Below are 57,338 nucleotides of genomic sequence, written 5' to 3'. Positions count from 1 at the left end.
GTCCGGATTAGACGGGAACACATCAAAGGGGATTTTTTTGGTACTTTTGCGTTCTACAAAAGGTACTTTTTGAATTTTCTATAATATTGAACCTAGAAACACGAAATTAAGTATGTAGAGTCGGAATTAGGTGAAAACCAGAAAAAGTAAACTTTTTGGTATTTTTTTGCTTTTTAAAAAGTACTTTTTGAATTTCCTGTAATATTGAATCTAGAAATATGAAATTATGTATATAGAGCCTCCATTAGGTGAGAACCCATAAAAGGGAACTTTTGGGTACTTTTTCGTTTTTCAAAAGGTACCTATTTGAATTTTCCATAATATTGAATCGAGAAACATGAAATTAAGTACATTTGGTACTGAATGTTTATTTTTAACATACCGTGGTGAAGGATATATAAGATTCGGCACAGCCGAATATAGAACTCTTGTTTAATTACTAATCTGAACAGAGAACAGAACTTTTTGGCAACTGACGAATGTTGCTGTTCATAATACAATGTTTCATTTGTGATGCTGTCCAGGTTCTTCAAAGGTCTGCCTCCTTTGAAATTAATCGTGCCACAGATATGCCAAGTCTCTTGGGATGCGATTGGGTCTTTTGAGTATAGGAGTCCTTTGGGTTTCCTTCGGCTGTGATTGACTAAGGAGTACAATCACAATGATTAGCTAGGGACTACAATTCGACGAGATAAATGCTTTCGCTCTCGGTCGGCTAACGACTATGGAAGCAATCCGATGAGATAAATTTGTCGGCTAACTACGACTAGGTAAGGAATACTATCTGACGAGATAAATACTTCGGCTCTCGTTCGGTTAACAACTGGGTTCATTTACGGTATTAGTATGGAGTAAAAACTTCCGCCTAGTTACAATTTGCTGCCCGGGAACAAATCGTAACTAGTAAGAGGTATAGGTTTGTGATTTGCACATTTGAACTGCACGTTACACGTTGATATCCATAATCAACCCATGAAATACTATATGATAAGATAATCATTCAATTGAGTAGAATGTAACTGTATTCTCGCAATCTATCAAAATCTTCATTATTGAGATTCCTTTAATGACGTTAAATTAATTAAGATTCCAATAACTAAAAAATATGTTCATAAAATGTTGTTTTTAAAATAATTTTATTGTAAGAATAATCGTTTTTATATTTAAATAAATTTCATTTTTACTATGTAATATACATTATAATTATTACTAATTTTATTGTTATAATTATTTTTTAATTATTATTCACTCTATATATTTATATATAATGTATTACTGTGTGTGTGTGTATGTATATAGTTATTTAATTATTATTATTAAATATTTATAGTTTTTGCTATTGTTATTAAACAGAAATAACTTTAAAAATTCTCAATGATTTATTCCAATTACAACAAAAACTATGGACAGTATTCGGATATATATATTTTATTTGGTGTTGTAAATTTTTTTTAAAAAATAAAAACAAATTTTTTTATTAACAAATCACACTCTCTTGGATTTTCTTAATTAGATTTAGAAAGATCTTAATTGCAATCATTTATACAGGACTTTTAAGAGTAAAATAATGAAAGTTCCATAATATTTTTCTGGTAACATGTAGTTGTGTGAGAAATTTTGTTTAACTAGTAGAAGAGTAGATTTAGTAGCCCCTATTCTGCATTTCAATTTGGATCGAAATTTTCTCCGTTTGGCAACTTTGGTATTCTGCATTTCTATTCGATTCTCCGCACACATAAACAACAACTTAGACCTGGTTCACACTGTGAAACTTTTGTAGAGAAATTTTTGATTTTGTGTGTGAGAGAAAGAGATGGTTGATATATCTTTCTCTCACACACAAAAATCAAAAGTTTCCCTGCAAAAGTTTTCCAGTGTGAACCAGGTCTTACAAAAACGTAATTACGATCGAAATACAGAATACAATTGTATTCTGCATTTCGCAATCGTAAAGCATTGAAACGAAATGTTATTGCTTCTTCTTTTTCTTACGATGCAAATTTTTGTTGGAATACCTTTTTTCGATCTTAGCGAAACTGAATGCGTAAACGTAATCGAAATACGGAATAGGGGTGAGTGTCAATATTTTGTAGAATTTGATTTTAAACTAATCGAATAAGTAGATGAAGTAAAGTTAGTAAATGATTAATTTGTATATATTTATATATAGAATATGAACGGATAATAAGGCTTTATGTAATAATAAACTGTTCTTTGAGGCCAAATCTCATACTGAATCTCAAAATATCTTTGAATGTTTAATAAAATTAATCAACAATACTTTTTGTATAATTTAAAGAAATATCTAACGAATTTTGTTTAAAATTTTAAAGAAAATTTTTAATTTTTGAATTTTGCCGAAATTTTTTATTTTGCAATCATTTAAACTTTTTAAATGTAATATTTTTTTTCCAAAATTTTACTTTTATTCGAGTTTAATATGACAAAATTCGTTAAAAATTTGTCAATTTAATACAATTAATTTCTTACTTTTTTTGGGAATTTTCTAAGAAAAGAATTCTTTTTTATTAAAGCAATTTATAAAATAATTTTTTCTAAAAAAATTATTTCAAAATTTAAATTTATGATAAATTGTTTTGAAACAAACAAAATTTTGAAACAAATTATTACATAAAAAACATATAACTAAAGGAATTATTTAAAACATAAACAACAAATTTCAAAAAAAACAAATAATTATTTTTAAAATAAATTGAAATTAAAAAAATTTCATTTATATTGCCAAGACCAAGAAGGTATAAATGGATATTCTTTTAATACATATTTCTCTTTTTATTTAAATGTATTTTTTTTTAATTAATGACCAATTTACAATATTATTTTAAATTGTATAGTTTATATATAATAATAATAATATAAAGGATAAATAAATATATTATGTATGTATATAAATGTATATTAAATTATTTTATTTAAAAACAATTGTATTGATTTGAATAGTATTTCGTAAATCTCCCGCAAATGTTTTCTTTTTTTTTGTATGTATACTTATCTTTTTTTTGTTTTAAATTTAAAGTCGAATTTTTAATGGAATTGGTTGTAGTAGTAGTTGTGGTATCAGTAACACTATTTTAAATTTAATATATTAAACACTGGACCAATACGTAAAAATACACGCCTAAGGACACTTCGTAATTCGGGCTTCAAATCGAAACACATTATTTCACATAGTAAAGCATAATAGTTAGAGACGTGCGTAGCAAACTGGAAATTGAAAGAGAAATATGTTAATCATTTTGTAAATGAGTCTTAAAATATATCTATCTATCTATCTATCTATCTATCTATCTATCTATCTATCTATCTATCAATCTATCTAACTTTCTATCTATCTATCTATCTATCTATCTATCTATCTATCTATCTATCTATCTATCTATCTATCTATCAATCTATCTAACTTTCTATCTATCTATCTATATATCTATATATCTATATATCTATATATCTATATATATCTATCTATCTATCTATCTATCTATCTATCTATCTATCTATCTATTTATCTATATATCTATCTATCTATCTATCTATCTATCTATCTATCTATCTATCTATCTATCTATCTATCTATCTATCTATCTATCTATCTATCTATCTATCTATCTATCTATCTATCTATCTATCTATCTATCTATCTATCTATCTATCTATCTATCTATCTATCTATCTATCTATCTATCTATCTATCTATCTATCTATCTATCTATCTATCTATCTATCAATCTATCTATCTATCTATCTATCTATCTATCTATCTATCTATCTATCTATCTATCTATCTATTTATTTATCTATCTATCTATCTATCTATTTATTTATCTATCTATCTATCTATCTATCTATCTATCTATCTATCTATCTATCTATCTATCTATCTATATCTATCTATCTATCTATCTATCTATCTATCTATCTATCTATCTATCTATCTATCTATCTATTTATCTATTTATCTATTTATCTATTTATCTATTTATCTATCTATCTATCTATCTATCTATCTATCTATCTATCTATCTATCTATCTATCTATCTATTTATCTATTTATCTATTTATCTATCTATCTATCTATCTATCTATCTAGTGCTGAACTAGAACTGAACTAGAACTGAACTTGAACTGAACTAGAACTGAACTAGAACTGAACTAGAACTGAACTAGAACTGAACTAGAACTGAACTAGAACTGAACTAGAACTGAACTAGAACTGAACTAGAACTGAACAAGAACTGAACTAGAACTAAACTAGAACTGAACTAGAACTGAACTAGAACTGAACTAGAACTGAACTAGAACTGAACTAGAACTGAACTAGAACTGAACTAGAACTGAACTAGAACTGAACTAGAACTAAACTAGAACTGAACTAGAACTGAACTAGAACTAGAACTGAACTAGAACTGAACTAGAACTGAACTAGAACTGAACTAGAACTGAACTAGAACTGAACTAGAACTGAACTAGAACTGAACTAGAACTAGAACTGAACTAGAACTGAACTAGAACTGAACTAGAACTGAACTAGAACTGAACTAGAACTGAACTAGAACTGAACTAGAACTGAACTAGAACTGAACTAGAACTGAACTAGAACTGAACTAGAACTGAACTAGAACTGAACTAGAACTGAACTAGAACTGAACTAGAACTGAACTAGAACTGAACTAGAACTGAACTAGAACTGAACTAGAACTGAACTAGAACTGAACTAGAACTGAACTGAACTGAACTAGAACTGAACTAGAACTGAACTAGAACTGAACTAGAACTGAACTAGAACTGAACTAGAACTGAACTAGAACTGAACTAGAACTGAACTAGAACTGAACTGAACTGAACTAGAACTGAACTAGAACTGAACTAGAACTGAACTAGAACTGAACTAGAACTGAACTAGAACTGAACTAGAACTGAATTAAAACTGAACTAGAACTAAACAAGAACTTAACTAAAACTGAACTACAACGGATCTAGAACTGAAAATAGAAAGTTGAAAATATATTATACTCACCCTTGCATCGGACATTTTAAGTAGTCTTGTCAAAATCAACAACAGCAGCGATGTCCACGCATCACGATGAGCTTCACTCTGCAAACTTAGGAAATATGTTAATGCTTCCTTACACACTTGCACTAATTCCTGTTCAATGCCCGGCCAATCGCTGCGTCTATTCTCGTCGCCATACATTTTAAAGAAAATTCTTAATACACAGGCCAATGAAGCGGTTTCTTGTTTTAATAAATTCGGCTTAATGGAACCTTTAAAACCTGCCCGCCATAAAATATTACGTTGTTCTTGGTCGGCATTAAAACGTTTAGCAAAGCGATGCGATTGCATAAGACAATCGGCTAGAGTGAGTAATTGGCGAGTACGTAAGTAACTGTACATGCCCTGTTCTTCACGTTGACAATCCAGCATGGGATGTGTTGTTATATTGCCTGTTAAATCTGCGGCGGCCTGCGCCAAAGTTTCAGCATCTTCTTTCCGTGAAGTGGCCGGGAAAAAGATGATGTTATCAACAGTTTGTATTAGCTCAAGTTGTACAACACATTTGATATTGAGACTCTCAAACAAAGCTGGATTTTGTGGAACTATTGGATGCTGAGGAGTGGCATGCGGATGTTGTTGATGAAGGTGGTGTTGATGGTGGGTTTGATGGGTGTGATCGTCATCAAAACTTCCCGAATTACTATATACGGAATGTTGAGAATATGAACGATTTAGAGTATCGTTCGCACGTGGATTAGAACCTTTGCGTAAGTGGGGAGTTTGAGGATTATTATGAGCTGCTGTCTGATATTGTACTTGACCTTGTTGTGTCTGGTGGTGTGGTTGCTGTTGTAATTGCATTTGTTGCTGCATCTGGGGATTTGGACGCCATGTCAACAACTCTCCGGGCAGCGTTGCATTAAATATATCCAAAATACATTGGCAGGTTTTATCCCATGTAGCTTCATTAAATTTAAATCCATTCGATATAACCAAATTCTCTAAGCAATTCGTACCCGATCTGGCCAATTGCTCGTTATTTTGCTGAACACACCAATGTAACTGAGCAAATAAGTCTTCCAGCAATAGATGACCCAAGACATCAAAATATTGCGTAAAGACATCAATAATAGCATATAAAGCATGATTGCAGGTGGTGGTCATCCATTCAGATTTCTCTGTTACATGTTCCGGTAGTTTCATATTGTCAAAAATACGGAAAATTACATTGAATAAATCTTTCCACCAATTAGGTTTAAAGCTGTCACCATGGGTTTTGACAATCTCAAAGAGTACTGTCAGGCCGCGGGTTCTCACATCTAGTTTACAACGATTCACTACACAGGAGAGAGAAAACAACATGGGGAACCAGCCTCTTACCCAAACACGATCTTCTTCTGCTACCGAAATATCATTTTCCATGCCAGCATGTTCGGCAAATAATTGCGGGGATTCATGTACACACAGAGCACATGTTCTAACTAAACGTATAGCCTCCATACTAGTATCGGGAAAGCGAGCATTACAGGCAAACTCCGATAAACATTTGACAGCATCCTGAAAAGAGTCTACCATAACAGCAAATTGCTTTTGATACAACTCTCCTATGATTTTCCCGGTAGTTTGAAAAGCCAACTCAACTATAGCTTCCTCGTGGTCACCCGCTGCCAAGTGAAAAATGGAGAATATATTCTTCCAACCAGACTTAATATTGCGAGCTTGTGAATTAACCATTTGCGCTATACAACGGACGACCATATCGCGTATGGCCGGTGATTGATTCTTTTTCATTATGTGCTCAAATGGTCGTAAGAAATCCTTTTGAAAACGAAAATTGGCAAATTCACCCTTTTCCATAAATTTCATCGACAACTGACGCAATGAATCCAAGGCAAAGAATGAAATTTCCTCATTGGTATTACAACCCACCGTATTAAAGTGTTCACCTAAAACCTGCCATATGCGAGACCATTGCAAACGAATACGTTCCATGTTGTAGTAAGAAATTTCCACAATTTTCTGTAACGAAAACATGCGCGGCTGGGTATTGTGTAATTCTTCGATAGAGACCTGGAAAAAGGAGGTTTAGTTATTCGAATTAAATAGGTTTACAAATAAGATTTAAATATAAGTTATATTAATCAGTTCATACAAAGTTATCGTTGAATACAGTCGTGCTCTTTAATAACTGCATCGCGCGTTTATAGGCAAATTCTTTACAGTCTGCTCTCTTTTCATTTATTATTTAATAAAATAAACTTTTATATTCGGTTGTAATAAATTTTATAAATCAACAATTTTTTTTTTCAATTTAAAAAAAAAAAAAAAATGGCGTCCTCCTCCGGAGGAAATTATTTCCAATTGTTAGATCCCGACCCTTCCCCAAAACGGAAAAAATCAAATTTTAACTACAACATAAACAATAATTTTGATTTCCCCAAAATAACGCAAAAACAAACCACCTCTACTATAAATAAACAACAATGTCCAAAATATATCGTTATTAGAAGTAAAATACCTGATAAACCACTACAAATTTTTAACATCTTTTTATTGTCTAAAGCAATAGAAAATATATCAAGTGAACCTATGCAAAAAATTGTTTTTACTAAAGACGGTAACATTTTAATTTTGTCAAAAAATGAAATACAAGCAAATAAATTTCTGAAAACAAATACACTGATTGGAATCGGACCAGTTGAGATTTTTCTGCATCCAACACTAAACATAATTAAGGGTGTAGTATTTGCACCATCGCTAAAAGAACTTTCTGAACAAGAAATAACTGATGGACTCAAAAATCAAGGTGTAGTCGATTGCAAGAAGATCACAAAATTTATTGAAGGCAAAGTAACAAACACTCCATTACATATTTTACATTTTGACCAATATAGATTACCTAAAGAAATAAAAATAGGCTTTCTAAATTGCAAAGTAGACCCGTACATTCCTACTCCCATTCAATGTAAAAAATGTTTTAAATTGGGCCACACCAAAAAATATTGTAATGGTAATGAAACATGTGAAATTTGTTCGTCAACAATCCATGACCCTACACCATGTACTAAATTAGAATGTGTAAACTGCAAACACCCCCACAGAGCAAACAATAAAAAATGTCCCGTTATACAATATCGACAAGAAATATTAAAACAAAAAACGATTAACAATTGTACATATAAAGAAGCAACGACAAAAGCATTACCAGTAGAATCTTTTGAAATTCCCTCTGAAGACTTGCAAACTGCAATTGAAGAGAGAAAGAAAAAATTGAACATCCAAAAAAACAACAATCAACAACAAATTACCACAATACTACCTGCCTCCACAACTAATGAAACATCATCAAATCCTACAACTACAAAATCAGACTTAACAACAACAGCAATTAAATCTCTTGAAGAAATAATAAGTAAAAATAAAGCTCTAAAAAATAAAACACTAGATGAATGCAAAACAAGCAGCTCTCATCAAACTCAAATATCAAACACAATTAACAAAAAATCTGCAAACAACTCTAAAACTGTCTCAAGAGAATCATCTCGTGAGAAAACAGAAAAACTCAAAGTAAATACTGAAACTCCTGCAAAAATTACAAACAGAAGATTGTCAATCGACGGCAATGATCAAATGGAGACTTAATAATCACACCACTTTCCTCTATTTACTTATTTATTTGTATTTAATTTATGGCTTCATTCAAAATCATACAATGGAACATAAAAGGATTTTTTAATAACTATATCGACTTCCAATTAATCTTAAAAGATGAAAATCCCCAATTTATTTCATTGCAGGAAACACACTGTCCTTATAATTTTATTCCTACTCCCCCAAAAACATTCAAATCATACTTTGAAAATGACATCGCAAACACCTCAGCCAAAGGTGGAATAGGCATATTCATTAAAGAATATATCCCTCATAAACGTATTTATAATTCATCAAAACTGCTCAATATTACAATCGAAATCACACTGAATATAACATTTACTATAATATCTTTATACATTCCACCCACAGAACCATTTTCGTTACACGATTTTAACGAACTTTTTAAAAAATATTCAAACTCCCATTATTCTGGTTGGGGACGTCAACAGCTGGAATGTACTATGGGGATCCCAAACTAATAATACGCGAGGATTAACTATTGAACACTCCTTAAATACAAACAACATATGTATTATTAACGATGGCAATCCCACTCACCTTTCAACACATAACACCTTAACACACATCGACATAGCTGGCTGTTCACCCTCGTTACTAACTTCCGTATGCTGTCAAACTTTAGATGATTTACATCACAGCGACCATTTCCCGATAAAAACAACATTAACTACCGGTACTAATAACTTTATAAATACACCAATAAGAAAATTCAATTTAAAAAAGGCGAACTGGGATCTTTATGGCCAAAAAGTTGAAAATATATTAAGCAAAATAAACTTTTCACATGAGGTTAACAAGGACAATGCTTTAATTACTAAAGCGATTAGAACTGCTGCCAACTTCCATATACCACAAACAACACCAACACAAAAAAGAATCGTTCCCTGGTGGAATGAAACTCTCACAAAACTTCGGAACGACAAAATGAAGAAATGGCAAACTTTCAAAAAGCATCCTCTCTGTAATAATTTAGTTTTATATAAAAAAGCCAATGCAAAATTTAGATTTGAATGTAAAAAATCAAAAGCCGAAAGTTTTAAAAAATTTACCGAGACCATATCTAGAGATTCCTCCATATCTCTTCTTTGGAAAAAAGTTAACATGTTTTCAAGTCGTAATAAAGCAAAACCAATAACTGCAATAAAAACTAACAATGGAATTATTACGGAACCAATTTCAATTGCAAACTACTTTGCTGACAGGTGGTCAACAAACTCTCTTGACAGCAACTTTTCAACAAATTTCTCTGCAGCTAAAAGGTCTTCGTTATCAATTACAAATATTCATGCCGTCAACACCAAAGCCAAACAAATTGAAAGTCAGTTGACAAAATGTGAATTATCATTGGCTTTAAGAAAAGTAAAAGGTACATCACCAGGTCAAGATCGGATATGTTATGATATGCTAAAACACCTTACTTGCCAAGGGAAAGAAACAGTACTCCAACTATATAATGATGTTTTTAATACTGGAATCATATCACAATCAGCCATTCCCAAACCAAACAAAACCCCATTACACTTTAACGGATATAGGCCAATTTCATTATTATCATGTTTGTCCAAAATTTTGGAAAGAATGATTGCAAACCGTATAGCATGGTATATGGAAACTAGAAAATTAATCGCCGTCAATCAAGTAGCATTTAAACATAATCGCAGTTGTACAGACGCATTACTCCACATTGACTATTACGTTACAAAATCACTTTCATCCAAAAACCACACATCCATCTTGGGAATTGACTTTGAAAGAGCGTTCGATCGCATAGGAATACACGTCATATTGAAAACTATGAATGACTGGGGCATCGGTCCTAAAATTTTTAATTATGTAAAATCATTCTTAACCCACCGAAAAATTAAGGTCAGAATAAACAATACTCTCTCAATAAACTACCCTCTTAGCAACGGGATTCCACAGGGTTCACCGCTTTCAGTTGTCCTCTTCCAAATAGCTTTTAATGAAATAAGCAAAATTATTAAAAAATATAAATATGTTGATCATTGCCTATACGCAGATGACCTTTACATACTTTCCAAAAATAACGACACTTCTAAAATAAATAATACATTTGAAAAAGTAATTCTAGATATTGAGAACTGGTCCAAAGTTTCTGGGGCAAAAATATCCTTGGAAAAATCATCTATTTTACATGTATGCAGAAAACACAATTGTACTCCAATAAATCTTTATATCAATAACAGTATAATACCCAACGTGACTGAACAAAAAATACTAGGAGTAATATTTGAGAAAAACTATAGCTGGAAAAAACACATCTTAGCACTCAAAAAATCTCTCGTCACTAGAGCAAACTTCATAAGATATTTATCTACTAGATGCTATGTTCACATAGATACTATTAAATACCTAGTCACTACTCTTATTTTGAGTAAAATCGAATATGGCCTGTTTTTGTACGGCAGTGCAGCAAAAACTAATATAAATCAAATTAAAACTCTTTACCACCAAACAATGAGGGCCAGTACGTATGCATATAGAACGACACCAATAAAAATACTAATAATGGAGTCAGGTCTTCCCTCACTTGAACAAAAGATCTCTGAGTGTATGAACCGACTTTTACCCAAACTCCTTTCATTTCACAATTCAATTATAGATTCTGACGTTGCAAAAGTCTTGTCTTCTAATAAAAACCAAAGAATACAATCTGCTATATACAAATGTGTTAACCACAATATAATTAACTTTAAACATAAAATTTTTAATTACAACAACAGTAACCCCATATGGACTTTCGACCCTATCACCTGTGACATCAGCCTCTCAACCCATAGGAAAGATACTACCTCTAGTGATATTTACAAACAATTGTTCTACCAAACCATTTATAAAAATCCAGAATGGCAACAACTCTACACCGATGCATCAAAGAACAACAGCAATGTAGCATATGCAGTGGTAAATCAAAATGGTAACACCATAACATCAAAAATATTAGCCGAATTCTCTTCAATTTTTACAGCAGAAGCAGCAGGAATTTTACAAGCTATAATAATTGCTACTAAAACCAATAAAAACACCGTTATTTACTCTGACAGCTTATCCGTTATATCAGCAATAATAAACCTAACAAATAACAGTTGGGCATCGGTTAACAAAATTCGTGACATATTAATAAAACACAGAGGTAAAATTAAATTAGTTTGGATACCTGGTCACTCCGGAATACAAGGAAACAATATGCAGATGCAGCAGCAAAAATAGCATGTTCAGCTCCCTTATTAAAAGACCCATTAACCGAAAGACTTGATATATGTAATTATATTATTACCAAGTTGAAACATCAAAGAATTACAGAATTGAAAAGTTATTACCACCCACACTATTCTCAAATTAATCCCGATATAAAAACACCTAAATATCCAACGAACATTAACAAAAATAAAATTAAAGTTTTTTCACGCTTACGTATGGGACACACGATCACTACACATCAACATCTACTGAATACCAACTTTATTAATGAATGTCCATACTGTGGCTCCACAATATCAGTCAAACATCTTCTCTCAACTTGTCCCTATCTAAGTAATCTTCAATCCAAATATCTATCAAATAATGGTATTAATCTTCTTAAGGAAACTACAAATGATAACATCTACGCCATCTTTAACTACATTTTAAAAATAAATAAAAAAATCTAATTTTTACCTAATATAATAGCTGATAGCCTTCGTAGCTCTTGCTTTTTTTAGTAATATTAGTCTTATATTAATTATAAGTTTAATATAATGTAAATAAATAAATAAGTTATATTAATATATATTTTAGCAAAAGGATTGATAGTCCAAAAAAGGAGTCCAAAACTTTTAAAAACTTCTTTATCTTAAGATGTGTTTCTTCTTACCTGACACAAGGCCTTTACAAAATCAACAATAGCATCGCCATCCAAGCGTATAGAACCAGTAAAAATACGATCCACTGCTACCACAACACTTTGGCTACTTGTCTGGCCAATATGCTCCTTAACACTGGGATTAAGTGAATCCTTAAGAGTTGTCTGAGCACCAGATAAGAACTTTGGGCGAACGCCCGTGCCAATTAACTGTGCCAATTCTAATTGACTAATGCATTTGACAATATCCAACCAACTGGAACCCAAATAATTGCCATCAGTGTGAGCAACCATTATAAGCGTTTTAATGGTATCAATATTTTTAGCTTTCATTTCATTGATGGGCGAGTTAGCGGTGAGCAGTGTAAATCTGGCCAAGGCCTGTACATAAGCATCACGTTCTAAAGTCATGTGGAAAATACAAGCAATACGTATGGCACAACGTATACCATCCAAGCAAAGACAAGCTATTTCAGGATCATCACAATCCTGCAGACCCACTGAGAAGGCCGCTAAGAAGGGTGTCCAGGCCATTTTAAACATGGGACGTACATGCTCTAAATGTTTGGCCGAGGTGAACGGTGACTTAACATGAGAAACAGATTCCATAAGATTTTTGGCTGCCGTCGATATGGCTTCCATTTCCATATTCCACAACAGCTTACGTCTTTTTTCATTGGCAATAATTTGTTTGCCCGGCTTATTAACCACCGTATTTTTCATTTTAATTTCATGTCCAGCAATTTCATCATAAATTGAGGACAAATATTCCACAGGAAGATCATCACGACTATCACTAACACCTTGATTAAGTTTAATATATTGCTCTTTAGTCATTTTGTTTTTCACCTGTGGCGAATGTAAATCGGTAGTCAACATTATAATCGAAAAGGCCAAAACGTAAACAGTGTCAGCACTTTGGAATAGTGGATTATTGGGATTACATTCACAATAACGACTGGCAAATTTCTCCATAAGACGATCAATCTTTTGTGCCTCACCCGGCAAACGAAATTCCTCCAAAAGCATACGTAAAGCAGAAACCACCTCAAGATTATGAAACTCAAAAGCATCTATATAGGCACACATAACTTCCTTCGAATGATCATCATTCTCTCCGATATAATTGCCTATTATAGTTTTGTCTAAACGTTCATCCTCATGCAGCCATTTGGCAATATCCTTGGGTGAAGAACCCAATAATTGTTTCTCTTGCAGAAATTGTACACCCTTTTTGGGTTTACGATTGAATATTTCAATACCCGCCTCCATGACTTCCTTGCGCATTTTTCTTTCTTCCAAAGCTTCAGGCAAATCAAGAACTTCTGTGTTTTTAACACTGCCATTGGAATTTAAACTATGACTGGAGCCACCATGAGTAGAACGTACACCTATGGTATTTGTTTGTGATATAGCATCTGTGTTGTCAGTGGGTGATTGTAAATCGGCTGAGTTGGCTGAACGATTATGAGCTGTACCCTCATGGGCATTTAAAGAGGGCATATTGGGATTAACATATAAATCTTGACTCCATTCCACCATACATTTAAGTATAGACACTAAACATTCCAAGCCTCTTATACGCATAGATTTCTCTTCCATGGGATTAGCACCCAACTCTAGGGCTTGTCTGCCTTGAGCAATTTTCGATAAATCATTTACCAGGCGTTCAAAGAGATTTGCCGCTTGAAAATCACAATCATAATTTACATATATATCCACCACCGATTGCGCATCAGCACATATACGTGTCAAAGCCTGTATGACCATCCATTTATGTTCGAATGAACTGGAGGTAGCCTCCAAAATATTTAAGAAAATCTCTTTGAAAAATACTTCAATCTGCTTTTTCAAATGTATTTTAAAGTTAGACAACAATGCCACAAATATTGACAGTGACAGCTCAAATACTTCCGGCACCAAACTTACACCATTTTTAGACAAAGCTACACATAAATACTGTTTAATGGCCATGATGAACATTTCATTAGAACGAAAAACTGGGCCAGCATTTTGTAAGATAGACAACAGCAAACGTAAAGATAATACCTTCGATCTCAATTCATGTGATTTGGGATCGGGGTGTCCTTCCGGTAAGGGCTTCATGGACAATTTACATAAAGCACGAAACACTAAAAAGGCATCTTTCTGTAGGACATGGGTAAATTTAGCTGTAACTACAGCATCATTTTCACTATGCATTTCAGCACTTTCTTCTGAGTTAAGATGCAGATTATTTTCGGATGATGCATGATTAGCATTGCCTTCAGAACCCGTAGTGGATATGTTATTAGTGCTGGTATTATTGGTACTATTGCTATTATTAGCAGCTGTTTGTTCTTCATCATTGATGACAATTTCGGGAGAAGTTTCTTTGAGAACTTCATTAATAGCGGCTAGAAAAGAGAGAGTTAAAAATGCGTTTTAGGATATTATTTTGAACAAAATAAAGTAGGAAATTATAATTTTATTCAAAGTAGATAAGAATTAGGAGCCCAGTCCACATATATACCGTGTAAACTACAAAATTAAGTAAAAATTTTTCCTGACTTATGTTCTTTTCAAGCAAAGATAAGGAATCACATCGATCCAGTTCAGAAATAGAAGAATGTATTGCAAAATATCAGAGTACTTATGGCTAACAGTTAATGATAAGGCTATCTAGACTCTTATAGAAATGGGTAGGCGCAGTATTAAGGTTCTGAGAGAAATTTTTACGGGAAATTGCAATTGCAGGATATGCGAAGATGCAAAGTAACAAGAGTCGATTTAGCACATAAATTGTCACTGCCCTATAATACAGAATCTCCGCTCCGGCACGATCCAATTCTCAATCGGCCAGAGATTGTCAAGTCAGCAACATCAGTATCAAACTTTAGTGGCTGGAAAATAAGTTTCGCAAAGAACTGAGAGAGATTGTGGGACGTAGCCCTACAGTCTACTATGTTTCATGAGGGGAATTAATAATTTCTTCTATTATAGGTAGACTCAGATTTTCTCATAATTTATTTTAAGGAATCGATTTGACAAAACTTCTAAAGTGTATTTTTTCATCTTAAGGATCATCCCAACAGTTCCTTATAAACTTTTAACAAACAAAAAGTTGACCTTAATAATATAGGACAAGAATTACCAATAATAGATTAATATTAAATGGAGTTTACAAAGAAGATTTAAAACATGTTTCAGGAAATACATATTTATGCTTTTAGGGTTGAAAGTGTTTTAGGGTAATAAAGCTCAATAGCCTAACGTTTAACAAAACACTTAAATTGATTATTCTTTTAATTAACAATATGGTTCACCAAGTAAAAAGGGGCTGAAAGCTGTATTTAACAATGTAATTTATTAACTAAAATTCTTATTATTTTCCAGGTGAAGTATTAAAGAAGTTTTAATGTGTACATAATTTTGGATCACACATTTTAATTAACTGTTGAAATTATTTTAAACGTATGTTCTTTCTTGAGTTGTATTTTCTTAGCATGTAAGAAAAACTATAAAAATCGATTTTGTTTACTAATTGTAATCTTAATTGATTAACAAAATTTAAAAAAAAACTGAAAGGAACTTAGATTTCCTAGTTAATCACCCAGCAAAACTTACCATTTAGTATTTCCTCTACAACAGCAGCTGCAACAGATTCTGGTGTTTCCTCCTCAGTACCACTGACACTCTTAACACTTACACTCGCCTCTGAAGCTTGTGAAGTGTTTGCATCATTATTGCCATTATTAGCGGCGGCCGCTGCTTGGGCAGCTTGAGCTGCAACCTCATATACTTGATTTTCCATACGTGAAAATATCACATCTAACATTTGTGTCAGGGTAGCACATGCTGTTGTCTGATTGACCAGATTTTTACTGGACAAATAAATGTCATAGCAAGTGCGTACAGCTTGCAATACCGTACCCTCGTGAATCTCTACATGCTGTGAGGTGACCACAGTGAGCAGAGCTTTGATAATTTGCAATTGAACGCATTCGTCTGTCTGAGGGCCGTTAAAGCAACCGCATATGGTATTAACAATGCGATCAATTAGCAAATGTCCCGGACTCGAAGAGTCCTGAATGGCACCAGTTAAGTGACCATATGCTATCAACTTCTCCAAGCAATCCAAAGCTGTCACCACAATACGGGGTGAACGACTTTTGCAGGCCAACTCAAATGGCAGAAAATACGTCTCCGCATTTATAATACTGGCTGCATCGTTTTTCGGCAGTGGCAGTGCAGCACAGGGGAGCTCATTACCTTCTGCTATTTGACCAGCATTGATTAGTTCAGCTTTGATTTGTTCTAAAGCTGTGTCGCATGATTTCTTCAATTGTGAATTTTGGGAACGTTTAATGTCCTTATCGGCAAGGATTTTCTCTAAAGCACGCACTATAAACATTTCTTTAGTTTTTGTGGAAAAACTTTGCATTATGCATCAAGGTCTTTGCATGTGAAATTCAATCGAAAAATTGGGGCTTTCGTCGTCGTTTGGGTTGATGTGTCAATATGACTGGCACAACACAACTCTCACACACACACAAAAAAACACAACACCAATGTTTAGTATATTTCTTTTTTCTCTTATTTTCTTGTTAACGTTCACAAAAAAATTTAATACATTTCCCTCATTCTGTTAACTGCGTGCGGAAAGTCATTTTCCATATAATTATTATAATTAAATTAAAAAATATATAACTTTTTTATCGCTTTTAATTAAGTAAAAATTACAAGTAGTGAAAATTTTTTATCACGATATTGACACACAAGAGCGAGAAAAAAGAACGTCATCAGTGAATGTCAAGAAAGAGAAAAACACCTGTCAAATGTCAGTAACTGAAGGCCGAAACTACACCGTAAATTACAATTGTGCAAAATGCATAATATATATATGCGATGGCAACAAAAGCACAGCTGATATTTTTCGAACGTTAAATTAAACGAGGTTTGTTAAAATTTGAAAAATATTTATGTATTTTGATGTGGAATGTTATTATTACCCAGTAACTAAACGATAACACTTAAGCGATAAAATCAATCAAAATCGTACTTTAGTACGATTCTATCTATCTATCTATGACCTATCTATCTATCTAACAATCGATCTATCTAACAATCTATCTATCTAACAATCTATCTATCTGTCTATCTATCTATCTATCTATCTATCTATCTATCTATCTATTTATCTATCTATCTAACAATCTATCTATCTATCTATCTATCTATCTATCTATCTATCTATCTATCTATCTATCTATCTATCTATCTAACTATCTATCTATCTATCTATCTATCTATCTATCTATCTATCTATCTATCTATCTATCTATCTATCTATCTTTCTATCCATCTATCTATCTATCTATCTATCTATCTATCTATCTATCTATCTATCTATCTATCTATCTATCTATCTATCTATCTATCTATCTATCTATCTATCGTTGTCAACAAACGGCGGAATAAAAGAATGTTTATTAATAAATAAAAAACAACAAAAATGGTTCTTTTCAAAAAAAAAATTAAAGAAAGTACATATGTATAAGAAAAAAATAACTTAGAACAAATCATCTTCATCATACACCTATGTATGTCCATATGGTTATAAAATATAACATTTAAAGAGAAATTAATCATTTCCATTTACTTAAGTCGCTGCCTCCAGCTTTCATAATGGCGTCATATATGCTTAAACTTTCGCCCGGTTGTATACCATAGCCCAACTGTAAACCATGAGGGTTTGATGGCGTCTTACAGTCCATCGTACATTCTTTACGTAACACACTATCAACCTCAACCGATGAGAAAAATGCTACTGACATGGGTAGATCCTTAAGGCCTAGACGTGATGAACAGAACGAACGTGTCAGCAAATTAGTAATATGCATAGCTAAAGCTGCTTTATAAGCATATTTCTCCTCCACTAAATATCTGAGTTCATCATGAAAACTTAGACAAAAACGTGCTTTATCACCTAAAAGCCATCGCATTGCAACCAACATTAAATGTAGAAAATCGACAGCACCACTTTGGACCACCCAATTAATTCGGGTGGGTAGAAAACGATTTTCATCGGCAGTATTATGGGTTTCTAAAGCACGACTGAGACGACAACCAAGAAAAGGTGTAACAGGCTCATCGCGTGTAGCAATTTCTTCCAGACGATTAAACATGGCACTTTCTGTACCACCCTCCCAGCAGGGTCGGTCAAACATTTCATCTACCGCTTTATTGTTGCTGGAAGCCAATCTTAAGGCCTCGTAACCGGAATAACTATGAAAAGATAAAATATATACCTATATAAAAATAAATCGTGTTTATTTAAACATTTAAAATTTACCTTCTATTCTCAAATTCCTCTTGAAACTCTTCTTTAAGTCTATACACTTTTTTACCCTTAGTTATGGCAAACATTTTCATAGCTTTAGAGCGGGCTTCGCTGGCTGAGAATGTGGGATTGAATTGTTTGAGCAAACCTTCGGCGAAATTTTGTCCCGCTCCATAAATACGTGCATAGTTTATTACTTTAGCATGATCTCTTGAAATGCCTACTGCCTTTGCAGTTATGGAATGCATATCAGTACCATTCGATTTAGTACCACTTAAAGTCATCCAACCCAAAGGAGTAGCTCCATGTACCCCATACGCATAGGCATCGCCTAAAACGGAAGCAATCCACAATTCCTGAGAGTCAACATCTGCGCCCACAATGCGATAGTTAGGCGGAGCTTGTACCATTGCTCTTAGTTCTGAACCTATACGTTCCCTTTGAGAATTTGAAGCCGTCATCCAAGTAGGTTCCATAGCTCTACGTGTTAACGTGCCACAAGCTACCACTTGTGGACATATAGCTCCATACTGGTAGTTTTTGTTACGCAATTCTTGTGGCAATTCTTCCGGCATTAGCCAAACCACCAGCTGCCCCATAATACGATCTCTATTGTTACGCCAATAAGACATCATGCGGGCTATTTCGATTACGCGTTTGGCAATATTATTTTCAGACTCTCCACTACTTAAGACATTGTCGGAGAATTTGTTTAGAAAGTCTCTTGATAAGGGATTGCCAACTCTTAATGATTTGCCATTTTTATGCGGCAACTTAAGAAAAAAACAACAATTATCTAAAATCTGATTACACCATACTCCAGAACCTTTATAGTGACCATCTGTCTTATCGGTTTTCTTAGCTTTGCTATAAAACTCCCTTTTACCCAATTTACTATCCAGTTCTTTTTGTAAATGACCAAAAGCATAATCACTTTCTTGTTCCGAAGCATATGATTGAGCAAATTCCGGTATGGGACATTGGGCCACCAATTTTTCTATGGGTATAGTAGTTTTATTTTCATTATCAGATTCGGTTATTTTAGAGGTAAATGGAACCAGAAATCCCCAACCATGTTCGCGTATATAGTGCAATGGAAATCCCTCCCAACAGAGTGATAATAATTTAGGAGCGATTTGCATGCCGGTACTTATTTCTGAGGGTCCAGGTGTCCAGTCTGTATTGCTGTTATCTTTGGGAGGTTTTTGACAAAGCTTACGATACCAAGCCGGATAACCGGGTAGTAAAGGACGTCGGGCGGGCAATTGCTGCTTCAAATCATATAAATATTGAAATTTTCTTTGCAAGCGTTCTTCTTCATCAATAGTTTCTGTTAAATGTCTCTTAATATTAGTTTCATTCTTAGTTTTAGCTTTAGTTTTTGTAGCTTTAAGTTTCAATTCCTGAGTAGACCAGTCTTCATCCCAAAGCCATAAGTTTTGTTTATATTGTTCATCTTTCATAAGACTGCAGGCCTCATCAGCTCTTCTAGCCAAATGATATTTCGCTTCTATACTGAGATCTTCATATGTTAAATCTGATTCATCTATATAACGCAGCCAATTATTGTTAACAGGCAAATAAGCTGAACCCATTTCCAACATACCGGCTAGAGTAACCGGATGAGGAAAGCGTTCCTCAAATAAGGGATAAAGTTTTTGCAAAATTCTATGTGTGGCAGCCACATCATTAGAACAATACGTCATAAGAGACTGAAACTCCTGGCGTACATCTGCTAAAGTGCCCTCCACAAAAACATTACGTTCCTCTTTGCTAATTGGCTCCCCACCACAATAAAGTCGATGTACTTCACCTAAACTATTCAAGGAACTTTGACTTAACCAGTCCAAATCTTCGGGTGCAGGATCTTTTTTAGATTTCATAAGAGCACGCTGATAGCTTGTCACTCCACTTACACACACATGTAAAGACATAGTATCCAAGAAACGTACCTTCGTATCTTGGAGTAAATACTGTTCTTTTAATCTCGCCCGATCATAGGAAACATTGTGACCTATTACTAATTTTGGTCCTTGAACACCTAATGGTATAAGTTCTGCTGACGTATAATGCGGCATTTTTTGTTTAACTCTCATTTCTAAAATATCTGCTGCCAAACGAGGACTTACCCAAGAATACCAGTGTTTACAGCCCACTGCAGTAGCTAATGTTGGCATTGCTCCCTCGCTCATACAAACTTCCACATCAAATATTAAACCATTTTCCGGAGGAAATTCTATAGATCGTCCCTCACCGCTTCCTGGATCATATATAGTCCAACCTTCTTGTAAGGACCATTTCTTAGGTTTTCTAGGCAATGTTTTCAATTCTACTAAGGGCTGAAGTAACTTTTTATACGGTTCTATTTGTTCTTTTCCAATTTCTAGAAAATGCTCTTCAATATTTTTACCCCTTAAAGGCGGCAACTTTAAATTAACATCCGCCAATCTTTGCGTGCTGCTAATGTCTATACCGTGCCGTTGTAGATCATTTCTCATTTTGAGGGAGTTATTTTCCACATTTTTATTTACAAAGCGCGGAGTATCGGGGAAAAGTTGTTTATGTAGACTTTCCGAAAGCATTTGAATTTTTACAACATTTTCATTATATTCTTGTGAAAATAAGGAACTATCCTTATTTTCATCACCGTTATCATTGTGTTTCGAAATAGTGTTTTCCTTAGCTTCTGAATTTTGTGCAAATTTTTCCAGGTTTCCATTTATATCTAGTGGCTTCTTTAATGTTTTTATTTCTTCTGTTGTTTTTATTTTATTTTCTATTTTTGTTGAAGCTTTTGTTTTACGAAATATTTTCACTGTACTATTTGGATAAATTTCTTTGGCCAATTTGGAGTAAAATCTGGAAGAGCTCATGTTTGGTAATAAAAAAGTAAAATTGTGCGAGCAAAACAAAAACAAAGAGAACACCGGTGTTTGGTGATGACAGTATTTCTCTGATAATAAAAATCGAAAAATTGATGAGATTGTTGCAAAATAAATCGATTTTTTATAATAAAAATAACAAAGTGTGATTAGCCGACCTTTGCTTATAAAATTCCAATTTCAAGAAAAGGGCATTTAAATCCGATTTTTTTATATAATTTGGGAAATTACACTTCTAAAAAGAGCTAGTTCATATTTATATAAACGATGCGTTGAGAGAACTTTGTTCTTAATGAAAACGAAATATCAGTAGTATACATTCCATTATAATATCCAATATTGTTAACCAACGTCAAAAATGTCGACAGTCGCTTAATTTTAATTCGTCGCTCGCTCTTTTTGTGATTTGTTGACAGCGGGTCAGTTTTCACTTTTTTTACCAATATTATCTGGCAACATTGTTTATAAAGCTGCAACATAGAATTTATTAATGTTATCGATGTCTACAGAAACAGCTGTTAAATAAATACACATAACTAACGTAAACATTAACAATACTTCCGCCGTTTCATACAAAAACATTTTTTTTTGCTTAAATTTCGACAATAGTAAATAAAAATATTAAAAAATGTCTGTACAATTAAATTTTAGCACAACTACAGAATATGAACTTATAGAATATCCTGGAATGGTTAAAAATATAGAAAACATGATAAGCACATTGGGTGGTATAAACAAAATATCAAGGGTAAGTTAATGTCACTTGGGTTAACTGAAAATACTTAACTTCTAAACATTTTAGGCATTGGGAGGTGATACTAAACGTTTGGAGTTGCGTTACCATCCAGATAATCCATTTAACAAGCCCATCTGTGGTGAGAGTAATAAACGTGCGGGTCTTTTATTATCTGTTAAAGTGAGAAGATCAAAACGTGACCCTAATAAGCCTCCACAATATACCATCAAAATTATGGGCTATATAAATAAAAGCTTTACGTTTGAATGTAAGTTTTGAAAAATTGTTAAAAACTTTAGCATTAAGAAAATTAAGGAGATTCTATTAGCATAAAGTAGAATCTATAGTCTGGCAATTCGACCAGTTAAACTAGTCAAAAGACTAGTTTAGTTCTAGGCTAAGATGGGATCCATAAAGTCTAGACTTTCAGCTAGTTTTTAAACTAGTCGAACCTCATGTCTATGTCAAGCCTTTAGCAGTCGCAAATCAAGTATGTAAGATTGTTCAAAGTCAAGTCTATAAACTAGTCGAAAGTAAAGTTTATAGACTAATAGAAATTCTAGTCTAAAGACTTGGCGAAAATGTAGTTTTCGAAAGACTATTATATAGACTAATCGAAATCCAAATCTATAGACTAATCGAAAGTCTAGTCTATGGACTAAACGAAAGACTTTTTTATAGACTAGTCGAAAGTCCAGATTATAAATTCAATTTTAATCCACGTTATTTAAACCGAATTTTTAAGTAAACATTCAATTTGTATTAATTTTTTGTAGCTCTGTGTGATTTTCAATATTTACCATTAGCTTCAGATGTCAAATCTTCTAATGGCGAATTAAAAAATGTCTTGGATACCATAGTACCGAAATCAGTAATTGATTTTGATTATTTCAAGTAGGTTACCTTCTCATATTATTATACTAACCAAAGAGCAAAATTTTCAATTCAGTTTACTAATGTAAAGGAAGCTTAAACTAATATGTTAAAAAAATATTTTTGTTTTTTCATTCAGACGTCAGGATGTGCAATTAATGTCGCTGCCAACAATGTTCGCCCGTTCAGATGTTGTGCATACAACGATCTTTCGCGGTGATTTTTCCAAAGAAGATGGTCAAAATGAAACTTTAGGCGTTTTAAGTAAATCTAGTTATGAAAGTCGTGATATTGTTACCTTCAGTATGGTTGATGCATTTCCCACCAGACCTGATTCGCAAATTTTAAAGAAAATGAAAGTGAAATATGTATCCGATGAGCAGTTGCAAAAAGTTAAAAAGGTAATAAAATGAAATTTTTTAATAATACAAGCGAATATAAGCCAGTTTTAAACTCTATTTCCAGCTCTTCGAAGAATGTCCCATTTGGACCCGCATAGCATTGCTTTATGAGTCTGGCGTGTCGCACGATAAACTTAAATGTATAACACCCTCATTGGCTTATTATTTCACTACTGGGCCATGGCGTACTATGTATGTACGCTATGGCTATGATCCACGTAAAGATTTTAATTCACGTTACTATCAAACATTTGATTTTCGTTTGAGATTTAGATCGGGTGTATCGGAATTTGTAAGTAGTTTCACAGAGAAAAACTTTAAAAAGTTGTTAGACTATAAGCCAGTCTATAAGCTAGTGTATATATTAGACTTTTAATTAGTCTTAAGTTAAGTAGAATGTCTAGTCTATTTATTTGTCAAATGTCTACTTTTTAGATTAGTTAAATATCTAGTCTTTAGAATTGTTGAATGTCTAGTCTTTTGACTAGTTGAGTGTTTAGTCTTTCTACTAGTCGAATATATAGTCCAGGGTTAGGTTGATAGGAGGATGTATACTTCATCAAATCAGAAGAAATACATCTAGGCCACAATCGAGCCTGTTGTGAGCTCCTTATCATGAGAAAAAAGGAACTGAATGAATTATGATCAGTGTTCAGAATCTCAGTTTCCTGAACGTAATATCTATGAATTTTCCAATCAGTGTTAGTCAGGAATGTTATTTCCGGAATAACATCACTTCCAAGATACTTGGATCTAACTTTGACGAATGCCTGACAGTGGCAAAGAAAGTGCTCCAGAGTTTCACTGTCCTTTCCACATGCTCTACATACATCTGAATCCGCACGTCCAATATTGAATAAATTTGCTCGTAATCCAGAATACGTACTATAGAATACGTGCTATCATACTAACTCCAGACTTGCTCATTCTGAGGAGATTTTTTGTCTTGCTCTCATCAGGGTTACGCCATAGGATTTTCCTGATTCTACTCACAGTTTCATTATTCCAAGAGGTCTTATGGGATTCTCTCATCCATATTTTTAGTTCAGTTTTGTTGCGTCAAATGGTTTTGCCTTTGTCAGGTTAACTGCCTTGAGCTCCATTCCCTTTAAAGCTAGTACACTCACCCTTTCGTTACCGACTACTCCCGAGTGTGATGAACCCATATGATGTGAACCTTACCTCTGGGAGTGGTTCATGAATATCTAATCAATAACAAGTTGAAAGTCTTATCTAAGATATGTCGAAAGTCGTGTCTATCGATTGGCGATATTCTAATAAAAAGAATAGTCGCTATTCTAATTTAAACCCTTGTTTACCAACTAATCGATATTCTAGTCTATAAACTAGTTAGTCACGATGTTTTACGCTTAATACAAACATTTTTAACATAATACAGGTTTCAGATCGCAAAACAACGATAAAGAAGCTACAAGAGAATCCTTATGAAATAAATGCTTTAGTACAAGATATCAATTATCCCTATTTTGATGAACATAAATTACCCAGATCCAGACAATGCATGATGAGGGTATGTATGATAATTCAACTTGAAAAGAAACACTGTATTTAAACAATCGACCATCATAGTATTGTGATATACGCATTAACAAAATTCAAGAAATGTTAGAGAAAATACCTTCTCCCATGGCGGGTGCTATATGCAATGAACGTACCGGCTGGTTACCGCAGGGATTTGATGGACAAGTGCGCCAGATTGTAAGTAATTCCATAAAGGAATTATTAAAAAATTACTATCGTAAAGAACAAATTCATGCAGAAGTGGATTCATATGAAAATGAGGTAAGTTGTTTTTTCTGTTTGATAAATTGCTAAAAAGTAAAATTAAATTGCATTTAGGAACACGAAGATGCCGACGATGACGAGGTGGAGGAAGATGATGAAGAAATGGATGATAGCGTGATGAATGACGAACAATTGGTTGAAATTTTAGATGAAATGCAACTAGAAGGTGAAGGAAACGCGTAAACAAAACACTTATGTACATATTTGTTTATGAGTTAAGCTTTAATTCTTTATTAATAATGTAAGAATATTTAATTAATTTTTTGTTTTTGTTCATCACAACAAATAAATATTATACGTTTTTCTTTTTTTAATGCAAATCATTCTAAATGCTCATATTATAATTATTATTTTTTTATTTAAATTAAAATCCCTTTTATGTTGTAAACTGCTTAAGGTTTGCATCTGTCCAAGAAACGTGGATACAAACATACCTCACGAATATGATAACGGTTAAGTAACCAACAGAGCAAACGTTCCAAACCCAAACCATAACCACCATGAGGCTGGGCACCATAGATACGTTGATCGGTATACCAATAGTAGGGCTTGGGATCAATACCCTCACGTTCATAACCCTTAAGTAATTCCTCATTATCGTAAATCCTCATGGAGCCGCCTACAATTTCGCCAACATTTGGCAACAAAACATCAACACTCTCGGTAAGCTCACGATCCTCAGGGCAAGCAGACATATAGAAAGATTTAATGTTTTTGGGGAAACGGCACAACATAATGGGTTCATTAATGGTGTCTGTCATCTTACGTTCCGGAGCCTCTGGTATATCCTAGAAACAAAATATATTTAAAATTTAAACAACAAACTATTCTTAACAAAACATACTTCACCGAATTCATAGAATGTACCATCATCTTTGGTAACATTGTTTTCCTTTAACCACTTAATAGCATCGGCATAGTTCATACGTTTGAATGGTTTTTTGGGTGCCTTAAAATCAGGATTCAATTCATGAACCAAATGACCCCAAGGAGATTTTAAAACACGATCAACAACATCGCAGACAAGATCTTCCAAACGATTTAATAAATCATCGAAAGTGATAAAGGGACATTCAGCTTCAATGTGTGTATATTCAGCCAAATGACGTCTAGTACGACTCTGTTCGGCACGATAACTTTGTGCAATACAGAAAACATCACCTAACGCTGGTAAACATGTTTCCAAATATAATTGAGAACTTTGTGTAAGATAGGCCTCTTCACTGTAATAATAAACATGATATTTTCAAATAATTGAAAAATCTAACATATGTCCGTTGGAATATCGAACCATCTTAAAGGAAAATGCCCACTCACCTGAAATATTGTAATTTGAAAAGTGTAGAACCACCTTCAACTTGAGTTTGTACCAATGTTGGAGGGGTAACTTCACAATAACCACGATCAAAGTAATGGGCACGGAATGCTTGCATTACAACCGAACGCATTTTTAATATCTTCGAAGTGTTTTCACCTCTAATCATAATATGACGATTATCGAGTTGAACATCGGAATGAGCCTCTTCGTTGAGAATACTTTCGGCACCGCCGGCAGGAGCCAATCCAATTAATTTCCAATAATCAACATGCAATTCATGACCACCCGGAGCCTAAATTATACATATATAGTACAATATGTTAGCTTTAAATTTTATTTTTTTTATTAAACTCACCGATTTACCCTCTGGCACAGGTTTAAGAGTACCAAACAATTGTACTGAACTCTCAGTAGACAGGGTTAAAGCATCATAAGTTTGACACAAACGATCATGCAATACACACTGCAAGAAACCAGTACCGTCACGCAATGTAATGAAAATTAAACCTTTGCCTTGACGCCTCAAACGATGAACCCAACCAAAGATCTTTACACGTTTTTCACGGTTTTCTGCACCTTCAAAGATGCGTATCTTTTCAGCTGCCGGCCAGCTGGGATCTTCAGAGATGACAATCTTTTTGGCTTCATCCAAATTTTGTTTACGCTTCTCAGCGTCTTCAGCCTCACGTTTTTCCTTATCGGCATTTTTAAAACTTTCACGTACCCAAATCTTTTGGATTTTCTTCAATTGAGACTTGGCAGCTGCTTCATATTTTTCAGCCGCTTCAGGGTCTTTGCTATCGACATAGATGACAGGGAAAGGTTCCTTGCCAGCATGTCTCATGGCTTGCAAAATGGTTTTGTATGGCTTCAATTCGGAACCATCACCATTTTCATCGCTGCCAGTCTTTTCGGAAGTATATATAGCTCCTGGAGAAAAATGGATTTTTCAAATTAAAAAATATTTGCACATGTATAGATACATAGTATAGACGTGTGTCATCGGTTGCCAGCTCAACAACGTGCACTACGCTGACAATTTTCTTTAATATTTTAAACTTACCCAACGTTAAGTTGGCCATCTCGTCAGCTGGCATTTTTGTGTTAAAGATTTTTTGGTGATTTTATAGCTATTTATTTATTAATTTATAATTTTTATTTTTGCTAAAATTGCATCAGATTCTCACGTTTCACTAGAAAAATTAAGAGCAGTTGCAAAGCAAAGACTTGTGCCGCAATAAATTTTACAACGCCGTTTGATTATAAGAACGTTGGCGGCATTTTTATGCCGGCTGTTAGATATCAATTGTTTATGGGAAACATTGCTTAATTCAATATACACAAACATTTTATATACTATTTAATGAAAATTTTAAGGAAGTTTGGTGTAAGTTAAGATGTAATTTCTTAATAGAATAATTTATAATACAATATTTTTGTTGACGCCAATTAATTTATTTATTAATATTTATTGACGGCTACCTTTGTTAATTTTCTGTATAGATTACGGCAGGCAGATTTTTATTAGTGATGGTAAATTAGAGATGGGAGAGATTTTTTCATTTTTTGATAGTTTTTTAATTTTTACAGAATTTTTCTACTAAAATAGCATTTTGCGCTAGTGATTTAATTAAAATATTAACTATTAATTATTTGAAGTTTTATTTAAAGATTTTGTTTTGGTTTAATTGGATTCAGCTCAATAAAAGGGACAAATTGTTAAATTAATCTTTTGTCATAATATTGTAAAATAAAAATAGGAGGTCGAGTTTTTATTGTATCAATTAAACTGGATACGGGAAAGTTCTACATCGACAGGAATATGGTTAGATACTTGAACATGTGAGTAGCTAAGTTTGAAACTTTACTGGCAGCTAAATATATCTTAAGAATCATAGAGGCGACTTAGTAGTATAATTTTCTGGAGCTATCTGGCATTTGCCTGATGGATTTGATCATCATAAGTACTTCTGATTATTACGGTATCTTGTACAAAAGACTATCCTTATATACAAATGTATATGACTAGTCTTAAAGGAGTTTGATGCTTAAGTTGTAAAGATCACAAGGTCTGTAGGTATGAAGCACATTATACATAAAACATATCGAGCCCTTTTTGCAAAATGGACGTAAGCGACTTGATTTTCGATTTTCATTTTTTTACATTTTTCTGTTTTAATTAGGATGGCGGTGCATTAAGCACTCATATTGCCAGGTTATCACACGTTTGTCCAGAGAAAACCCCACCAAACGGCCTATACCTTCATATAGGAAGTTGTAGATTTCGGACTTAATTTCATCAAAAGTATTAATGGTCTACACCAGAAAAAAGTTTTAGAGTTTTAATGGTCTCCAACAGTATATATTTGGGTATACTGGTGGAGAGTATATTATGGTCTCCACCAGTCAAAAAAAAACATAACCTCACTCTGAGGTAAAACGAAAGCACGCGTTTAATGAAGACAACGCATAACTTAAAACAGTTATACGAAGTAGTGCATTAAATTAAAGCGGGTATAGAAATAATTCTGTCGAAAGCCCAGCAACAAGCACAAGCCTTACCGTCCTTAAGAAATAAAAACGATGACGCGAGAGTTGTTCCCCAACTCAGACCTGATTTATAACTGGTTTTTTTTTACATAAATCAATAATTTAGGTCTATTAGCATCATCTCTTAAAATTTCATAGCAATAGATCCAATTGTTTCAACTTTACAAGAAAAAGAAAAAAGACGTAAGTACACATTTATTTTATGTTTATGAATTTTGTAACAGCAAGGTGTCGGTTACGTCTAAATTTTCTTTTAAAATATATTAAATTGATAAAAAAAATTTGAACAACTTAACGTATTAAACTTGTTTGTGAATGAAATGCCACATTTCTGATTATAATTGTAATAAATTCATGTGATTATCACTGTGCCATTACAATTTATGCGCTAAAATTTATAATTTTCTATAACTTTTTATGAATTTAATTCATTCTAATTACATTACATTTATGTTATTTCCATTTAACCAACTCTTATTTGGTTGTAAATTTGTGGATTTCGGAAGGCGGACCTGTATATGCACTCTTAATGAATCAATAGTCCCAGAATTTACTTAATTATTCGATATAAGGCCAATTGCACTACAATGTATGGATGTTAATGTGGACATGGTATTTGGTCAATTGTGGACCGAGGTCTATAGAATTTAAACGCGTTATTAGTTTTATGTTTTTTGTAGAATTTCATCATAACTTTTTAATTTTTGAAAATTTTATTAACTGTAAGCTTATTTTCTGTATGGAAAAAATCATTGTCTTATAGTATCCATATATGGAGGCTAGGGTCAATTATTGCCTGATATCTGTAATACTTCCCAACATAATTTACAGGTATATATAACCGACTTCTGCAAAATTTAATACCGATTGCAAGATAAACAACATATTTATTAATGTTTTGACTATTTCCCTGGAAGTACTTGTATTGAGGCTAAGTGAAATCATGAACCGTTTTTGCCCATTATTAACACAAAGCAATATTTGTCATCAATAAGCATCTTTAGAGAATTTCATCACTTTAGCTCATAACGTTCGAAACCTATCCGGTTTTCAACAAAAAGACTGACTTACAGACATCGCTAAATGATCTTAAAATCTTATAAAAAAGTATTTATTATACTTTTAAATTTCAGATTTATACAAATTATATAAAGATATACACAAAAAAATATTTTTTTTAACAGAGAATTTAGACGTAACCGCCTCAACATTGTTTATATCACAAAAATTTGTCTCGGCAAAAAAGACGTAAGCGACAAAAAAATCGGATATAGCGTCAATATAAAATGGAAACAAACTGCATTCCATATGTTAGATGTAATGTATTTATTAACGGAGTTTTGTAGTAATGCTTTGTCCTACTTCGATGATAATTAAAAAAAATGCTTTCCTGTAAAATTTTGTTTTTGTCGGTTACGTCTTTTGTGCGAAAAGGGCTCGATATATTTAAATAAGAATAAAATAACATCTTTTAATTTTCAGATTTTATCTTTTTCTTTAATTCCCAAGAGATATCCCATTAGTTTGATGTTTTAGCGATCTCAAGAACTTTGCACTAAACACTGAACAACGTAATAAAGGTAAGACTTTTGAATTAGAAAAAAACATTTCAACATTTTCAGTCCGTACCTAATTAACAACGACTTAATTAAATCTTTAAAAACCTTAAATAGGTATTTTATTAAAAAATAATAAAACAAAATTAATAACACCTTAAATCTACATAAATATATTCACTTCTTATTAAGTAAAGCCGGTTCCACGTACAAAAACATTTGACTCTTCGGTATGGTTATGTTTGGTAAAAACTTCTTTAGATCTTCATCTAAGGCAATCGCAAACTTTATATCTCGCGGTTCTATTCTGCCTCTACGCTCGTTTGCAATATAACCGGCCTGTTCTATTAATTCCGATGTTAAATATTGTAAAATAGCACTTAAACATACAGGAGCTGTTTTACCTATACGTTCTGCATAACGACCCTTACGCAAATAACGATGTATACGAGCAACGGGAAATTTTAAATTAGCCTTTTTTGAACGAGATTTTCTAACGGTCTTCTTTTTGTTCGGTCGCGCCATTACTTACTACAAACTAATGAAATTTTACAATAAGAAATGATTAGTAATGCTAGCGTTTTAAATACATATTTATACCCAAACCAATACAAAGAAAAATGCAATAAATGAGAGAGAGGTATTTTACACTCAGCATTTACTTTAATTGTGAATTACGAATAACTACACCATTTTCAATTAAATTTCAGATTTTTCTTATTGTATTTCAATAAATTGAAATTGTATTCTTTTTTTTAATTTTCAATTATACATATTTCAGAAATTGTTTACTCAATTTCTCAAAACTCTTTGTTTTCAAATATATTTCAGCAATTTAAAATTTAGTATAAATTAAATTCCAATTCTATTTGAGAAATTTATATTTGTATTTCGAAAGAAATTTTCTAAAATACCATAAAAAAAATTCTGCAATACTTTTAATAATTTCTTAAATACAAGTAGAAAGTTCTGAAATAAAATTAAACATTTTATAAACATCTAAAATACAATTGGAAATTGTGTAGTACGTCATATAGAAGTAACAATGTTTTTCTGGCATGCCTGTGCAAGTTTTTGTTTTGTTTACGTTTTGTATAATAGATAAAGAGCATATTGCTGATATTGACAATGTATACTGTGTCTGATAAAAATTGCTGAATTTTATTGTATTACAAAATATACAAATATATATTTTTTTAATTTTATACTGTTAGTAGTGTTACCCGTACAAAATGTATCTTATAAATTTCTAGATCCGTATTTCAATGTTTATGTCATTTGAGAAGTGCCACGCCCCTCCTTAACTGCATACATATGTATGTACATAAAAAACAAAGGGCGGACATGTTTTTGGTACTTTTTTGAAACGGTTAAAATGAATATAGAAATAACATTTTTAATTCATTCATAACTTATGGAAAAAATAGGTATATACATTTAGTAATTTTTGGATATTTTTAGTTTAATGGGTAAAAAATGAATGGAACCTTTTGGTACTTTTGTTTCTTCAACTTATTAACTCTATGACGGGTTTTGAATGATATTTTTAATACTTTTTGGGCGGGTTTCTTACTCCTCAGTTAAACTAGGATTAACTTGCTGTTAGATTAAACTCCGAACAAATTAAGGCGGATTTTACCCGATGATTGTATTTTTCAGTTAAAAACATAAACAATAAACAGCTGTTTTTTGCAAATAATACTTTTGTAAAATGAAAATTATTGGATAAATTTTAAATAAACATTTAAAACAATAATTAAAAAGAACAAAACAAATCAGAAAATTGCAATTTACCTTAAATATTAAGGTTAGGTAAGAAGGGCAGCCATTCAATCAAGGATGAGTGGCTCACATGGGTCCACCTAATTGCGGTCCCGTTGTGTTACCCTAGTGGTTGTAGGAGTACGCTTGAATATTACCCTCTACTTCCAGATTTAAACCAACCGGTTTGATACACAAAGTTTAGGATATTCTTCAGGCATATCCCAGATAGCTCATCCAGACAAGATAAAGCAGCAAGGCCAAAACATTGTTCTCTGCTTTCATTGAAAGATGGGCAATAGCAGAGAAGGTGAGGTATTGTTTCCTCTTCTTCCTCGTTAGTCGTAGGAGTTGTTCTTCCGAAATCATTGTTTTATTGTTTTTGTTAATTACGTTTTTTCACTAATAGCTTAAGTTTAATTAACACTCAGTTAAACTAATATAATAAGTAACGTTTCTGTTTCAGTTGTAATTCAGGTCTGAGTTTGCGAACAACTTTCGCGTCATCGTTTTTATTTCTTAAGGACGGTCAGGCTTGTGCTTGTGGCTGGGCTTTCGACAGCCACATTTAAACTCAAATATATACTGGTGGAGACCATTAAAACTCTAAAACTTTTTTCTGGTGAAGACCAGAAATTAATCCGGATGCTCCAACTTCCTATATGAAGGTATAGGTCGTTTGGTGGGGTTTTCTCTGGACAAACGTGTGATAACCTGGCAATATGAGTGCTTAATGCACCGCCATCCTTATTAAACAAACCAACCCCCCTCCCCCCCCCAAAAAAAAGTTACTGTTTACTGAAAACACACAAAACATATATTAAACTAGGTTTAAACAAAGAATGTCGATTATCTTTATCTGAAAAACCCGCCCTTAGCCGCATTAACTCTACCTCCGGTTATTGTTTAACCGAAAGTTATTCTGTCACTTTAGAGGGGAGGGTATACTGGGTTTGTGCTGATGTTTGTAACGCACAATAATATTGGTCCTATACCCAGCTTAAAGTATACCATTTTAGATCAGAATCATTTTCTGAGTCGATTTAGTCCATTGAAAATGATTAAGACCTAATTAATAATTAATTTACTTTTTTGTATTATTTTGTATTTATTAAAATATTCTTAAAAAATAATTAATTGGATTAAAAGTTTAATACTATTTATAATAAACTATGAACAAAATCGACATCTGTAGAGTGTGTACTAATGAAAAAGTCCGCTTTTCATTAATGAAAATATCTGCCGCTCCTCCTGTGTAGACACTAAACACTAGAGATTATCCTTAATCACTGGTTGGTTATGTGTAGTCTTTACTTCGTTAGATACTTCCCAAGTGAATTGGTTATGTGAATATATAGTTTTAAAACTCTTACAATTAGTGAGTAAAGCAGGTTCAATATACAAAAGTTTTTCACTATTCGGTATAGTTATGTTTGGTAAGAATTTGCTTAGCTCAGGATCAAATTCAATACCAAATTTTATATCTCGCGGTTCAATAATTCTCTTTTGATTTCGATCGATTGCAATATTACCAGCCAGTTCTATTACTTCTGATGTTAAATATTCCAAAACGGCACATAAATATACAGGAGCTGTTTCACCAATACGTTCTGCATAACGACCTTTACGTAAATAACGATGTATGCGAGCAACGGGAAAGTTTAAATTAGCCTTTTTAGAACGAGATTTTCTAATTGTACTAATTTTCTTCTGCTTTTCCATTACTTACAATTAATTAGTGTCATTTAACAATGAAAAAGTTTTTCATAAGTTTGCCGGTTTAAATACAAGTCATACATATATACATACGTACATACATGTATGTATGTCTAAACAAAACAAAATAAACAAATGAGAATGAGAGCTTTTATTACGATTATAGCACAGCTAGCTATACCCAGCGTGCTTTGCTACCCTAAAAGCAATATAAATAAAAAACTTTCTTTAGGCGGATTTTTGTTCCTTTTTATACCCTACACCACTATAGTGGGGAGGGTATTATGCGTTTGTGCTGAAGTTTGTAACACCCAAAAATATTGGTCCTAGACCCACCTTAAAGTATACCAATCGGCTCAGAATCACTTTCTGAGTCGATTTAGCTATGTCCGTCTGTCCGTCCGTCTGTCTGTGTGTCCATGTAAACTTTGTGCGCACGCTGCAGGTCGCAATTTTCAAGATAATTTGATGAAATTTGGCACATACTCTTCTTTTGGTTCAGGGACGAACGCTATTGAAAATGGTTGAAATCGGTCCATTATTTCTCCTAGCCCCCATACAACCGTACCCCCCGAATCGGGCCTTTAGACTCAAAATTACGTTAAATGTTTTATAATACCAACAAAAATCAACTATAATTAGTTTTATAGAACAATAAATGACAATACTATTTTTTTTAGAGATCGGGCCTCATTTGACCCTAGCCCCCATACAAACTCCCCTTCAGAAAATGACTTGAAGGTCAAAATTAACTTATAATTACTAATAAAACGATCAAAATCTACATAAATGACTTTGAATTAGACTTAAATTCATTTACCAAAATTTATAAGGATAGGTCCATATTAACCCCTTCTCCCCTATGAGCCCTCTTGTAGAAAATCTCTTTTTTGTCAACAATAAGTAAAAAATTTCACAATAAAACAAATTAAATGCTTCATGTGAAAAAATCCACAATTTTAACATACTGACTGGTGTAGGGTATCATATGGTAGGCAATGTTCGACTATAAATTCATACTTGTTTATTCTTTTTTTTTGGGAAATTTTCATGATAGATATTAATCTTTATACGAGTGTATACAGCAAAGCTGTAATTTGTGAAACCGATTTTAATTAAATCTTAGTCAGTTACAAGTTAAGAAGGTAGAATAAGAAATTGTAGCTTAAGACGCAATGTAATGAATTTTTGGAAAATAATTAAGAAAGCAAGGCGGATTTTTGTTTTGTTTTATTTATTATTGTTTTAAATGTTTATTTAACATTATTGTTCATTGTTTATGGTATTGAGTGAAAAGTTGGCAATACCAGCAATGTTAACTGAGCTTAAATCCATAACTGAAAAACACAATCATCGGTTAAAGTCCGCCTAAATTTATTCCGAGTTTAACTTAACAGCAAGTTAAGCCTAGTTTAACTGAGTAGTAGAAAACCCGCTCTGAGTGTAATTGGCCAATTAAACCTAAAGTATAAATGAGAAAACACAATGAACAAAAACAATAAAATAATAAATTCGGAAGAAGAAAAACTTTATATATTAAGTAAATAGTAATTTTCTGATATTATTACTGTTTTAAACGTTTATTTATATTATTTCTAAAATTTTATATTTTACAATAGTGATATTTGCAAAAAAAATAGCTGTTCATTGTTTATGTTTTTCACTGAAAAGTTGGCAATACAAACAAAGTTAATTGATTCTAGATGCATAATTGAAAAACTCAGCGGTTAAACTCCGCCTAAATTTGTTTCGGATTTAATCTAAAAGCAAGTTAAACCTAGTTTAACTGAGTAGTAAGAAACCCGCCCTTAATGATTTTAAAGATTCTAACTATAATAGTTTTTCAGATATACAATTTTTTTGTCATATGGGAGATGCTAGACGCTAATAACGATTTTAGTGGAAGCCGTGAAAACTATGAATAATAATGTATGTATTTAATGTATTAATTCATATTGGAAGGGCCAATCTCCGCATTGAAAGTTCTCCCATTTTTCTCTAAATGTTTACATGAATGTTAAAGTTCTTCATGTAAAATTTGAAGATACTAGCTCCTATAGTTTCTCAGATAAACAAATTTTTCAATTTCATTCCAATTTAGGACCACAGCACCACCCTGATGAAAGTCCTCTTTTTTCCAAAAAGGTCAGATGAATATTAAAGTTCTTCGAGCAAAATTTGAAGAAAATTGGTTTATTTATGTAAAATGGGAGTTGCCACGCCTCCTGCTGCTACTCCGCATACTTTTTGTACTAAATAATTATATTGACTCTGAAGTGGCACTAACTATTCTATTCTTTCAGGCATACAAGAACACACTATGAAAATTTCAAGAAAATCTGTTTCGCCGATACAAACAAACACACATTAATTTTTAGATATAAATAGTGACCAAACATGCCTCTGATGGCATTGTTTTATTCTCAATTATACACTCGCAATATGAATTTCTCATCAACAAAACAAAAACATTTTACTTTAGTTGGTCTCTTTATGAAATGATACACAGAGAATATTTTCAAAAGCCGTTACAAATAAATTTGTGTATGAATATTTTCGATAGAATGACTTATTAGGGAAATAGCTACGCCAACATTTTATCGATTATCCAATCGACGGTTAATCGTTTGAATACAAAAAAAAAAACAACAAAACAAAGATACAACAATGCATAAACACATGCATCAATGCATACTTTCTTCAACACATAAATACATACATGTGTATGAATGTATCGAAATATATGTATACATATATCGATACATTCATTACCTTCATTATTCATTTATAATACAAATAATATGAATAACACGTGTTAGTACAAAAATACAATTTTTTTCAGTGCAAAGCGCACATATTGTCACTTACACATACATGTTCTCTCTTTTATATTTTACACTACAAAAATATGCGTTTAAAATACTCTCCTTCCATTGATATAGATGTACATTGAGAATTACTTATTACTATCGACGTTCTCAGCTCTATATTACCAAGAGCATAAGAGAGTGACGAATAACTCAATATCTTTGTACCTACATGTGTATATACAAATTAGATTATATTTACCGACTCATTTACTCTTAATTGAATTGCTAGGTAAGCACGTCATATCTAATCTATATTTTTACTTTTTTTAAGCATGCCTGTGCAAGTTTTTGTTTTGTTTACGTTTTTTTTTTGGTATAGTATGTAGTTAAATATTGAAATTAACAATTCATTAAACAAATTTTGTGTGAGCCATATAATCAATATGTTTGTACATACATATATGTACATATGTATACATACAAATTAGATTATATTAAGGGATTTACGGCATATCTAATATATATTTTTACTTTTTTGTCTATGCATGTCTGTGCAAGTTTTTTGTTTTGTTTACGTATTATATATTTTAGATAGTAAAATATTAATATTGATAGAGTGAAAATATATTTTCAAAAATGAAGGCCCATGACCTATTGTGCAGTATTATAGATCACATTCTCCAAGTCCAATGAACCTATTCTCCTATGGTAGATTAATAGGTTCGTATCCTGACAGAAAATGCCACCGGGCACAAGTATCGAGAAGTCCTAATAGTCTCTATATTCCTTGCCCTAGTTAAACATCCATGGACAAGATTGTTATCTAAAGATGGATTTAATAGCCGCCCTGGTCATTGAACCGTCTATCCTCTCAAACCCTATCGCCCTGTAAATTAATATGGGGCTGCGACATATCCCATCCGGACCCTGGCGTCGCCTAATTTGCAAACATGCGACCAGCCGTGTCAACTGTGCAGAAGATATTCTGAACCAGACTGGAAAGGCGTAGGATATGGTCGGACGAATTACCTGTCTATACAAAAGCAGACCTACTCTCCTCTCTAGGCCCCTTCCATGCCAAAAATCTAACGTACGATGTTTATACACGCTTCCAATACGTGATTAACATGGCGAAATACTATTCTGTCCGATACAGGAAGCCACTCATTTCCAATTCGAAGAGAAGGAATGAATGAAATACTATTCGGATACAGAAACTCATGTCGGCCCTTAATCTCATTAGGAAGAATATTCCGCGAGTATAGCCAAATATTTATTAAAACGTGCATTTTCTGTCCTTGCTCTCGGACCCGATACCGCCTCATAAGTGATATCCCCCCGCCTGCTCATTTATGCAAATGAATGAGTATATCACAGAACAATACCCAATAAAGAGCATTTTGGTACTCCTACAAATACAGATCCCTCGCTAGATCAAGAATCTCCCACTCCTACGCTAAATCTTCTGCCAGCTACAATTATGAAGTCATTTCATTTATTAATAACCAAATACCATATTATAATAAATTTATATAAATTGCATTAAATGTATCACTTTTCGCAAAAAATTCCATAAAAAAGTGTAAAAAGAGGAGGCATTCAATTTTACTTAAAAGCTAAACTTAAAACTAATATAAGAACGAAAAATTATTTACAATAGATATTATAGAATATGTACAAAGAAAGAATGAAATATTTACAAAAGATTGGCCCATGTCCTACTGAGCAGTGTTGTAATCCACGTTATGCATATCAAAAGCATTTATCCTCCTATGATAGAACAAGAGGTTTGCACCCTCATAGAAAAGCCAGACTCATTCAAAATCAGAAGTTCGGCCGGAGACAGGTAATGTGACACCAAGACGGTCTCAAGATCACGTGAACCTACAAAACATTCCCTAACTAAGTTGTTCTGTAGAGAACGAGCTCATTCCAGGAATCTGATTCCCCTATCCATCATAAAAGTGTCAATTCTCTGGAAGTCTATCGCCCTATAAATCGACCTACATGATGGACGCCGGTAGATGCCATCAGGTCCGAGCTTACGCCCTAGACCCAAGTATGTCACCAGGATCCTTCTTTCCCATACCCTAAGCCTCTCCATCTGGGCAGAAGAAATTCTGGACCAAATATGAAATCCACATGTCTGTAGAACTCAAAGTTCACATGGTAAATGACACCAAGGTACCTCTTCCTATACGAAACCCTCACACACTCCCCCCAATCTATATAGAGGGGATGTAGGACCAACTATTGGGGTATAAGTACCTCGGTTTTCCCTTGATCATAACCGCTACTGTCTTTTTAGTCAAAAATAAGTTGTACAGCACAGGCCCCAACAAAGATCACTGTGGTACGCCTGCGTGCACCGTCCTTTGGTCAGATCTAGCATCACATACCCTGACACTAAAAAACGGTCCGTAAGAAAATCAAACACTATCCTACAAGTGTTCCTATCAAATTCAACAACCATCATTTAAATATAATGCCGTCCTGCCAGGCAGAGTCGAAGGCCTTGAAAAGTCCAGACTGACCGTAATTGTAGGATCAGGGCGTGGGAGGTCGAGTGCCCACCCTTGAAACCAAATTGACAGTCCGTTAGGACACCACCATCAGAAATCTTGTCCTTAATCCTGTCCAAGATATAATTATCACTCCGTTTAGGGTCAGAAGTATCGCCAAGAATGTCCACGTTCCCGTACGAGTCCTTTTCAGTACAATGTCAGGTATTCCGTCCTGTCCTGCAGATTTCTTGTTAGCCCTTCGACTCAATGCAGCCCCAATCACCCCAGGGTCAGATGCGCCGCCTGATGAACCACTAGAAGTGGCAAGATTCGACGAAGCACTAGAAGACGTGCCACCCGCCGCAGCAGAGGCGTACGAAAAAGCCAGCCCTGACGTATTCTGGCCATTAGAGGCTCTCTACGCCTCAATCTTACGCAGTAATTCAATTCTGCGTGGACACTAGCAGCATGACCATTCACGCCGCAATTTACTCACCTAACAGGATGCGTCTAACCGCCTGTCCAGTGACAGGATCAGTTACAAAAGTCTCCTCATTATCATTGCCCTTGGGGGAATACTACACTTCCCCGGGCCATGAGATGCCCCGCATTTAACACAGCGATAAGGCATATTGCAATTGGTTGAAACACTGTATGACCGCCCCCTCTTAAACTTCCTAATGTTCACCCTACAACGTAAAATGTAGCGTACGTCCAAAAAGGAAGTCGTATCAGAGTCACGTGAAAGTTGCAAGAGCCACCTATCGTTATCAAATTTCACTACCCTAATAATATCAAAATTGATTATAAGCCCACTCAGATAACCCTTTACATCATCAACAGTGTAGGTCCCCGACAGACCCTCAATGACCAATGAATATGGTCTCAACCCCTTAGGAGTATACGTATAATACTTCACTTCCCGCTCAACAAGTATTGTCTTCAACTTTTGAAAATCTATGAGGGTGCAAACTCCTATGTTCGTAGCATTCCTACCCATCAATTTAATATTATAATTACAATGGCCTAGGGCCTGTGTAATCTCTTTAATATTAATATTATAAGCAGTTATAACAGTAATATTCTTAGACTTACTTATACTACCCTTTGCTGGATTATTCTATTGAGCTTGACTGCAACCAGGAACATTATCATCAAAGTTGTCATCAATATTTTCAAAAGAGGCAGCTGCATTTTCAGATCTTCATCCTCCCCCATGGTGAATAAGTTCTATTCGCACCCTATCACGGATACGAAATAATCGAATATTAATCACAATATATTAAACTGTTTATTCTCACAATAAATATCATTTTATTTATTTATTTCCAAAATATTCAATTTTTACATGTTTTTTTTAACTACTTTTATATATACATTTCTTCCTTACATACTATTGTACGCACCATGGACTCATCAAAACTTATAGATACATATTAGTAGCAGTGCTAATAAATAATCATTCACATACTTATTACAGTTCGTATTAAATCTCTTACAAAAAATTTTCCAAAAAAAGGGAAAAAAGGAGATCAAAGATCAACTTAAAAACTAACGGCCTTATGCAAAAACGATTGTTAAGTTAAGAATGTTTGTTAAAACCTGTTTTTATATGGAAAAATTGTGCAGTAAACGATTGTTAACTTTAATAATCGTTTTTGCATAAGGCCCTAATACTTTTACGAAATAGAAAGAAAAAAACTTAAAACTAGGTAAAATTATTATATACAAAAGAAATATTTACAAAATAGAATGATAGTGAAGGATATACATATTTACAAAAGTAAATTCATATGTCCTATTGTGCAATGTTATACACCATATTCTCTACATTTAGTGTTCCTATTCTTCTATGGTAGAATAGTAGGTTTGCACCCTGACCAACGTGAGACTAACGTGAGAATATTCACTGGGGACAACATCCCTGGACAAGACGGTTCCCTAGAGAACGAGCCTTTTCCATGAATGTCACAGCTGTCCTTATCATGAAAGCGTCTATTCTCTCAAAACCTATTGCCCTGTATATAGATCTATAAGAAGGTCTACGCCAGACCCCATCTGGACCTCGCCTTCGTCTCAGTCCCAGACAAGCGACCAATATTCCTCACTCCCATATCCTAAGTCGTTCCATCTGTGCAGAAGATATTCTGAACCAGACAGAAAAGGCATAGGATATGAGAGGACGGATTATTTGCCTATAAAGCAACAGTCCCACGTTCCTCACAAGGCCCCTTCCATGGCAAAGAATCCCACGATATGATGCATACGAACGTTTCGTGCGCTCCAATACATGGTCAATGTGGCGATAAAATTCAAAATTCTTGTGGAATACTATCCCTAGGTACCTCATCCTGTCCGATACAGGAAGCCATTCATTTCCAATCTGAAGATATGGGATGAATGAACTACTGTTCGGATACAGATATTTACGTCGGCCCTAGATCATCACAGCAACCGACTTTCTCACATTGAGACGAAGGCCCCATTTGGAAAAGTATTCCGCGAGCACAGCCAGATACGCATTCACTCTCCCATTAATCGTCCTAGCTCTAGGACCAGAGGCCGCCATGAGGATATCATCTGCATAAATAAGCAGAAGATCGCCCTCAGGAGGCGGGGGGATATCAGCCATAAGGACATTGTACAATACCGGACCTAACAAGGAACCCTGTGGCACTCCTGCAACTACCGATCTCTCACTAGACCTAGAATCGTCCAATGCTACGGCAAATTTCCTATCACTAAGGAAATCAGCCACCATCCTACACAATCCCCTATCGAGACCCTAATCTAAGAGCTTATAGATAATGCCATCCTGCCAGGCAGTGTCAAAAGCTTTCTCAAAGTCCAGACTGACAGCAATAGTAGGGTATCTACTGTTAAGACCCCTTGAGACATAATCAGCAAAAACCATTAATGCATGAGAGGTAGAGTGTCCCTTACTGAAACCAAATTGTACGTCCAAGAGGGAGTTATCCCCGGTCAAAACGTCTGTAAGTTTAGTCAAAAGAAAATGTTCCAGTAGCTTCCCAAAAGGTGATAAAAGTGATATTGTTCGATTACTATCGCGCTGCCTGGGATCCGATTTCGGTTTTAATATTGGTACAATTAATGCCCTTTTACATGCCTTTGGAAAATATCAAATATTCAGACAATGGTTGAACAGTATCGCCAGAAAGCGCCAGGTGTTGTGGCGAGTTTTTTTCAAAACATAATCGGGGATACCATCCAATCCACTGGACTTTTTATTGGATCTTCTCCTCAAGGCATCTCCGATTGACTCTGGTCGAATGAAACCAAGTTCATTCGGATCAGTGCCATTCGCAAGAGTATTGCCCCCAAAGAACGTTAAAGGACCCTCCTGTCCCAAGGATACAGTCCTATCCCTAACAGTGTCAGTAAAAGCGTCCGTACCCGTTCTCTGTCCACGTTGGTGTACGTTATAAAACTGATCTGCAAGCAGATCAGCCTTCACATTATCATCTGATGTCAAATTTCCCCGTAAGTCAATTAAATCGTTTACCGTATTGCGTTTGTTAAGTCCAGCAGCAGTCTTAATTTTCCTAAAAGCCTTGTCATTTACCTGTATGTTACCCAGAAAATTCTCCCAGTGTCCGCGTTCGTATTCAGCAATGGCGCCTTGAATTATCCGGTCAAGATTACGTATGTCAGCTTTCAATATGTTGAGTCGTGTAGGATCCTCACATCTATGTAGTATTCGTATTAGTCTCTTCTTCTCCGCTATAAAGCTAAGAATGTTGTCAGGTAGTTTCAGTAGTCCTCTACGTCCTACAATAACCTTTGGAATAGAAAGATCCATGGCTTTTCTTAAGGCCTGGTCCATAAGTTCAACGCAATCATTGATCTCCCCTTCGGTTACATTTATATTGTCAGGTAGTACACATTCGTCAAGTTTCCTGGTAAAGAGTCTGTTAAATCGGTCCTTATCCATTTTGTCGTAGTCAAATCTAGTCAGTTTAATCCGACCAATACAGTCATCGATACCAAAAATACATTCCACAGCCCTGTGGTCAGATTCAAAATCAAGTGTCCGTAAGCCATTACCAGTCCCAGTCACAAGTGGTGTCATGTCAGCAGATGTCATAATTATGTCAATGAAGGAGGATGTTGTTGTACATATCCTCGTTGGCCTATCAGTCGGATGAATTTGCAATTCTGGATTCGCAAGAAGAAGATCATATAGAATTCTACCACTACAACTGGTGACCGTGTCCCCCCTGTGTGGGTGTCTGGCATTCAGGTCAGCCCCAATTACCACACCACCTTCACTGACGAGATCGATCACCGGTCCCACTTCCCAAAGGATGACCATTCACCCTACGAATCCGAACTGCAGTATTCTCAATTGTACCTGTATCAATGAGCACCCTTTCACAAGAAAGAGTATTCCTGACCATGATAGCAGTCCTTCCTCCACGTCCAGATTGTCGATTCTGTCTGAAAATTAAGTAGCCGTCAATGTCTAGCTTATGGCAGGGACTAAGTCCATGTTCAGTCTATGATGCTACTACAGAACCTTGTCATTGTTCCGTAGTAGCATCATTAACATGCCCAAAAGAACCCTAGATTTGCTTTCGTCGTCCTTCATCCCCACCAAAGAAGCGTCTGCAGTCCTTGTCCACAAAATCAAATCCGCAACAGTCGGTCCATGAACAGTCGAGGCTGCTCCAGTAAAAGTCACCGAAGAAACTCTAGGCACATTGGATGTCACAGCCGATGCATATGACATACCAGGTTTAACATTCCCAGCAGACTGACGTAATTGTACATTACCCTGACGCTGTTGTCCATTACCTCCTCGAATGGTCCTCCTATCCTGCACCTTTCGCAGCAGTTCAACCTTACGGGGACATTCCCTGGAACTGGCCACGTGTCCCTCAACACCGCAATTCACACACTTCACCGGAAGTCCTACTCTTCTAACAGCCTGTCCAGTAACTGGGTCTGTCACCACTGTTTCTCCGGTATTATCGTCCTTTGCAGGTATCTCGCAATTACCAGGACCATGAGATTCGCCACATTTGACACATCTATATGGCATCTGGCAATTCGTAGATACATGGTCAAAACGTTGGCAATTGAAACATTGGGTAATAGCCCCCCTCCTATACTTCCGTATGTTCACACGGCAATGTAATATGTAACGGTCATCACAAAGCCACCTATACCCATTAAGCTTAACTAGACCTAGTATAGAGTTCCTAATATGCAAGCCCTCTACGTATCCCATTACATCATCATGGCTGTAAGTGCCAGAAAGTCCCTCTATAACAACCGACATAGGCCTTTGTCCCTTTGATGTGTAAGTATAATAATTGACCCCGTGGTGCCTGAGTAAAATCTTTAGCTTATCAAAATCCGCGAGGGTGCAAACCCCTTTGTTCGTGGCATTTTTGCCCAAAATCTTCATATTATAATTAGTATGTCCTAAGGTACTATTAATAGTTTCAGACATATACTTAACATTAATATTTTATGTTGTAACAACCGGTACTTTTATTGACTTACTTTTCTAAGTCTTCTTCTGCATAGCTCCAGAGCAACCAGGAACTTCAGTCATGTTGGCTGCAGGCTTACCATCAGCAACAGAGATCAGAGATGTCATCTGGGAGATCACCATCACGGTCAGCACCACCTTCAATGCCAGCTCTGGCTTTAGCTTGGCCCAAAACAATTGCCCCAGCAGCAGGGAAATATATTTCCAAAGTATGGCCCTTGGCCTACTGAGCGGTGTTGTAAACCACGTTACAAATGTCTAATGTATTTATCCTCCTGTGATAGAACAAGAGGTTTGCACCCTCTTATAGAAGACCAGCTTCACTCAAAATCAGGAGGTCGGTCGGTAACAAGTAATGTTTCATCTGAACGGTCTCCAGATCACCTGACCCCACAAAACACTCCCTAACCAAGTCGTTTTCTAGAGAACGAGATCTTTCCAGAAACTTAATACCCCTATCCACCATAAAGGCGTCACTTCTCTGGAAATTTATCGCCCTATAAATCGACCTACATGATGGTCGCCAGTATATGTCGTCAGGTCCAAGTTTACGCTTGAGACCCAAGCAAGCTACCAGGATCCTTCTTTTCCATATCCTAATCCTCTCCATCTGTGCAGAAGAAATTCTGGACCAGATTGGAAAGGCGTAGGACATGAGAGGTCGAATTATCTGGCGATAGAGCAGTAAACCTATTCTCCTGTCCAGACCGTTGCGTCCGAGGATACCTCTATACATTGCGTAAGTACGCTTCGTGGATTCCAATATGTAATCCACATGTCTGTAGAACTCAAAGTTCTTATGGTAAATGACACCAAGGTACCTCATCCTATCCGAAACCTTCACACCCCCCATTCATATAGAGGGGATGTAGGACCTACTATTGGGGTATAAGTACCTCCGTTTTCCCTTGATCATAACCGCTACTGTCTTGTCCATACTCAGACGTAGGCGCCATTTAGAAAAATAGGGGGCCAATGTAGCCAAATACTCATTAACACGATTGTTAATGGTTCTAGCCCGGGGTCCAAATGATGCAATCAAGATGTCTTCCGCATATAACAGATCACCGTCTGGCGGTTTGGGGATATCAGTCCAAAATTAGTTGTACAGCACAGGCCCCAACAAAGATCCCTGTGGTACGCCTGCATGCACCGTCCTTTGGTCAGATCTAGCATCACCTAACAGGATGCCCTATCCGTCTAACCGCCTGCCCGTGACATTTACAAGAGTCTCCTCATTATCATTGCCCTTGGGGGGAATACTACAGTTCCCCGGGCCATGATGTGCCCCGCATTTAACACAGCGATAAGGCATATTGCAATTGGTCGAGGTATGGCCTAAACGCTGACAGTTGAAACACTGTGTGACCGCCCCCTCTTAAACTTCCTTATGTTCACCCTACAACGTAAAATGTATCGTACGTTCAAAAAGTAAGTCGTATCAGAGTCACGTGAAAGTTGCAAGAGCCAGCTATCGTTATCAAATTTCACTACCCTAATAATATCAAGTTTGATCTTAAGCCCGCTAAGATAACCCTTCACATCATCAACAGTGTCCCCGACAGACCCTCAATGACCAATGAATATGGTCTCAACCCCTTAGAGATATACGTATAATAATTCAATTCCCGCTCAACAAGTAGTGTCTTCAACTTTTGAAAATCTATGAGGGTGCAAACTTCTATGTTCGTAGCATTCCTACCCATCAGTTTAATATTATAATTACAATGGCCTAGGGCCTGATCAATTACCTGAGCAATCTCCTTAATATTAATATTATAAGCAGTTAAACAGGAATGTTCTTAGACTAACTTATACTATCCTTTGCTGGATTATTCCGTTGAGCTTGACTGCAACCAGGAACATTATAATCAAAGTTGTCATCAATATTTTCAAAAGAGGCATCTGCATTTTCAGCAACATCACTTTTCTTAGCAGCACATTTACTAACGGCAGCAGTTGAAGCAGCTACGGCTTTAGCATGGTTTTTTCGTCCCTCGATCTTTTGGCAGAAAACTTCTTACCTTTCTTCTGCTTCTTAGCTTTTCTCACCTTCTTTGCGACTGGTTCATCAACGACCATATCAACATCGGTTGTTATATTCTCTTCAGCAGAGAATTTGGCATCATCACCATTCATAAATCTTTTCATAGCCTCATGCAATTTTGTATTCTCGGCACGAAGTTCAGCCATTTCACAGCCCTGCTCTTCAATTATACACTGGAGATCAGTCATAGTCACTCCAGAATGAGCACTCTTGTGTAGGTTCAGATCTTCATCCTCCCCCATGGTGAATAAGTTCTATTCGCACCCTATCAAGGATACGAAATAATCGAATCTTAATCACAATATAATAAACTTTTCATTCTCATAATAATTGTCCCAAAAATTGCACTTAATGGCAAAATTTTAGTTATAGTGTCCTTTTTCACTTTCACTGCCTCCTATAGGATTTTCAAAATCCTGAGGGCTTAATGATTTTTCACAATGGCTACTATATAGCCAGGCTTCTCACTTTTTCAAATGTCACTTAAAAATGTTCACTGCCTACTATAATAGTTAGGCTTCTCACTTTCACGAGGCACTTTAAAAAGTTATTGATCATCCGCTCAGAGTACTGTACTCGTTCACTGATCACACGAAACTAATTCACTCGAGCACTGTTAAACACAAACTGTTGTGATCATGTCGTGACACAAAGTAATGATCACTGTCTACTATATATCTTCGGCTTCTCACTTTTTCTAAGCACCTTTAATATCACAATCAGAACTTCCTGATTGATACTGAACTTTTTGAAGGATATTAGTTAATCCGGAATATATATACTTTATAGAGTTTGGAAATTATATTATAGAAATGACCTTAAACTTTTAAAATCGATTTCTTTCCGATTTGGATGCATTTTGTGCCAAGGTTATTTGTGCTAATTGATTATTCTAAAAATAGTTAAATGTACCCAGGATAGTGAAAAATTTTAACTCTTTTTTGATAAAATATTTTTCATCCTAAAAAGGACGGATATTTTTTTTAATACAATTGACGTTGAGAAAAATAATTTAGGTTTTTTTGCTAATTTTTCTGCTCAAAACAAGACCTTGACCTATGGTAACTCTAGACATAAGTTTGTTCAATTTTTCATCGTCATATTTGGCAATGGCGTCCCGAATGATCATGTTCAAATTCCTAATGTCAGACTTGAGGGAAGGAATTCTAGTCGGATCACCAGTCCTTTGTAATATTCTACGAAGTCTCTTTTTTTCGTATATTAATTGGAGAATATCCGGTGGCAGCTTCCTTTGTTTCTTGTGGGCCGAAGTTATTTTCGGAATTGGTTTGTCCTCCTTCGCTGTTTAGTGTTTACAAAAATCCATCAACAAATTTCACAACAGGGGAATTTTTTACGACAAGAAAGTTAGTGAAGGAAAAATTAAAAGGGAATATATTTAACGTGAAATTATAATCGGAATATTAATGCTTACTTTTACACTTACTATTATTGCCAGACATTGTCCTTGGGCTGGTACTAGGAACATCAATTAAATTTTCAACAGGCACCACGTTTTTTACTTTCTTTGTGGTTGTTAATTAGCCAGCTGCATCATTGGCATGACTTCGTTTCCCAATCGCCAATTTAGCTATGGCACAAACCCTTTTAAAGTGTTGTTTATCAACTAAACCGCTATCATGTTCTTTTTTGCAAGTTTGTAGAGCGTCAATGATCTTTCTCAGTTTTCTATTTTCGGCCATTACACAATTATATGTTTCATTAAGAAGATCAATTTCAACATTTAGTTTAACAATTACTTGTTCATGGTATTCTTCACTAGTACCCTCAACATTTTGATCTTTGTTGTCACTCATTTTATGTTTTCAAAATTGTAACTACTGTATTAATTTAATTATTTTCAACATTCACAATCATTACCTTTTTATGTTTCTATTAGAAAAGCCACTTTCAAATGTTTACTTTTTCTCTATAATTATTCTTTTAAGTAAATTTTTCACTTTCAATCACTTTTATATATATTTAAAAAACTTTATTTCCCAAAAACTCATTAACAACTGAATTACTTGATCAAGAAAAATATAAGTTACATGGTAAACATGAGAAGTTCATAGCAGTCAATGGTTGTAGAATGTTTAAGTTTTTGGTGCAAGACTAAAACAAAATTAACAAAAGTTTTATTATATTTTTAAGTTTTTCTTTAAGATTTTGGAAAAATTTTAAAAACTTTTTACTAAAATTATTAGCTTAGATATTGTAGTTTATGCTAAAATTAAGAAAATATTTTTTTCTTCACTTTGAAAATTTTTATAAGCATTTTCCTTAAAAAGTTGTTAAAAATTTCTACTAAATTATCAACAAAAGTTGAAAATTTTCTATGAAATTTCAGAAATATTTGTAAGAAAACTATTTCAGATGATACTCTTATATGTTTTCTTTATGATATTTGAAGAAAATATTTATTTTTTAATTTTTTCAATTTTTAAAAATTATTTTAAAATTTACTCTATGTCAACGAAAAATTCTCATATTAAAAAAATTTTCAATTTTATTTTCAATCGATCCTATTGAGTTAAAAATTAAAAGAAATAAATAATATAAGTTAACTTTTCAAACAATATTTATATATTATTTAATTTTTTTTTCAAATTTTATCACGTTATCCATTATAAATATTGATACGAATTTTGGATTACAAAAATTTGGGGTTTTCTGTGATATCAATTCATATCGCAATACAGAAAATATCAAATGCCGACGGCATTTGTTTCTTTTTTCCACAAACAAAAACAACGATATACACAAAACTTAACAAACTAAAGAAAAACACACAGACACAACTATACAAATTCCATAATATTTCTTGTTTTAGTGAAAAAACCAACAACAAATACATTAAGCTGATGTTCACAGAATAATCATGCAGTCGCGATTCTTACGAAGTATTTTTCTACATACGATTTGTTTGTGTTTGACAGTATGTGACCATTTTAACTATAGTAAAAAAAAGCAACAACAAACACATTAAACTGATGTTCACAGAATAATCATACAGTCGGGATTCCTACGAAAATTTTTTGCCTACATAGAATTTGTTTGTGTTTTGTCAGTACAGTAGTTTTCCGATTTAACGAACCCATATGTTGTCAGGCCTGTTCGTAAAATTGAAAAGTTCGTTATATGCAGTACTAAGTAAAACGTGGGTTTTTGGTAGGAATCATTTCAACTTTGAATATTGAATATTTTAATTTTCTATCAACTAATATAAACAAAATTTTACTCTATGAAGTTTTTTCTTTAATTTTAAATTTATTTTTTAGAAATTTTAAAACAAAAATATATATATATATATTTTTTTTTTCTAAAAAAAAAAAGAAAAAACCCAACAAATTTTCTCAATGCCGTCGGCAAAACACTTTTTCGTCATGTGAATATCTTCTAAAAGTTACAAAAATATTATTTTTATTATTAATTTTTTTATAGATATTCATATCTGATTATCATATTTTTTTAAGAATTAATATATTAATAATAAAGAATTTTTGTTTTAAAAAAAAATCATACATTTATTTGAAAATATATATTTATATATATTTGAAAATATATATAAATAAATTTCCTCAAACATTCCTATTTATTATTTTAGTTTTGAAATTACTTTTTCTGAATAAACAAACAAAAATACACACAGTAGAAGAAATAAACTTTCATGCCCAAACAAACCACTATATGAATGCCTTTGCATTGTTATTATTCTCACATATTCTTGTTTTGTTTGTTCTCTTCGTTTTTGTTGCTCTCGTTTAAATGCAGTCGTCTTTGCGTAGAATTTGTTTGTCTTTTGTATGAAACTGGTTTCTTCTTGTTTGTTTATATTTTTTTCATATGCGTACAGTTTGATTAAAGAATTTTTTCATTTTGAAATTGTAATATGTAAACAACAACTCATAATGATGATTTTGTTTCTAAATACATAAAAGTATGAAAAATTTGATTATGCCGACGGTAAAATGTTTTGCTAACCCGTCGGCCGTTGTATTTCTTAATAAAAATACTAAATATTTCAAAATTTTGTTTAAAAAAAGTAATATTTGAACAATTAATAGAAATAAATATTGTTTACATAAATAAAAAAAAAAAAAAATTAAAAAAATTTTTTAACCTATCCTAGTATATTTTCAATCAAAAAATGCACTATCTCTTTTTAAATTTTATTTTGTGGTCCTGAAAAGGACCGATTGTTTGTTTTGTTAATAAACACATATGATGATGTCTGTAGTAATTTTGTCAATCAATTTAAGCACGTTCGCCACGAATACGTCTGGCCAATTGAATATCTTTTGGCATAATGGTGACACGTTTAGCATGGATGGCACACAAGTTGGTATCTTCGAAGAGACCAACCAAATAAGCTTCACTGGCTTCTTGCAAAGCCATAACAGCAGAGCTCTGGAAACGCAAATCAGTTTTGAAATCTTGAGCAATTTCACGAACCAAACGTTGGAAGGGCAATTTGCGGATCAACAATTCAGTACTCTTTTGATAACGACGAATTTCACGCAAAGCTACTGTACCAGGGCGATAACGATGAGGTTTCTTAACACCACCGGTAGCTGGTGCACTTTTACGAGCAGCCTTAGTAGCCAATTGTTTACGAGGTGCTTTGCCACCAGTCGATTTACGGGCAGTTTGCTTAGTACGAGCCATTATTACAATTTTTCACTTCACTTTTTAAAAATCACTTTAACACTGTTCACACACGAATATTTTTGTTTCGCCGATGGTACCGGGTTTATATAGAAAAATTTTGTATTGGAAATATAAGGGTGAGTGTGTGTGTGTATTGTATTCAAATGTTTCAAATGTTTTTATTCTTTCCAAAAATTCATTACAATTTCACTTAAGATACTTTTCTTATGCTATTTTCCTAACGTCTAGCGTAACTAAGATTTCATTACATTTGGTTTTACATATTACAGCTTTGCCGTAGACATTCATATGAGATATTAATTTCATTAAAGCAAAATTTCCCAAAAAAGGAATAAAAAGGAAAAGCAATCAAAGGAATACTTATAACTAACTTAAAAACTAAGTAAAACTTAAAACTAACTAACAAAATAAAATGCAAAATAAATATAAAAATAAAAAAAATAAAGATAATAATTCTGTTCACAGAGTTTATATTCAAAAATTATTGTTCAGTGTTATACACCAGGTCGGTCACATTAAGTGTGCCGATCCTCCTATGGTAAAACAAGAGGCCTGCATCCCCATACAAAATATTACCATCCCTAAGAGTCAGAAGGTCAACAGGAGAGAGGTACTTACTTACATGCAAAGTCCCCAGATCAGGCAGTCTCAGGAAGCATTCGTTGACCAAGCGGTTTTCAAGCCTGGATGAGTGCTCAAGAAATTTAATGGCAGAACCAATCAAGAACACATCAACACGCTCAAAATCCACTCCGTCGTATATTTCCCTACAATGGGGTCTACGGAAATTCCCATCTGGGCGCATAGTAGCACGAAGTCCCAAACAAGTGGACAAAATTCGACGCTCCCATATCCTAAGCCTCTCCATCTGGTGAGATGATATCCCAAACCAGACTGGAAAGGCATAGGCTATGAGAGGTCTTATAATCTGCCTGTATATCAGGAGCCTGACCCTAGTACTAAGACCCGTCCTGCGACGGAGCAATCCGTGGTACATAAAAAATACCTTCTTAACGCGCTCCAAAATATAATCCATATGCCTGTAAAATTCAAAATTTTCGTGGAAAATCACGCCTAAATATCTCATACGGTCAGAGGTCCTAATGTTCTCACCACCAACATTCAAGTGTGGTATGTATCCCCTAGCATTGGGGTAAAGTCGGCCACGCCTACCCTTTATCAGAACACTGTCCGTCTTTTCAACATTCAGCTTCAAACCCCATTTGTCGAAATATTCACCAAGAATAGCCAAATAGTCGTTCATCCTATGGTTCAAGGTTGATGCTCTCGGGCCCTTTGCAGCGATCAACATATCATCGGCATATATTAGGATAAGGTCACCATCGGGAGGTTGCGGAATATCCGACACAAAAATATTGTAAAGAACGGGTCCTAACAATGAACCTTGTGGCACTCCAGCGACCACATCTTTCGATCCAGAAACCACAGAACCTACTTTCACCATGAATGTCCGACCACTTAAAAAGTCCGCAACCATTCGACATGTGTTATGGTCAAAACCAAATTCCAACATCTTATAAACTATACCCTCCTGCCAAGCAGTATCGAAGGCCTTAGCCAGATCCAAGCTGACTGCCAAAGTTGGGTACCTATTGTTGAGGCCTCTGGCCACGTAATCCCCAAATACCGAGAGGGCATGAGAGGTAGAATGGCCACTCCTAAAACCGAACTGATTGTCCTGCAATATGCCACCGTCCAGAATTCTATCATTAATCTTCGATAGCAGAAAAGATTCCAACAATTTACCGAAAGACGATAACAATGAAATCGGTCTATAACTTCCCACTTGTGTCGGATCAGATCCGGGTTTCAAGATAGGTACCACCGTCGCTGCCTTCCAATTTGCCGGAAAATATCCTATATTTTGACATTGGTTGAATAGAGTCGCCAAATAAGCCCATGTCGCCGCATCAGTTTTCTTCAGAACGTAGTCTGGAATTCCATCCTGGTTACTGGATTTCTTATTCTTCCTAGCCCTAAGAGCATTCCCAATTTGAGCAGGTGTAATCAGGTCAATCTGGGTATTAGGAGAAACATCAATATCAGACCCATCAGCCATTGCGTCCTGTCCGAATGTCAAAACTGGAATGTGATGGGTGAGAGTCGAAACTGTCTGTCGAACTGTGTCAATGAAGTCATGTGTACGTAAGTCACCGTCGCCTCTATGAATACTGTAAAAATTGTTCGCGAGCAATTCAGCCTTATCGGAGTCAATAGGTGTAATAATACCCCTGGAATCCTTCAAGTCTGGAATAGATACCCTCTTGCTTATACCAGCACCTCTCTTAACCAATCGAAATGTTCTGTTATTGACCGTTATCCTTTGTAAAAACTCACTCCAGTGGTTCTCCTCGAAAACGGCTATTGCACCTTGAATAATCCTATCCAGGTTTCGAATCTCAGCTCTTAAAAAGGGGCATCTGGAGGGATCCGTTGTCCTCCATAACGTTCGTCTAAGTCTTTTCTTCTTAGCTATAAGGTCCAGAATATTGGATGGTAGTTGCAAAAGACCCCTATTTCCAGGAGGAATTTTCGGAACGGATTCATCCATCGCATTATTGAAGACGGTATTCATCGCGCTGATGCTGGCGTCAATCTCCTGTATGCTAGCATTCCGGTCGACCGGGAGTTGACAGTCCGGTAGATCCCTGGCTAGAATTCTGTTGAAGTGTCGTATGTTCATTCTGTCAAAGTTGTAAAAGGGGGCATCCGTACGTTGTTGCAATTCACCACATTCTATAACAAATTCCACGGCACGATGGTCAGATTCGAAGTCAAAGGTCCTGAGTCCGTTCAACGAAGTAAAAGAAGGTCTTATATCAGAAGATGCAATAAAATAATCCAAAAAGGAGAAAGAGTCGCCATAGACTCGTGTCGGTTCCGTAGTACGGTGAATGTCCATATTTGGACATGTCAGAAGAAATTCCCGTAAGCTTTGCCCACTGCGATTGCAGACATCACCTCCGAAATACAAATGTTTAGCATTTAGGTCCGCCCCCATCAGAAGACCCCCACTGGAAGAGAGGTCCATAATGGGATCCAGGTCCGAAATGTCCAGTAAAATTCGTGGTGGTAAGTATGCAGAGACAATCGTCAACGTGCTACCATCAGCCCTACCAATCCTCACAGCCGTGTTTTCAATTGAACCCAAATCTAACATAATTCTATTGCAGTGTAAATTATCCCTTACAAGAACAGCAGTCCCCCCACCGCGTCCGTTTTGTCGGTCTTGTCTAAATGTCCTATACCCCCTCATGTCCAAAGTATGTCTGGGAGATAGTTTATGCTCTGCAATCAAAAGAATGTCCGGTCTATGTTCCCTTAAAAATAATTCCAAGAAATGTCTCTTGTGTCTTGACACAATAGAATTTACGTTTACAAAAATACATTTAAGTGAATTATCCATCTTGTTGAATCGAAATTAGCATTCCAAGCAGTGCTCGGGACTTCTCGCCATCATCGCTTAAGGAACGATATTCCCTAGCAAAACCCTTCAGTTTACTCAGACAATTCAATAGACCACCGCCTAATAGACGCTTACAGTCGCCATCAATAAGGTCAAAGTCCGCCCTAGCAGAAGACAATGTGACATTATCCCTCGAACGGGACCCCCCAGGAGTGTTCGACGGAGCAGATACAATTCGTCGACCAATTTCATCATTCGTCTCGACTGCAGATCTTGCAGCAGCAGCATATGAGAGGCCATTACCTCTTGTGGATGATATTCCGCCATTGACACCCGATGCCCTCTTGGCGGCAATCTTACGCAGGAGGTCCAAACGTTTTGGACACTCCTTGGAGCTAGCTGTGTGACCCTCAATCTCACAGTTCGCGCATCTAACTGGTAATCCTACCTTTCTAATCGCCTGTCCCGTAATAGGATCTGTCGACAAAGTTTCAATCGTGTTCCCGTCCTTAGCAGGCACTTGACAGTTACCCGGCCCATGAGAACCTCCACACTTTACACACCTGTAGGGCATGCTGCAGTTTCTAGCCACGTGGCCAAAACGCTGACAATTGTAACATTGGACCACATCCCGCCGAGCGTGCTTTTCCATATATATTCTACAGTGCAGGATATATCTTATATTCTTAAAACCTCTAAGGTCAGACTCCCTACCGAGTTGAAACAACCACCTATCGTTGCCTAGCTTATGTAGTCCCAAGACCCTGACGCTGATCTGTAGACCCTGCATATAGCATATAACCTCATCTTTCTCAAAAGAGTCCGAAAGACCTCTGACTATTATCGAGTAAGGTCTCTGAGCCTTTGGTGTATGGGTATAAAAATGTACCCCCTCTTCACCCAACAATACCTTTAACTTCTCAAAATCCTCTAAGGTGCAGACCCCTATGTTAGTAACATGTTTACCTAATATTTTTATGTTGTAGTCTTTATGACCTAATACATTCTCCAACTTATTACTAATAGATTTAACATTAATATCATAAGAGGTGATTACAGGTACAGACTTACTCTTATTTCCTCCATTGGCGCTAGATTTTACCGGCTGCTTTGTCCCCTTGCTGGAACTGGGAACGTCCTTCACTTTCTGCTTTGGTGCTTCGCTCGTTGGAATCTTTACAGTTGATGTGCCAGCTACGGCGTTAGCTTGGCCTTCATTCACCTTATTGGCTTCCACAGAGGATTCATCGGCCACCTCCATTTCATCTCCGCTGGATAGACTTTCCGTCTCGTATTTCTCATTAACCTGAAGCGTGAGATCTGCATTATTCTTCCTCAATGCTTCATTTTCATTCATTATATAGTCGAATTTTTGACTAAGAAGTTTAAATTCATCATCTCTTTCCTTGAGGAGCTTTTGATATTCCTCTACAGTCACGACCCTCGGCCTCTTATTAGGGTTAAGACAATCGTCTTTCCCCATTTTAAAGGATCACATTAACTATACAAAGGGTAGTATCTATCCGCTTATGTACCGGAGTCAAAGAAATATACCCTAAAATGTTCACTTTCACACAGTTCAATTTGCACAATGTAAATTCGTTGCCTCCTATGGGCTTCTCATTCAATTGAATGAGTTCACAATATAATAAAGTAGGCAGACTGACTACTATTTTGACCACGCTTCTCAAAAAGTCAATGGACGAAAAATTAAATTTCACAATTTTGAGTGCCTACTATCTACGGCACGATTCTCAAAAATTGATATGACCTTATATGTCAAAAAATTTTTTCACTTGTCCTTTCAAGCACTTATCTTATTTTCACAATTATTTTCTTCACTGATCACTTTTGTTTTCCGAGAGCACTTTACTGTTCAAACACTAAA

General features: G+C 34.7%; 7 protein-coding genes across 8 annotated transcripts; 1 reads left to right on the top strand and 6 right to left on the bottom strand.

Annotated features, from left to right (window-relative positions):
* Positions 1-3,002: 3,002 nt before the first annotated feature.
* Positions 3,003-17,354, bottom strand: LOC111686632 (brefeldin A-inhibited guanine nucleotide-exchange protein 1). Its single transcript, XM_023449000.2, has 4 exons — positions 16,159-17,354; positions 12,565-14,948; positions 5,037-7,085; positions 3,003-3,225 (listed from the first exon to the last, which is right to left on the bottom strand). Exons 1-4 carry the CDS (start codon positions 16,973-16,975, stop codon positions 3,088-3,090), a joined length of 5,388 nt encoding a protein of 1,795 aa, XP_023304768.2. The 5' UTR covers positions 16,976-17,354; the 3' UTR covers positions 3,003-3,087.
* Positions 17,355-18,008: 654 nt separating this feature from the next.
* Positions 18,009-21,815, bottom strand: LOC111686631 (DNA polymerase subunit gamma-1, mitochondrial). The gene is made up of 2 exons (XM_023448999.2): positions 18,887-21,815; positions 18,009-18,819 (listed from the first exon to the last, which is right to left on the bottom strand). Exons 1-2 carry the CDS (start codon positions 21,745-21,747, stop codon positions 18,180-18,182), a joined length of 3,501 nt encoding a protein of 1,166 aa, XP_023304767.2. The 5' UTR covers positions 21,748-21,815; the 3' UTR covers positions 18,009-18,179.
* A 483-nt stretch (positions 21,816-22,298) lies between these two features.
* On the top strand, positions 22,299-25,774 carry LOC111686635 (general transcription factor 3C polypeptide 5). Its single transcript, XM_023449003.2, has 8 exons — positions 22,299-22,504; positions 22,559-22,760; positions 23,269-23,386; positions 23,505-23,766; positions 23,831-24,058; positions 25,166-25,297; positions 25,357-25,569; positions 25,627-25,774. The coding sequence occupies exons 1-8, from the start codon at positions 22,385-22,387 to the stop codon at positions 25,753-25,755; spliced, it is 1,404 nt and encodes a 467-aa protein (XP_023304771.2). The 5' UTR covers positions 22,299-22,384; the 3' UTR covers positions 25,756-25,774.
* Positions 25,775-25,916: 142 nt separating this feature from the next.
* On the bottom strand, positions 25,917-28,142 carry LOC111686634 (asparagine--tRNA ligase, cytoplasmic). Its single transcript, XM_023449002.2, has 5 exons — positions 27,954-28,142; positions 27,246-27,820; positions 26,890-27,182; positions 26,417-26,795; positions 25,917-26,360 (listed from the first exon to the last, which is right to left on the bottom strand). Exons 1-5 carry the CDS (start codon positions 27,985-27,987, stop codon positions 25,965-25,967), a joined length of 1,677 nt encoding a protein of 558 aa, XP_023304770.2. The 5' UTR covers positions 27,988-28,142; the 3' UTR covers positions 25,917-25,964.
* Positions 28,143-31,094: 2,952 nt separating this feature from the next.
* On the bottom strand, positions 31,095-31,521 carry LOC111686630 (histone H2A-like). Its single transcript, XM_046956693.1, has 2 exons — positions 31,401-31,521; positions 31,095-31,340 (listed from the first exon to the last, which is right to left on the bottom strand). Exons 1-2 carry the CDS (start codon positions 31,519-31,521, stop codon positions 31,174-31,176), a joined length of 288 nt encoding a protein of 95 aa, XP_046812649.1. The 3' UTR covers positions 31,095-31,173.
* A 2,337-nt stretch (positions 31,522-33,858) lies between these two features.
* LOC111686633 (histone H2A.1-like) lies at positions 33,859-34,647 on the bottom strand. Its single transcript, XM_023449001.2, has 2 exons — positions 34,487-34,647; positions 33,859-34,379 (listed from the first exon to the last, which is right to left on the bottom strand). The coding sequence occupies exons 1-2, from the start codon at positions 34,500-34,502 to the stop codon at positions 34,027-34,029; spliced, it is 369 nt and encodes a 122-aa protein (XP_023304769.2). The 5' UTR covers positions 34,503-34,647; the 3' UTR covers positions 33,859-34,026.
* Positions 34,648-48,364: 13,717 nt separating this feature from the next.
* LOC124421411 lies at positions 48,365-48,941 on the bottom strand. Of its 2 annotated transcripts, none has more exons than XM_046956541.1 (2): positions 48,800-48,941; positions 48,365-48,654 (listed from the first exon to the last, which is right to left on the bottom strand). In XM_046956541.1, exons 1-2 carry the CDS (start codon positions 48,813-48,815, stop codon positions 48,365-48,367), a joined length of 306 nt encoding a protein of 101 aa, XP_046812497.1. In that variant the 5' UTR covers positions 48,816-48,941. The 2 variants fall into 2 exon arrangements, with proteins under 2 accessions (XP_046812497.1, XP_046812496.1); XM_046956540.1 differs by having other exon boundaries at positions 48,788-48,875.
* Positions 48,942-57,338: the final 8,397 nt, after the last annotated feature.

This window comes from Lucilia cuprina, chromosome 2, assembly GCF_022045245.1.
Source record: "Lucilia cuprina isolate Lc7/37 chromosome 2, ASM2204524v1, whole genome shotgun sequence".
NCBI classification, from domain to species: domain Eukaryota; kingdom Metazoa; phylum Arthropoda; class Insecta; order Diptera; family Calliphoridae; genus Lucilia; species Lucilia cuprina.
Note: the sequence above shows the minus strand (reverse complement) of the source record. Positions and strands in the feature narration are given on the sequence as shown.

Excerpts from the sequence above, each read along its gene's own strand:
- LOC111686632 (XM_023449000.2), bottom strand. The coding sequence starts at position 16,975 with ATGCAAAGTTTTTCCACAAAAACTAAAGAAATGTTTATAGTGCGTGCT. Across the intron at positions 14,949-16,158 it reads TGTAGAGGAAATACTAAATG|CCGCTATTAATGAAGTTCTC; the intron begins GTAAGTTTTGCT and ends TCTCTTTTCTAG. Across the intron at positions 7,086-12,564 it reads TTGTAAAGGCCTTGTGTCAG|GTCTCTATCGAAGAATTACA; the intron begins GTAAGAAGAAAC and ends TCCTTTTTCCAG.
- LOC111686631 (XM_023448999.2), bottom strand. The coding sequence starts at position 21,747 with ATGAGCTCTTCCAGATTTTACTCCAAATTGGCCAAAGAAATTTATCCA. Across the intron at positions 18,820-18,886 it reads GAGGAATTTGAGAATAGAAG|TTATTCCGGTTACGAGGCCT; the intron begins GTAAATTTTAAA and ends ATCTTTTCATAG.
- LOC111686635 (XM_023449003.2), top strand. The coding sequence starts at position 22,385 with ATGTCTGTACAATTAAATTTTAGCACAACTACAGAATATGAACTTATA. Across the intron at positions 25,298-25,356 it reads CCAGACAATGCATGATGAGG|TATTGTGATATACGCATTAA; the intron begins GTATGTATGATA and ends CGACCATCATAG. Across the intron at positions 25,570-25,626 it reads TGGATTCATATGAAAATGAG|GAACACGAAGATGCCGACGA; the intron begins GTAAGTTGTTTT and ends AATTGCATTTAG.
- LOC111686634 (XM_023449002.2), bottom strand. The coding sequence starts at position 27,987 with ATGCCAGCTGACGAGATGGCCAACTTAACGTTGG. Across the intron at positions 27,821-27,953 it reads GATGGCCAACTTAACGTTGG|GAGCTATATATACTTCCGAA; the intron begins GTAAGTTTAAAA and ends ATTTTTCTCCAG. Across the intron at positions 26,796-26,889 it reads TTCAAATTACAATATTTCAG|TGAAGAGGCCTATCTTACAC; the intron begins GTGAGTGGGCAT and ends TTATTATTACAG.
- LOC111686630 (XM_046956693.1), bottom strand. The coding sequence starts at position 31,521 with ATGGCGCGACCGAACAAAAAGAAGACCGTTAGAAAATCTCGTTCAAAA. Across the intron at positions 31,341-31,400 it reads TCGTTATGCAGAACGTATAG|AACAGGCCGGTTATATTGCA; the intron begins GTAAAACAGCTC and ends CGGAATTAATAG.
- LOC124421411 (XM_046956540.1), bottom strand. The coding sequence starts at position 48,815 with ATGTCTGGCAATAATAGTAAGTGTAAAA. Across the intron at positions 48,655-48,787 it reads CAATAATAGTAAGTGTAAAA|CGAAGGAGGACAAACCAATT; the intron begins GTAAGCATTAAT and ends AACACTAAACAG.